Below are 72,089 nucleotides of genomic sequence, written 5' to 3' on the forward strand. Positions count from 1 at the left end.
AATGTATAAAATTCTCAAGGATAAAATTAAATGGTTAAGTCTAAACAAATGCCACTTTTATAAAAAGGGCGAAAATAAAATCCCTCAAAAGTGTTAAAACTAAAAACCATAAAAGAAAGCATAAAACAGAGTAGGATCTCAAACTACTCGCTAGCTCACACAGAAATTCCCAAGCAAAGCTAATACCGTCATGTTATAAACATAACGACCACAATCGATGGGGAGTAACTCGAGCGTTCTCCCAGCCATATCACATGATATAAATGTTACAGATGCAAATAATATATCAAAGTAAATTGAAATGTTTATAAAACATAAGTATCAAAATATGATTACCAAATCACGTTAACCAACGTCTTTGCATGCTTAAAAGCAAAATATTCAAATGATAGAATGGAAATAATATAGTTCAGGCTAGATATTCACTTTAGCTATACTCCTTGACACCGCAGCATCTTACACTAGTTTCGGGAACTCAGTGTCACGCAAAGGTGACCAACTCCAAGTTCGCTCACTAGACAACAAGCTATAATAGGACACGTCTTACCACGCAGTGCGAAGTCCTAGTCTAAGTACATGTACATGACTCTACGACAATGCACCGCCCGCAGGATACCCAATCTTATAGCCGTATAAGAACCCGTATGCCTTAGTTTATTATTCTTTGCCTTTACTTTCATTATTCCAAACTTAAAAGTATTCCAAGTGATATAGTATATTATTCAAATGGTTCGTAAGTGAACTACACTTTTATTTTCTTCGAATTAGAAAACTTAAACTTAAAACCAAAAGTATAAAATTTATTCAAGGACTTTAAAATAGATAAGTTACTGTAAATAAAGTTTAAAGATCATCCCTTGACATAAGGTACTTTAGTAAAGACTTATTACTTAGGCTTTAATGAGACGGAGTTCTTCACTAGTTTGTAAAAGCGAGCAATGATATTGTAAAATTCATAATTAATTATAGAAAAATCGAAATGACGCAAGGCTAATTTTCATGGTTTTCTATACCAACTGTAATCCCCTATAAAATCTAGTGTAAAACAGTGGCGGAAACACTGTCGAATGGGATTAAATACACAAAGATAAAAGTTCTAACTGTTATAAATTGAGAAGGTATAAAATTCTCAAGGATAAAATTAAATGGTTAAGTCTAAACAAATGCCACTTTTATAAAAAGGGCGAAAATAAAATCCCTCAAAAGTGTTAAAACTAAAAACCATAAAAGAAAGCAGAAAAAGAGTAGGATCGCAAACTACTCGCTAGCTCACACAGAAATTCCCAAGCAAAGCTAATACTGTCATGTTATAAACATAATGACCACAATCGTGGGAGTAACTCGGACGTTCTCCCGGCCATATCACATGATATAAATGTTACAGATGCAAATAATATATCAAAGTAAATTGAAATGTTTATAAAACATAAGTATCAAAATATGATTACCAAATCACGTTAACCAACGTCTTTGCATGCTTAAAAGCAAAATATTCAAATGATAGAATGGAAATAATATAGTTCAGGCTAGATATTCACTTTAGCTATACTCCTTGACACCGCAGCATCTTACACTAGTTTCGGGAACTCAGTGTCACGCAAAGGTGACCAACTCCAAGTTCGCTCACTAGACAACAAGCTATAATAGGACACGTCTTACCACGCAGTGCGAAGTCCTAGTCTAAGTACATGTACATGACTCTACGACAATCTGCCGCCCATAGGATACCCAATCTTATAGCTGTATAAGAACACGTATGCCTTAGTTTATTATTCTTTGCCTTTACTTTCATTATTCCAAACTTAAAAGTATTCCAAGTGATATAGTATATTATTCAAATGGTTCGTAAGTGAACTACACTTTTATTTTCTTCGAATTAGAAAACTTAAACTTAAAACCAAAAGTATAAAATTTATTCAAGGACTTTAAAATAGATAAGTTACTGTAAATAAAGTTTAAAGATCATCCCTTGACATAAGGTACTTTAGTAAAGACTTATTACTTAGGCTTTAATGAGACGGAGTTCTTCACTAGTTTGTAAAACTGAACAACAGTATTGTAAAATTCATAATTAATTATAGAAAAATCGAAATGACGCAAGGCTAATTTTCATGGTTTTCTGTAGCGTTTATCTACAACTTTCATGTTTTGACAAACTTTAAATTACGAAAGTATCAGGGGTCTAAAAATTCATTTCTAAAAACTGTCAGAAAACGTCACCCATAATGTTTCAGTTCATAAATCTACTTTTAGAAAATATTTTAAGGCAAGGCATAATTTTAAACATAACTAAACATGATAAATATTCATTGAGAAAAAGATTAGCTACTGTATCAAAAGCAAAATATCTTTTAAAAATGAATCTTTGAGAGAAGTCAGAAACGCGTTTTACAGACGAGCTGTTCACAAATAATTTATTCTGACCAAACTGTAAGTTTAAATCTTATGAAAATTTTTATACAGACTCTACACTTTAAAATAACAGGAGTCTATTCTTTACACTTTTGCAAATTCGAAATAAAAACAGGTGATATGAATTTTACAAACAGACGAACATATTTGACAGATTTAACAACGGTTTTCATCAAACTTGTAAAATACACCATAAATCGAAAATAATGATTGAAGACCTACAAATTTATACACAACCTAATACTCCATGTCTCTGCCATATACTAAAATATTGTAAATTTACAATTTTATTTAGTATTTTTAACATAATTAAAACCGAACAGAATCGCTATAATTGAAATCTGCGTCAATACTTTAAATTACGGAATAAATACTAAAACTCCAAAATAATTACCACGAAAATTCATGGTATCTTAAAATCAACTATTAATTCCATAAAAATAATTTACATCAGTTTAAAATTATAAAAACGAATTATTAAAACCATAATATCAAAACAATCGATTTGATCATAAAACTTGTAAATCAACCAAAATAAATACCCCATTGACAAAATAAAATTATACATAGTCAAAATAAATTATGGATATCAAAAGATCAGAAACTAAAGGTTTCGAAAATCATATGTATCAATAAATCATCATAAAACATTAAAAATCCAATAATACATACAACTACAACAATTAAATCGATGTAATACCGAGTAACGTCGAAGTTACCTCAATTCGCTATCCGAGTCGACAAGAGATTCGTCATAAGTATCCTTTTGAATCTAGATAGTCTTGACAACGAACACAAAAATCAACTGAATCCATGCCTCTAATCAATATTGCGCACCAATTAATCGTCCACTCCGATCAAAAACAAATTTGAATTAAATTAGGGAAAAGAAAATTAACCGAAGTTGTAGATGGGTCGAAATAAAGAAGGAAGAAGACAAGCACGTACGTAGAATCGTAAAAACGTATGAAAATGGAGAAGCAAGAAGGTAAGCACGTACGTAAAAATTCGTTACGCCGAAAATAAAGAACCTAGTAAGCAAGCACGTACGTAAATATTTTTCGCAAAAGAAACATTGCGGCATGAGGATGAGGATGAGCTTTTGGTTTCTCCCTTTTTTTGTTTGCTAGAATAAAACCTAATGAATCTAGACAAAAGGTAGAGTTTAAAAGAGATAAAAATGAGAAATAAAGTCTCCTTAAAAGTTATAGGTTGATCAGTTAAAATAGTTGTTTAAACAACCAAAAATATCTTCTCATTCTAAATAAAAAAAAAAAAAAAATAAAAGGTAAGATATATAAAAAAAAAGTTATCTTATAAGTTTTAATAAATACAAGGTGTATAAAATGCTTTGTATTAAAATTACTATTAACACTATCCAAAAAGGTGATGAACCAGAATCGTTTTCCCATTTTATAAAAATGTGACATATAATTAAAAGTCGGTCCATTTATAAAATAGGACTAAAATTAATAAAAATGGTGTTAAATAAAACATTAAACCAAAATTAGTATAAAAAGAAATAAAAATAAACCTCTTTAACGAAAATCAAATAAATGAGATTTATTAAAATGGTGGGTGTTACATTTCTCACCATTCCCGAGCATAGAATATGTTTCGAGTCAAGTCTAATCATGTTAAGGATTCAAGTGAATCGTGTCAAGTACACGACCCTAGTGGGTCACCCAAGTCACCTCTTAGGTCTAAGTCAAGCGTGTCGACCATTCGGTCAAAGTCAAACCACCAAAACGTCCATCCTAAGACCACTTAGGACGTTTTTCATGAGCCCATGAATCATGTTTGGTTCAATCACGGGTTAGTCACGCCAAGTCGATGTCAAGTCCAAGTCAAGAAGTTAGTTGTGTCGAGTCATAGCCCTTGTTAGGTCCGGATCCCTCTCCCATGTGACCCCTTACAAGTGAGCCACTTAGCTCATTTCCTTGGTCTAGTTCCGTCTTTGAGTCAAGTTTGAGTCAAAGGTCAAGTCTATGAGTCGAGTCCTTATTTGTGAAGGGGATTTTGAGTTGGGTGAAAGAAAAGCAATGGAAGCCGCCGTCACTAAGTTGGGTGAAACTTTGGAGTTGATGATGACTCGATTGGGAATCATTGAGGCTAAGATCAATGGGGAAAACAGTGTGCCTACCCCACCAGAAATAACCGAATTAGAAAAACGGTTCAAGCTTTTTGAGGATCAACTGAAGCTCTCTCAGGGGAAGAGCATCCATTACGAGATCTATAGGACCTATGCCCCAGTCCAAGATGAACTCCCTAAGAACTTTGTGCTCATTGACATCTCAAAGTTTAAAGGAACGGAGGACCCTCTCCAACACATTCGGTCCTACAAAGAACACCTTGCCCTGAAAGGTGTACCTACAAGTATGCTCTCTACCATCTTTGCTCAGTCTTTAAGGGAACACCTAAGGGCCTTGTTCTATAACCTTGAACTGAAGAACTACCCCACGTTTGAGGACATCACCGTGGAATTTTGGAAACATTATGCTGATAACACAGAAATCCAAACCACTATGAGGACTCTGGAAGTTATGACTCAAAATGAAAAGGAAGGGTTCACCGATTTCCTGGCCCGATGGTGTGCAGAAAGAGTAAAGATAGCCAGGATACCCGAAGAAACAAAAATGGTAGATAAGCTTGTGAAGAATCTCCGACCCGTCTACCGTGATGTATTGAAGTATCAAAACTTTAGCACTTTCAAAGAATTGACAAGGTGTGGAAGGAAAATCGAAGATGACCTGTAACACCCCCATTTATTCAGGAGCCTTTAGCTAGACATTCCCAAATAAATAGGACTGTTACCATCTCGGTTTCCCGAGGGAGTGAATAACAAAGTCCAACTCACCGAAGTACTTTATATTAAAAACTTAATGATTACATGTTTATTACAACTTAACCCACTAAAACTTAATATAAAAACTTTTACAATTCGCAACGGAAATAAATAAAGTGATATAATTATTCTATATGATCTAGACTTCAACTATGGTCCAAGTCAAGCTCTCATCCAATGCTCCAAAGTCAGCTAATCTTTAGTACCTGTCAAATCTGCTCCCCATAAAACGATTCACCGCAGGTGTTCACGAATACACTGTTAACCACAAGGTTGAGTAGGAATAACCAACAACAAGTCAAAGGGAAATGATATGATATATAATGCCAATGCAATTGAGTTCATCACCCGAAACACCCATTCATCCCGCCAATCCCTGGCCCGGCCATCATTCCAACCGAAGTTGAAGTATCCACCATCCCAACCGAAGTTGAGGTATCCAGCATCCCAGTATAAAACTGAGGTATCCAACAATTACGATATATAGCAATAACAATACAATAACAATAACCCGTCTCAACAAGAGGCTGAGGTATCCACTCAAAGATATGTAATACTAACAATAACCATAACTCGTCTCAGACCGAATCTGAGGTATCCAATAAACAATATGAATAAACCAATAACCAAAATATAATTCCATGACATATAATTCACATCCGACAATTCATCCAATGGCAATTATCCACACAGTTTCACAATTCCTCTTATCAAATAAATAGCAAGACAAGTTGAGTAGTAATCCTACCTGGCAAGCAAATACTCCAATTACGCACTCCAATTATGCAATCCAATCAACAAATAAAGTTCCTCAATAAAAACGTCACCTAATACAAATAATAATATTTATAACTTAATTATTAATTATTCAAATTATCATTATATTAATATAATCAATATAATTCATTTATATTAATTATCTCCGTATGATTTATTATTATTACGTAAAACCCGTCTTTAAACAAATCAACTAATCAACCCAAAACACCCATGTAACCCACGACAAATTCCCCCATTACCCGTGTAACACCCATCACCAACACCCACACATACACCCAAACAACCCGTTTTATTACACCCAAACCCGACACAACAATCTCTGACACCTGCGCCACCGTGAGCCTCCACATCCAGCCACCCAAACACGCCCCAACACCAGCTTCAGCCACCTCCAACCGCCCCCAAACTCATGCCCTAGCTCCCACAAGCATGAATACCAAATACCGAAAACCCGACACTCACAACAACACACCACACGACACACCCCACAACCACGACACCATTGACACCACCACACGCCACTATTGACACCACCACACGACACTATTGAAACCACCCAGCACCACCAATCAACCAACGACAACAACCAAGGACAACAACAACAATTCTATACAACACGGTTTCCATCACAACAAAGCACAACCACACCGCCACCAGGACACCACGGTTGTCACCACTGGTCTATGGTGGTTCCATGGGTGTTACCACCTTCCACTCGCCCATCTAAACCACCACTACAGCCTCCCAAAACCGACAGCAGCAGTAACAATACCCCCTCCCCTGTTTCACGTTTTTCCGGCCGCCACCACCACAAACCACCACCGACGGTCACCACGACGCCACCCATGAGATCGACGCTGACCCCTGGTCACAACCCAACCATACCCAGACCAAGTCGGGTCCAAATAAGGGTCGAATTCCGTATAAACATATAGTACACACCCTTCAAACCACCCTTGAAAACACCCGGAAAACAACCCCTTCCCGTCGGTCAAAGGTGGTCAACGTTGGGCCCGGTCAATTTCTGGTGTCCCATGGTCAATGTCATGGTCTCGGGTCGGTCAACGGTTGTCTATTTAACGAGTTATATTAGTCTTAAGGTGAGTATGTCATGAGACGATTAGAAAATTACCTTGTGACGATCTCCTAACTAGTTGTTCCTTCTCTTTTCTCTTATGTGAATTATTATGCCTTTATGTGAAAATAAGCTTTCTTATTAGGTCATGCCATCTATTTATAGTGATAAGCTAGGTCTTATAGAGCGACATTAGGAAACTACCATATTATATATTATTATTATTATTATTATTATTATTATTATTATTATTATTATTATTATTATTATTATTATTATTATTATTATTATTATTATTATTATTATTATTATTATTATTATTATTATTATTATTATTATTATTATTATTATTATTATTATTATTATTATTATTATTATTATTATTATTATTATTATTATTATTATTATTATTATTATTATTATTATTATTATTATTATTATTATTATTATTATTATTATTATTATTATTATTATTATTATTGTTGTTATTATTGTTATTATTGTTATGTTTGTTATGTTATTATTGTTATTATTGTTATTATTGTTGTTATTGTTGTTATTATTGTTATTATTGTTATTATTGTTATTATTATTGTTGTTATTGTTGTTATTATTGTTATTATTGTTATTATTGTTATTATTGTTATTATTATTATTATTATTATTATTATTATTATTTTTATTTTTATTTTTATTATTATTATTATTATTATTATTATTATTATTATTATTATTATTATTATTATTATTATTATTATTATTATAATTATAATTATAATTATAATTATAATAATTATTATTATTATTATTATTAGTAGTAGTAGTAGTAGTAGTAGTAGTAGTAGTAGTAGTAGTAGTAGTAGTAGTAGTATCACTATTATTATTATTATTATTATTATTATTATTATTATTATTATTATTATTATTATTATTATTATTATTATTATTATTATTATTATTATTATTATTATTATTATTATTATTATTATTATTATTATTATTATTATTATTATTATTATTATTATTATTATTATTATTATTATTATTATTATTATTATTATTATTATTATTATTATTATTATTATTATTATTATTATTATTATTATTATTATTATTATAACATATTTATCAAGTATTATTATTATTATTATTCTATGAATTATCATATATTGTTATTGTTATCACTCGATTGTCATCCCGACTCATTATTATATTATTATATTAATAATGAATATAACTTATAAAATATGATTTATAAAATATAATTAAAATACGGGGTATTACAGTCTTCCCCCCTTAAAATGAACTTCGTCCCGAAGTTCGCCCATAACTACTACAATAACATTTACAAACATCTGCACAACTGAGCCTCATTCCACTTATGATCATTGCAACATAATTAACTTACTTAACCATTATCAAACCATATCATATTTATCAAAATGTATCAAAAAACTAATTCAAAACATGAAAATGTATCACAAAATAAACTCAAAACACGAGGTGTCACATCCTCCCCCCCCCCCCTAAAAATAAACTTCGTCCCGAAGTTTCGGAACTACGACTACTTTATTAAACTACTAACAACTTAACACTTATATAAAGGATAAGACTCTACTCCTCCTAATAAACACTAGTTACTCTTCTCCCCACTCCCTTGTACGGTGCTAGCTGTTCCAAATGTCTTCCCACCATTACTCTGATCAACTCCTTTGCCTTGCCTATTGCTATAGCTTCTGTGATTAGTCCACTGTCCCGGATTCCTATTACTTCCAATACTTGACATTGGGGTTTGATAAAGCCCTTGGTTTCGCACTCCATAATCGCTATTTTTGTTTCCAGAACTGTTACTTTGATTACCCCTAAATACCCTGCAAGACACGGCCTTATGACCCACTTTTCCACACCTGAAACATCTACTTAAACATGGCGTACTAAAATTGGATTGTCCTCCACCGCTGTAATTCCCCCCTAACAATACTCCTTCTGAGGCATAGGACCGAAACTGGTTTATATTCTACTTCTTGCCATCTCCTGCACTCCTACTCGTAGTTTCTGACTTTCTTTTCTCACCCTTCTCTTTCCTCTCCTTCTTCTCTTCCTGTAACATGTCAGCAATCCTCTCTGCGTGCCAAGCTCGCTGGTAAACATCATCCATGGTACTTGGTCGACCAATGCAAGCCTCTTCTTAATAGTGGTTGTTAATCCTTTTTCAAATCTAAGTGCCAACATCTCATCACTAAAATTCAAATCAGCTACATATTCTGACAATTCCATAAACCTATTATAATAAGTCTCTACTGTCATCTCCTCAGTCATCTTGAAAGAATCAAATTCAGCTCTCATCTTACTCCTAATATGTTCTGGTACAAATACAGCTCTCATATTCTCCTTGAAACCCCTCTAAGAGATAAAAGGTTCTTCACTCTCCATCCAAGCTTCCCTTATGCCCTCCTTATTAAGATTCCACCACAAACCCGGTTTTCCCCTCAAATAGTAAGCAGCTTGGTCTACTTACAGCTCCGCAAGACAACCTAGTAACTAAAAAAGGTTATTAAACTCCCTATGCCAATCTCCTAGTAAGGATGGTTCACCTAATCCATCGTACTTCTTCGGGTTATGTCTTGCAATATTAGCACTCATCTTTGCTGGATCCTGAACTGACCCTTTAGCCTTCAGAGCCGCAGTCAAAGCCTCATTCATAGATATCAAACGGTCAATCTCCTCTTGGGACATGGTAGAGGGTGTAGGTGTAGATCTCTTTGGAGGCATAGTTCTATAAAAGTAAAACAATACAACATAAGTTTCTACCCGAGTAAAGATGACTTAACATTTTAAATATTCTATACTTACAAAGATAAGGTGTGGTCAATTCTACCCGTTAGGTCCCCCATATCCACTCATATCTCTCAACTAACATAGGTTAAGATTTGAGAAAACATTTACACTAATTTTTTTTTGTGCAACTCACGTTTTCGAAAATTAAGGTCAAGCTGTAACTTTCAAAATTCACCATTAAATAACCATTACATTCCACGTTTATTTTTCATATTTTCCAGAGAATATAAAGAGTTTTTAAAGCATGAGAAAAAAGAATCAAGTCCAAATCTCGAATAATCAATTTTATAAAGATTTTTACAATTCAGTGGGTCGAAACAAAACCGATCAGCAAAAAGTTAAAAATTTTAGGTCAACTTGTAAAAATCACTATTAATTGTCAACATTCACCTTATAACGTGGCTTACCAATTTGAAAATATATTTGAGTCCTTTAAATAGTGGAGTTGAAATTAGGTAAAAATATTAAGTACAAATTAAATGAGAAATTTTACAAAATCGTTTGTCGAAAACTTCACCGTACAAGAACTTTCTGACCACTGTCCACTAAATTATTTATTTCTCCCAACCCATAAAACTTTTAAACATGAGACCAATGGCATTGGTAATCTAACTCACTGGGTTATCACTCATAAAAATATCAACCCTGTATGATAAACGGAGGTGAAATGGAAACTAAATCAAATAGGGCTAAAATTTGACGAAATAAAGTTCAGCTCTAGGTTCCTTTTTACTAGGTCACAAGCCCTTATTAACACCCTCCTACTTCTATATCAACACAACTTGGTCAATAAACTTTCACACACGACTAGTATATACTCTAAAGCATTCATATCACAAGCTTAATCATTTTATAATATATTTTAAATAACATGGCTTTAGGATTCACACAACCGCATATCACTAGACATGATACTACTATCACACAACATCCAACCACATAATCAATATCAATTTGTAATGACTTTCATGCTTATGATCAAAACAATTCAACATCACATCATTATTTTATCCATCCCGTCCTCCTTAAAATCAAGGTTACGTCCCATAACATTGGTCATCAACAATACACATCCAATAAAAAAAAAACAATACACCTTCAAGTCAACAATGAATCCTAAGAGATACTCAATATTTATTTTAATTTTCCCCGCTCTTAGTTATCTCTCGAGGTAACCGGTTCAAAACTGGAAGGGCCGGGGTTCGAAGTGAGGGTACCTTCTCATCCTAAGGCAAAAAGGGCTCCTAACAGTTTCTACCCGGGTTCATTTTATTAGACACATCCTATATTCATTATTAGGTTCATTGGTTAGGCCTGATGATCGTTTTGCTCTGATACCACTTTGTAACACCTTCATTTATTCAGGAGCCTTTAGCTAGACATTCCCAAATAAATAGGACTGTTACCATCTCGGTTTCCCGAGGGAGTGAATAACAAAGTCCAACTCACCAAAGTACTTTATATTAAAAACTTAATGATTACATGTTTATTACAACTTAACCCACTAAAACTTAATATAAAAACATTTACAATTCGCAGCGGAAATAAATAAAGTGATATAATTATTCTATGTGATCTGGACTTCAACTATGGTCCAAGTCAAGCTCTCATCCAATCCTCCCAAGTCAGCTAATCTTTAGTACATGTCAAATCTGCTCCCCATAAAACGGTTCACCGCAGGTGTTCACGAATACACTGTCAACCACGAGGTTGAGTAGGAATAACCAACAACAAGTCAAAGGGAAATGATATGATATATAATGCCAATACAATTGATCTCATCAGCCGAAACACCCATTCATCCCGCCAATCCCTGGCCCGGGGTATCCATCATTCTAACCGAAGTTGAAGTATCCACCATCCCAACCGAAGTTGAGGTATCCAGTATCCCAGTATAAAACTGAGGTATCCAACAATTACGATATATAGCAATAACAATACAATAACAATAACCCGTCTCAACACGAGGCTGAGGTATCCACTCAAAGATATGTAATACTAACAATAACCATAACTCGTCTCAGACCGAATCTGAGGTATCCAAGAAACAATATGAATAAACCAATAACCAAAATATAATTCCATGACATATAATTCACATCCGACAATTCATCCAATGGCAATTATCCACACAGTTTCACAATTCCTCTTATCAAATAAATAGCAAGACAACTTGAGTTGTAATCCTACCTGGCAAGCAAATACTCCAATTACGCACTCCAACTATGAAATCCAATCAACAAATAAAGTTCCTCAATAAAACCGTCACCTAATACAAATAATAATATTTATAACTTAATTATTAATTATTCAATTAATCATTATATTAATTTAATCAATATAATTCATTTATATTAATTATCTCCGTATGAATTATTATTATTACGTAAAACCCGTCTTTAAACAAATCAACTAATCAACCCAAAACACCCATGTAACCCACGACAAATTCCCCCATTACCCCGTGTAACACCCATCACCAACACCCACACATACACCCAAACAACCCGTTTTATTACACCCAAACCCGACACAACCACCTCTGACACCTACCCCACCGTTAGCCTCCACATCCAGCCACCCAAACACGCCCCAACACCAGCTTCAGCCACCTCCAACCGCCCCCAAACTCACGCCCTAGCACCCACAAGCATGAATACCAAATACCGAAAACCCGACACTCTCAACAACACACCACACGACACACCCCACAACCACGACACCATTGACACCACCACACGCCACTATTGACACCACCACACGCCACTATTGACACCACCCAAGACCACCAATCAACCAACGACAACAACCAACGACAACAACCAACGACAACAACAACAATTCTATACAACACGGTTTCCATCACAACAAAGCACAACCACACCGCCACCAGGACACCACGGTTGTCACCACTGGTCCATGGTGGTTCCATGGGTGTTGCCACCTTCCACTCGCCCATCTAAACCACCACTACAGCCTCCCAAAACAGATCAGCTACAAGTCAAAACTTAGGTCAACTTGTAAAAATCACTATTAATTGTCAATAATTCACCTTACAACGTCACTTATCAATTTGAAAACATATTTGAGTCTTTTAAACAGTGGAGTTGGAATTAGGTAAAAATATTAAGTACAAATTAAATGGGAAATTTTACAAATTCGTTTGTCGAAAACTTTACTGTACAGAAACATTCTGACCACTGTCTATAAAAATATTTATTTCTCCTAAACCATAAATCTTTTTAACACGAGACCAACGACATTGGAAACTTAACTCACATGGTTACCACTCTTAAAATTTTCAACCTTAGACGATTTACAGAAGTCAAATGGCAGCTAAATCAAATAGGGTTAAAATCTGCTAAATAAGGTCATGCTTCCACATCCATTTTACGAACTGACAAATTCTTACTAACACCCCCCCTATACTTTTAGTAACACAACTTGGTCATAAAATATTCATACACCACTATGCATCTATTCTAAAGTATTGCTATCACAAATCCAATCATCCAATAATATTGTAAATAACATGGTTTCGGGATTCATATAACCGCATATCGCTAGACATGATACTACTATAATCAAATAATCAATATAAATTCAACAATTACTTTCATGCTCATGATTTCAACATCTCATCGTTATTTTATCCATCTCATCCTCCTTAAAATCAAGGTTACGTCTCGTAACCTTGGTCATCAACAATACACATCCAATCAATAAATACACCTCCAAGTCAACAATGGATCCTAAGAAATACTAAACATTTATTTTAATTTACCCCACTCTTAATTATCTCTCGAGGTAACCGGTTCAAAAATGGAAGGGCCAAGGTACGAATTAAGGGGTTCCTTCTTAACCGTACTAAGAGGAGCTCCTAACAGTTTCTACTCGGGGTTCATTTTATTAGACACATCCTACATTCATTATTGTTCCTTGGTTAGGCCTGAGGATCGTTTTGCTCTGATACCACTTTGTAACACCCCCATTTATTCAGGAGCCTTTAGCTAGACATTCCCAAATAAATAGGACTGTTACCATCTCGGTTTCCCGAGGTAGTAGATAACAAAGTCGAACTCACCAAAGTACTTTAAATAAAAACATTAATGATTACATATGTCTTACAATTTTTAATCAACTAGAACTTAATGTAAAAATAAATACAACTCGCAGCGGAAATTAAATAAGTGATATAACTACATTTGTGATATAGACTCCTGCAGGTCCGAAAGCTCACACGCCCAAGCTCCCCATATCGAGCTAACTCAAAACCTGCTATTTAAATCTGCTCCCCATTTAACCGGAAATATTAAATGGTTCACCACAGGATGCCATCAATTATAGCAGGCATCAATTTTATTTTGACACAGAAGCAAACACGTCAACCAATGGTTCAGTAGGAATAAATACTAACAACAAAAACATACGATAACAATCAAATTTCCTTTTTACATTGCATAACCCCCTGACAACGTACTCCATCCTTTTACTTATCACACCTCCCTTAACAACGTTCTCACTTTACATCATTCCAACCGAAGTTGAAGTATCCACCATCCCAACCAAAGTTGAGGTATCCACCATCCCAACCGAAGTTGAGGTATCCACCATCCCAACCGAAGTTGAGGTATCCACCACAAAGGCCATGATCAACAACAATACTAATCATCTCAGAACGAGTCTGAGGTATCCAATAATTACGCCATTAGATAACCAACAACCACAATATAAACCAATGACATATACTTCACAACTGATAATTCATCCAACAACATTATCGAGTAAAAGTTGAGTAGGATTTATCCCTACCTGGCAAGCAACTCCCATCATAAAAGCAATCCGAGTAAAGAGAAATTCAATTAACATAGCTTCTCACAACTCCGTCACCTAGACAAGTAATTATTATAATTTAATTATTAATTATTCGATACATTATTATAATTCAATCAAATGAAATTCATTTATATTAATTATTTCCCGTGTATTATTTACATAAAAACTCGTCTTAGAAATTAAACTAATTAAATAATCCGCATAATCCCGCCATTAATCAAATACTAAATCAAGTCATCATTACAATCCTCTGTCATCACTCTATATCATCATCATGAACACCCATAACACGGTTTATACCCCGTGTCTTACACCACGCCAAACCCCTTACCAAAACCCGCATATTACGACACTCCTAGCCACCGACACCACCGCTAAAACCTACCACCACCTAGCTCGCACCACGGCCAACCCCTACAACGACCTACCACCTGCTAAAACACCACCAGCACCCTAAAATCCCACGCCCTAAATACCCCACGACACTACTAATATCGAAAACTCGACACCACAACAACACACCACACGACACCCCACCAGCACAACCACCACACGCCACCATTGACCGCCGTTACTCATCCCAACACCACCTCAGAACTACCCAACACCGGCAACAACACAATCGACACCCCCTTCGCTGTTTCATGCTAAAACGACCATCACCGTCACAAAACACCACCAACAACCGCCACAAAACCTCCACACTGGTCGACACAAACACCAGGAGCCAACCCCACCTTACCAAGGTCAAGGCGAACCCGAATAAAGGTCCTATTAGGGTCGAAGTCCACTACTCCCCTGTTTTCAACCCGCCTCCACAGCCCTCGAAACCCGCCTGCCACCGCCACCCTAAGCCTTCCCTGACACCACCACCATACTCAATCCAACCCTTGAAATCCCACGTACCACTTCCCAAAGTTTGGTCCGATTCCGTCAAGGTTTGGGTCAGTTTCTAAGCGCCTTAAGATCGTCTCACATTCAGCTTAATAAGAAAATAAAAAGCGAGATTAGAAGTTGTTACCTTGAATTATTTATCGCTTGCTAATTCCGTCATCAATACTTTCTTAAACTTTCTTAATCTCCCTCTCTCTCTCTTTATGTAGATTTTCAGAATTGAAAAGTAAGATAGGATGGTAGATTGCTCCCCTTTTATAGAGTAGGCTTAGGCTTGTCCGTATTATTTTAGGAAACCGTCTTTAAGGTAATTATTATTATTATTATTATTATTATTATTATTATTATTATTATTATTATTATTATTATTATTATTATTATTATTATTATTATTATTATTATTATTATTATTATTATTATTATTATTATTATTATTATTATTATTATTATTATTATTATTATTATTATTATTATTATTATCGTCATCATATATTACTACTCTTACCATAATTAGAATTACCATACATCTCTTTTAATAATTAAATTATTAGAATAATTAATATAATTATTATTACTATTCCATTATTATTATTTCCATATTATCTATTATAAATTCCTGGTGCAAATCCCGATTATACTCATACCTTATTATAATAAATTCCGGTCCAATTAATCAATGGCACACGGCCCAACACTCGATTATTAGCTAAGCCCAATTCCTGACTTGGATTATTAATTTTATATTTTACTTAACGTCTTATTTGTAATTATTATTAGAAATACTTTTAACTAATTATTAGTTACATAAATTATTAATATCAAAATACGGGGTATTACAGGAGGAACTTACAAAAGGCTTCAATGCTCTAGCCCAAGAGCATTTACTGACATAGGGTGTATCTACACATACGCCTTAGAAAGACTCATGGCCCAAGGGAAATTGAACCCCATCGGCCCAACTCCCGAACCACCGTTGGAACAACGAAATTAATGGTACAAGCCTGATGAATACTGTGCATTCCATCAAGGGAAGGGGCATGACACGGAAAACTGTTTCCGTCTCAAACATGAAATATAAGATATGATCGAGAGTGGAACACTCCCAATCCCATCGGTCAAACCCAACAGCGTGACCAACCCGTTTGGTGATCACATGAATGACGTATTTGTCGAAGACAATATTGATATGGCCCATTTGATCCGGCCCGTTTGTCGCCTAAAGGGTTTCTTTGTAGGAAAGGAGTTCATTGATTGTTCAAATTACTTTCCAAGCCCGAAGAACGAAGTTCGATTTGGGGATTTTGGTATTGACTGCACACCATACATTCTCCGAAGTGGGAATGTAGTCCATGGAATTTGGACGACAATGAAGATGATATTTACCTTACGAAAGGAGCAATCGTCCCACGAACCCAAGATGAAATCTTGAAGCTAAGGAAAGATGTCCTTGAGTCTAATCATTTGACTCGATCTTGGCGCCCCTATCGAGTTGAGAAGGCAAGATATAATTCTATCACCAAGGATGTTCCAGATAAGGGATCCTTAAAAGAACCTACTTTAGTCGAGGCACTTAGTGAAGGCTCGACCTTAGAGACTTCCAACATTAAGCAGTTCCAAAAGACTAAGACAGATGACATTACTGGGAAGCCAATCTCGAGTTATCTTAAACACCAAACGATGTAAGACGCCAATAACAAACTCAGTACTGCTGTAAACTTCCTAGGAATTCGGAATTCGGCAATAAGAATCGATGAAGAAATGAACAAGGTAATGAGGGAAATATACTCCCAACCCTGGTTCTTGAAATTGTAGCAAGAGAGCGAAGAAAACAGGAAGAAGTTAACCTCGTACTATCTAGCATTCATCAAGTATCCTCCCAAATACGTAATCCTCAATGGCACGGACGAGAACTCGCCCGCATACAAGTTTGGGTCCTCGGAAGAACTAATGGTAGGATACGGATGCCACAAAGGTGAGCAAGGTAACCAAGGCTTGGCATCAGTGGTGGTTTAGATCAGCAAGAAGGATGTCGTACCTAGAGGAGAAAACAAGGGTGGGTATAGATTACTACTGCATCACAGACCAAAAGTTTTACTGCCCTTATAAGGAGAAATGTTCAAGATGGATGACGGTTTCGAGTCTGAGTTTGAGTTTGAGTCTGAGTTTGAGTATGATAAGAGTCATAAGTTTGAGTCTAAGGAGTCAGGTGTCGAAGCCACCCCCTCCCAAGTCTTTCCTTTCAATGCACCCCTTTCTAATTCTGGTATCCCAGGGCCTGTCTCGGGTACCTCTAATGTCTCGCCACTGACCTCCGATCAGTTGGCTCAAATGTTAGCGCATTTCGCGCATTTTCAAATCAATAATAGTAAGATGAACCAGTTTGCTTACGACTTGTTTTATTTATATTGCAATTCAATTTTTGAAAATAATTGTTTTAGTAGTGACTTTGAGAATGAGGCCAAAGGCGAACAGGTTGTAGAAGAAGAAGAGGAGGTAGAACCACCTCCACAATTTGTTATAGGGTTAGAAAAATATGACCAAAGAAACTCAGTGATCGAAGATACCGAAACTATAAATGTGGAAATCACCCTAGAACAACAGGAGCTTAAGATAGGAACCACTCTAGATCCCGTAGAGAGACAAGGGTTCATTGACCTTCTGATTGAATTCAAAGATGTTTTCGCATGGTCTTACAAAGACATGCCGGGAATCCATAGGGAAATTGCAGAGCACAGGATCCCGATCAAACCAGGGTTCAAACAAGTAAAGCAAAATCTACGCAGAATGCGTTCGGAGTGGTCTTTAAAGGTCAAGGAAGAAATTGATAAACAGCTCAAAGCCGGGTTCATCAAGGTGTCATAGTATTCGGATTGGGTTGCCAATGTAGTGCCAATACCGAAAAAGGATGGTAAGGTTCGCGTGTGCGTGGACTTTCGGGATCTGAACAAAGCTAGTCCAAAGGACGACTTTCCATTACCTCACATCGATACCTTGGTTAATAATACCGCAAATCATGCATTACTATATTTCATGGATGGATATGCCGATTACAACCAGATTAAGATGGCCGAGGAAGACATGAATAAGACAACATTTACATCAAAATGGGGAACCTATTGTTACACAGTAATGCCTTTCGGTTTGATAAATGCCGGGGCAACGTACCAGAGAACAGCAACGAAGTTGCTACACGATATGATGAACTACAAAGAAGTTGAAGTTTATGTCGATGACATAATAGTCAAGTCAAAGGAACGTGGTGGCCATCTTGGGGCGCTAGGAAAATTCTTTCAAAGATTGCGAAAGTACAACATGAGACTGAATCCGCAGAAGTGTGCTTTCGGGGTCACCTCTGGCAAACTGTTGGCTCATATCGTTAGCCACCGTGGCATCAAAGTAAACCCAACAAAGATAAAAGCCATTATGGAAATGCCCCGTCCCAAGACCGAGAAAGAAACTCGAGGTTTCCTGGGAAGAGTTCAATGCCGCTTCGTCGCGAAGTTGACGATGATTTGTGAGCCGATCTTTAAGAAACTGAAGGTCGGAGAACATGTTATGTGAGATGACCAGTGTCAGGCCGCGTTCGATAAAATAAAGGAAGTGTTGTCTTCTCCACCGGTTTTAAGCCCACCAGTAGCCAAGCTGCCGTTATCGCTATATCTAACCGTCACGGATACAGCAATGAGGGCTATGTTAGCCCAAACAGTTGACAAATAAGAAAGAGCCATTTACTACATCAGTAAAAAGTTCTTAGACTATGAAGTAAAATATACACCTCTTAAAAATATGTGTTTGGTCTTAGTCTGGGAACGAAGAAATTAAGACATTACATGCTTAGCTACAGTGTGAGTGTCTACTCCAAATTGGATCCGATCAAGTACTTGTTTGAAAAACCAATGCTAAATGGAATAATGTCAAGATGGACCCTCATGTTATCAGAGTTTGATCTCAAATATGTACCGCTGAAAGTGATCAAGGGAAGGGCGGTTGCCGATTTCCTCGCCGACAATCAAATCGAAGAAACAGAAGTCGTCGACACTTGGTCATTTCTCGACGAAGACGTGGTACACGTCGAGAATGACGTATGGGATTTGTATTTCGATGGAGCGTCGAACTATATGAGATATGGAGTGGGAATTATTCTTATCTCACCGACAGGTGAACACGTGCCCGTGTCCAACAAGCTGGATTTCAATGTCACAAACAACGCTGCTGAATATGAAGCATGTTTGCTTGGTTTACGCAGTGCTCTAGACTTGGGTGTGAAGAAGTTGTTAGTACATAGAGACTCGTCCCTTGTGATCAATAAAGTGGGTGGGTCATGGAGAATTAAGAGCCAAAGTTTGGCCCCGTATCAAACCAAGATCGAAGAATTGGAAAAGTACTTCGAGGATATTCGATATGTTCACCTACCAAGAGTGGAAAATCAGTTTGCAGATACGTTGTTCAAACTAGCTGCGATCAACATTCCCGACCATGTAGACAGTATGCCAATATGTGTCAAACGAAGATCGTCACCTGCCTATGTGAATGCAATCGATAATGCCGAGGAAGGTGAAACCGCACCCTGGTACACAACCATTTTGAAATTCAAGGAAACAGGTGACTATCCTCCCGACCTCGACACGCGTGGGAAGCGCGCTCTGCGAATGTTATCCGCCCAATTCATTAGGACCGATGATGGGCAATTGTATAAGAAGACGGCTCAAGGTATTTTGTTGCGATGCATCGATAAACCGACAGCTGAAAAGGTTATTGAGGAAGTCCATGACGGTGAATGTGGGCCACATATGAATGCCTATATGTTAGTCCGTAAGATCATAAGGCTTGATTACTATTGGACAACGATGGAAACAGATTGTTACAAGTATGTCAGTCAGTGTCACAATTGTCAGATATTTGCAAATGTACAACATGTGGCACCTTCTATGTTACACACCATGACGTCACCCTGGCCATTTTCAACCTGGGGAATTGACATCATTAGAAAAGTAAACCCATCAGGAATTAGAGGGAATTGTTTTATCCTTGTTGCAAGTGACTACTTCACAAAGTGGGTAGAGGCTAAGTCTTACAAAGTGCTAAAAGCAAAGCAAGTAGCACAGTTCATTAAGAATGACATCATTTTGTAGATACCTCATTTCTACACCTCCCGCCAACCACCCGGTGATGATTGGGCTGCATGTTTGGTACACGGAACGATTTATGACAGTCCGTAAGTTTATCGTCAAGTGATAGCTCAAATACTTGTGTCTACCCCTTGGTCGTCATCTACGCGCCTATACGGTCATTTTGACAGTAATTAGAGTTCATTTAGAGTTCGGGTCAAAAACCGCTTTATTTTCTAAGAAACCGTTTAAAAATGCCGAGTCGGATTGTCCTAGAATATTCCGGATATTTATTCCATAAGTTAATTTTATATAATTTCGTAAAATATATCCCGTAAATCTTATTTTAAGGAATAAGGAAGTAGAGATCCACCGCAATTCCATTAAAGAAACGCGGAAATCTTTCTTCCGCAGGAGGAAACCTCTGGGGAAACGACGTAGCAGATGCTGCGCTTCTTGGAAGGATCGGATCGCAACAGCTGTTGCGCCTCTTCCCCAGCTCGTTTATGTCTGTTTTCCAATTTGTCCATTATTTGTTTCCAAAGTTTGAGTCATTCCTAAACTCTTCACATTTTTTAGTATAAATAGGGACCTTCGTTCCACATATTTTTCACGCGAGTGTCCGCCCTTCTCTTCTCCCTTTGCATTCTAAGACCTTGCTCTAAGCTTATGATGCCTACGTGCTTGATCAATCGACCACGTAAGCTCAGATCATTCTGAGTTCCAGTCACGTTGCATGACCGACCAATTTGACCACTACACATCAATCAATTTAATCTAAATCCTCTAACGAGGGCACTTTATTCATACATTCGAGTCGAGCAATCACTAAAACGTTAACTTAGTTAATCTCGTTTCGCCAAAGATGTAAGTCTGTGGGTGTAAATCCGATCTTTTTTTTATTGTATTTTATTTTTGTACTCATTATTGTAAGATTTATGTCAAAAATATATTCAAAATCGATTTCTAATAACCCTTTTATCAAACTGTTTTTACGGATCAACAGCAACCAGATGTCGAGAAGAAACGCAGCAGCTGCTGCGCCTCTTCGAAGGGTCGCATCATCTGCTGCGCCTCTTCCAGAGGCTGCCGCTGCTTCTGCTCTTCTTCTTTTCCTCGGTTTATTTTCTGTTGTTTTGTTCCTTTGTTTTGTTTTCTTATTTTCATTCTTTTCTTTGTATATAAAATAAATTTTAATGTATATCTTTCAAATTGTTTCATTTTATTTACAACTTAGATCCCTTATAATAAATATTTGCGGGTTTTCGTCACTAAATCAAACCCGGAATTTAGAAACTCGATTTCTTCATATCCAGTTTCTGGAATTCGTCCTTTGTACATGTTTCCGTTGCTTCTTTCCAGTTTATCACATCCTTTTAAGTTCGTTTCCGTCTTCGTTAGTAAACCTAATTCGTTTTAATTCGTTTATAATTCATTCTCAATTCATTTTAATTTGTGTTCATTGCTTTCCGTTGCTTCTTTCCAGTAGGATTTATCCCTACCTGGCAAGCAACTCCCATCATAAAAGCAATCCGAGTAAAGATAAATTCAATTAACATAGCTTCTCACAACTTCGTCAACTACACAAGAAATTATTATAATTTAATTATTAATTATTCGATACATTATTATAATTCAATCAAATGAAATTCATTTATATTAATTATTTCCCGTGTATTATTTACATAAAAACCCGTCTTAGAAATTAAACTAATTAAATAATCCGCATAATCCCGCCATTAATCAAATACTAAATCAAGTCATCATTACAATTCCCTGTCATCACTCTATATCATCATCATGAACACCCATAACACAGTTTATACCCCGTGTCTTACACCACGCCAAACCCCTTACCAAAACCCGCATATTACGACACTCCTAGCCACCGACACCACCGCTAAAACCTACCACCACCTAGCTCGCACCACGGCCAACCCTTACAACGACCTACCACCTGCTAAAACACCACCAGCACCCTAAAATCCCACGCCCTAAATACCCCACGACACTACTAATATCGAAAACCCGACACCACAACAACACACCACACGACACCCCACTAGCACAACCACCACACGCCACCATTGACCGCCCTTACTCATCTCAACACCACCTCACAACTACCCAACACCGGCATCAACACAATCGACACCCCCTCCGCTGTTTCATGTTAAAACGACCATCACCGTCACAAACCACCACCAACAACCGCCACAACACCTCCACGCTGGTCGACACAAACACCAGGAGCCAACCCCACCTTACCCAGGTCAAGGCGAACCCGAATAAGGGTCCTATTAGGGTCAAAGTCCACTACTCCCCTGTTTTCAACCCGCCTCCACAGCCCTCGAAACCCGCCTGCCACCGCCACCCTAAGCCTTCCCTGACACCACCACCATACTCAATCCAACCCTTGAAATCCCACGTACCACTTCCCAAAGTTTGGTTCGATTCCGTCAAGGTTTGGGTCAGTTTCTAGGCGCCTTAAGATCGTCTCACATTCAGCTTAATTTGAAAATAAAAAGCGAGATTAGAAGTTGTTACCTTGAATTATTTATCGCTTGCTAATTCCGTCACCAATACTTTCTTAAACATTCTTAATCTCCCACTCTCTCTCTTTATGTAGATTTTTAGAATTGAAAAGTAAGATAGGATGGTAGATTGCTCCCCTTTTATAGAGTAGGCTTAGGCTTGTCCGTATTATTTTAGGAAACCGTCTTTAAGGTAATTATTATTATTATTATTATTATTATTATTATTATTATTATTATTATTATTATTATTATTATTATTATTATTATTATTATTATTATTATTATTATTATTATTATTATTATTATTATTATTATTATTATTATTATTATTGTTATTATTATTGTTATTATTATTATTATTATTATTATTATTATTATTATTATTATTATTATTATTATTATTATTATTATTATTATTATTATTATTATTATTATTATTATTATTATTATTATTATTATTATTATTATTATTATTATTATTATTATTATTATTATTATTATTATTATTATTATTATTATTATTATTATTATTATTATTATTATTATTATTATTATTATTATTATTATTATTATTATTATTATTATTATTATTATTATTATTATTATTATTATTATTATTATTATTATTATTATTATTATTATTATTATTATTATTATTATTATTATTATTATTATTATTATTATTATTATTATTATCATCATCATCATCATCATATATTACTACTCTTACCATAATTTGAATTACCATACATCTCTTTTAATAATTAAATTATTAGGATAATTAATATAATTATTATTACTGTTCCATTATTATTATTTCCATATTATCTATTATAAATTCCTGGTGCAAATCCCGATTATACTCACACCCTATTATAATAAATTCCGGTCCAATTAATCAATGGCACACGGCCCAACACTCGATTATTAGCTAAGCCCAATTCCTGACTTCGATTATTAATTTTATATTTTACTTAACGTCTTATTTGTAATTATTATTAGAAATGCTTTAACTAATTATTAGTTACATAAATTATTAATATCAAAATACGGGGTATTACAGGAGGAACTTACAAAAGGCTTCAATGCTCTAGCCCAAGAGCATTTAATGACATAGGGTGTACCTACACATACGCCTTAGAAAGACTCATTGCCCAAGGGAAATTGAACCCCAACGGCCCAACTCCCGAACCACCGTTGGAACAACGAAATAAATGGTACAAGCTTGATGCATACTGTGCATTCCATCAAGGGAAGGGGCATGACACGGAAAACTGTTTCCGTCTCAAACATGAAATATAAGATATGATCGAGAGTGGAACACTCCCAATCCCATCGGTCAAACCCAACAGCGTGACCAACCCGTTTGGTGATCACATGAATGACGTATTTATCGAAGACAATATTGATATGACCCATTTGATCCGGCCCGTTTGTCGCCTAAAGGGTTTCTTTGTAGGAAAGGAGTTCATTGATTGTTCAAAGTACTTTCCAAGCCCGAAGAACGAAGTTCGATTTGGGGATTTTGGTATTGACTGCACACCATACATTCTCCGAAGTGGGAATGAAGTCCATGGAATTTGGACGACAATGAAGATGATATTTACCTTAGGAAAGGAGCAATCGTCCCACGAACCCAAGATGAAATCTTGAAGCTAAGGAAAGATGTCCTTGAGTCTAATCATTTGACTCGATCTTGGCGCCCCTATCGAGTTGAGAAGGCAAGATATACTTCTATCGCCAAGGATGTTCCAGATAAGGGATCCTTAAAAGAACCTACTTTAGTCGAGGCACTTAGTGAAGTCTCGACCTTAGAGACTTCCCTCATTAAGCAGTTCCAAAAGACTAAGACAGATGACATTACTGGGAAGCCAATCTCGAGTTATCTTAAACACCAAACGATGAAAGACGCCAATAGCAAACTCAGTACTGCTGTGAACTTCCTAGGAATTCGGAATTCGGCAATAAGAATCGATGAAGAAATGAACAAGGTAATGAGGGAAATATACTCCCAACCCTGGTTCTTGAATTTGTAGCAAGAGAGAGAAGAAAACAGGAAGAAGTTAATCTCGTACTATCTAGCATTCATCAAGTATCCTCCCAAATACATAATCCTCAATGGCACGGATGAGAACTCGCCCGCATACAAGGTTGGGTCCTCGGAAGACCTAATGGTAGGATACGGATGCCACAAAGGTGAGCAAGGTAACCAAGGCTTGGCATCAGTGGTGGTGTAGATCAGCAAGAAGGATGTCGTACCTAGAGGAGAAAACAAGGGTGGGTATAGATTACTACTGCATCACAGACCAGAAGTTTTACTGCCCTTATAAGGAGAAATGTTCAAGATGGATGACGGTTCCGAGTCTGAGTTTGAGTTTGAGTCTGAGTTTGAGTCTGATAAGAGTCCTAAGTTTGAGTCTAAGGAGTTAGGTGTCGAAGCCACCCCCTCCCAAGTCTTTCCTTTCAATGCATGATGTGACCATAATTAGCGCATATTTAGCCCCGAATTAGCCTTGTTCCCATGCTTTTTAGTGCATATTTGGGTCATCTATTATCTTTAGTTTTTTGTTTTGCATATTCTTTGAGATTTTGATCCCTTGGTAGGAAAGGAGTGCAAATCTTGCATTTTCATGGGAAAACGAGACTAAATTGATTGAATTCAATGACCAAGCATCATGCAGAGACAAGATTAGAAGGCCTTTGTACATATGATAGTAGATGAGCAATGTTGAGAAAGGATCCTTGCATCCCCGAGGAAATCCCCAAGGATTTTATGAAGAAAAGGGAAGAAAAGAAGAAGAAACCATGCTGAGCTACAATCCGAGCGGATTGTCCTGAATCCGCCCGTCCTCCACAAGCACAATCCGTGCGTCTTCCTTCAAAGACGCCCGGACAGCAGCCACAGAATCTGGCCGGATTCCCCTGAAGACGCCCGTCTTCCCCTGCCTGAATCCTCCCGTCCCGACCCCAATACGCACGGATTCCAGTACAGCGAAATTTCGTCTTCTCCAAGCTACAAAGAAAGAAGCCCTTCCTTCGAAAAATACCGGCTTCTCCCTGCTCAATCTAAAAAGTGTAATTACTAGTTTAGCCCTTAGTTAACCCTAATGCATCCACCTAATTTCCACTATAAATACCCCATTAGTCTAATTAGAAGAGCATGTTCTTCTTATCAATTATTAGAGTAGTTAATATCAATCAAATCTCTCTTTAGTATTGTAATCAACAATTAATCAAGTTTTAATACAAGTTTTATTTCCTTAATCTCTCTTTTGTTCATCCTTTATTTTGGGTAATTGAAGATTATTTGGGTTATTATTGGGAGAGTGACAACCTCTCAATCAAGCATCAAGTACTTCTTTTATTCTTTGCTTTATTATTGGAATCATTAGTAGGTATAATTCTCTTAATCCCTTTTTAATTATTGTTAATTACTTTCATTTATTCATCATGTTTCCTTTTGTTGGTATGATTGACAACCTTGCTAGCATGATCAACATGATAATGAGTGAGTAGTGACCTAGCTAGGGTTAATGGGTAATTAGGGGAAACCAACATGGGGAATGATTCATGCTTAAATTAATATGCTTTCATGGTTTATTTGCTTGCTTGTTTTGATCTCAACTCATGCACATGTTATGTTTGATGAAATGTGAGCCTATGAATCCTTGCATTTTTTACCCATCACCTATCTTTTCAATGAGACTTGTAAGACATAAACCAACTCGAGTCTCATTAGACCATGCATGTTGTTGAGTAGGGAAGACTAAGTCGACTTGTAGGTGTTGTACAATCTAATCGATTCGGCTCCGGGACCCAAACTTTCCTAGGATTGTAAGATATAACCCAACTCAATCCATCACAACAATAATCGCTTGCTTATAATTTGAGAACATGTTTGCATGATCAATTCCCATGATTCCCCTATGACCCCATGACAGCCTAGTGCTTTTTATCAATTGTTTACAACCCTTTTAATTTATTCTGCTTATTTATTTTCATTGCTATTTAGTTAGTGACCTTCTACATCAACCCAAATTGTGACACCCCTAAGACACCACTAGTTTCAATAGAAATCTCATCTCAATTCCCGTCCCTTGGGATCCGACCTTTACTTGCCTCTTTACTAATTGTAGAGTTGTTTGTGAAGCTATAAATTGTGTTTTGATTCGGACGTGATCTAACGACATCTATTAAATTGTGAATACGAAATGGACCGATCAAAAATGGCGCCGTTGCCGGGGACGGTGTTAACTTGATTTAGATTTTCTTATATTGTTATTAGTTGTGTCTTTCTTTACCTTGGAGAAGTAAAACTCCTCAAGGTTTGTTCTAATTGTTTTCGAGTTGTTTGATATTTTGCATGTCTAGAAGGTCACAAGGTGATTTGTTACCTTTTGACCGTGAAATTAAAAGAACCTTGACAAACAATAGGAGATTTGCTAGGAGGAATTTGAGAGGTATTAGTGAGGTAGTGTATATTCAACCAACTATTGAGTTCATCAACCCTTTTGCAAGAGAAGGTGAGGAGAACCCAACACAAGATACCCCACAAAGTCAACCTACAATGCCTAAATTTTCATCACATTCAGTACCCACCGAGGAGAACCTACCCAATGGTACTCCCACACCACAACATTTAACCGGAAATTTTATTGCCAAATCCGCCTTTATCCAACTAGTCGAAAGGAGCCAATTTGGGGGGATGCCTAGTGAAGACCCTCATTCTCATATGGAAACCTTTTGTGACTATTGTGATGCGATTTCTTAAACCGGTGTGACTCAAGACCAAATTTGATGGGTCTTATTTCCTTTTTCTCTAATCGGCACCGCGAAACAATGGTTGAAGGGCCTTGATAAGGCCACTCTCGGAATTGATTCTTGGAAGAAGTTGGCTCTAGCTTTCTACAAAAAGTTCTACCCACCGGAAAAGACTAACATGCTAAGAGCTAAAATTACGGGTTTTAAGCAAAGGGATGAAGAATGTTTGTCTGAAGCTTGGGAGCGGTTCAAGGGAATTTGTCGCTCATGTCCCCACCTTGGACTTAGCGAGTGGTTCTTGGTACAACAATTTTGGAACGGTTTATATGAAGATTCAAGGAACATTCTCAACATGGGATCAAATGGAATGTTCACCGAAGTTGATGACAATCAAATATGGAACAAGATTGAGGAAATGGCGGCCCATAACTCACAATATAGTACACCTCGCAAGGCTACTAGAGGAGGAAGGCATGAAGTGGACTCCATTACTCAATTGGGTGCTCAACTTAGTGCTCACATTGACACAATCAATTTGAAGTTTGAACAAGCTATGGCTAGACTTGAAGAGGCCTCAAAATCACCAAAGCATCATGTTAATGCCATGACGGCATCCTCATCAATCCCAAGTGGGATATGTGAGAATTGTGGAAATTTGGGACATGACCAAAGTGAATGTAGGGGAACAAATGAACAAGTGAATGCTTTCCAAGCATACAAGAGTGGTACCCCTTATTCCAACTATTACAATGAAAACACCAAGTTTCATCCAAATCTCTCATATAAAAGCCAAAATGTTCAAAACCCTCAAACAACATACACCCCACCTCCCATGAGAAACCAAAATCAAAGACCCTTTTTCAACCAAAACCAAGGTTACCAAAACCAAAATCCATACAATCACCAAAATGACCAAGGTTTTGATGTTCAAAAAGCGGTCCTCCAAATGCAAAAGAATCAACAAGAGTTTTTCACTCAAATGCAAAAAGATAGCCAAGCAAAAGAAACCACCATCAACAACATTCTAGCTCACACCAAGATGTTAGAAACACAATTGACTCAACTAGCATCTTCAAGCTCACAAAGACAAAAGGGGCAATTACCACCTCAAAGTAATCCCCCAATACATGAAACGGTTAGTGCCATTCACTTGAGAAGTGGTACAAGGTATGAAGCACCGAAGAAGCAAGTTGAGGATGAAGTTGTGGAAGCAAGTGATAAGGAAGAACTTGTGCAAAACTCCAAAGATGGAGAATCATCAAAAGAAGAGATTTCAAAGAAAAATGAAGACAAGGCCAAGGAGAAGGAGCCCATTGTGATTAGACTTCCTTTTCCAAGTCGTCAAGCCAAGCCCAAATTTGATGACCAACTTGGAAAGTTTATGGAAATTGTGAAGAATTTGGAAGTCTCAATTCCTTTCACAGAATTAATCAATCACGTGCCGGCCTATGCGAAATACATGAAAGACATCCTCACAAAGAAGAAGTCGATCCGGAAACTTGAGACTATCGCCTTCACTAAGGTGAGTAGTGCAATACTTCAAGGGAGTTCACCTCCAAAACTAAAGGATCCGGGAAGCTTCTCAATACCGTGTACCATTGGCGACACCACGATCAACAAAGCCTTATGTGATCTAGGGGCTAGTGTGAGTGTTATGCCGTACTCGGTGAGTAAAAGGTTGGGGATGGGAGAGCTTAAATGCACCAATATCACACTCCAAATGGTCGATAGATCGACGAAGACACCATTTGAGATATGGGAAGATGTCCCCGTACGAATTGGGAAGTTTTTCATCCCGGTGGACTTTGTCATTGTTGATATGGTAGAAGATTCCAACATTTCAATCATTCTAGGAAGACCCTTCTTACACACCGCGGGTGCGGTGATTGATGTAAAACATGGTGAGCTCACTCTAGAAGTGGGAGATAAGAGTATAACTTTTAATCTTGACAAGACTATGAGAGCTCCCCGTTTACATGAACCGTGTTTTATGATCGATCATTATAGTCGGAAGGATGAAAGGAAGAAGTCGGAACTCCAATGGAAGAAGAAAATTGAAGATGCTCCATTCAAAGAGCAAGTGAATTGTGACAAAGAGAGCTTGAAAGGCTCATCAAAGACAAGCAATGAAGAAGATGGCCTCATTGGCCAAGAAAAGGAAATGGGAAAGTTGTCCATCAAATCAAGAGATTTTCAATGATCAACTTAATGAAGTATGTGGTCTTTGGGACGACGAATTTGAAGGGATTTTTAATCCCTACATTGGTAATGCCATCGACCAAGACCGACAACAAGGGCCAAGGTCTATTGAAGACCTCTATCATGATAATGAACAAGCTTTTGATTACTTTTTCAAGGTGTTGAGCAACATCAACAACACCTTGAACATGCCCCCTTGACATTTCATCAAGAATGAGAGTTTGGTGGAGTCCTCCCTAAACCACCATTTGTAAATATTTCTAACTCCCTAACTTGCATTTCAATTCTTGTATTACATTTTTGTTATTTTTGGATTTTTATACTTTGATCAAGATAATTATCATGTTTGAGAGAAGTGAGGGAGGGACTAATAATTTCAATTAATGTGTAGTGCTTTAGCTTAGTGTGGGGATGGCAATTGCCTAGGCTATCCATGCCTTAGTAGTGCCCCCACGATGAAGAACACGAGATATGAAGAAGAATGGAAGAATGACAAGGGATATGCATTGTACACGGATGGAACTGAATCCGGGTACAAAGGGGTCGAATCCGAGCGGATTCAGGAGAATCCGCCCGTCTTCAAGAAATTCGGACGTGTTGGGTAAAAGACGCCCGTCCTATTATGAGCTGAATTTTTGAAATTTTTGACTTTCAACAAATCCGGGCGTCCTGCATCCGAATCCGCCTGTCTTTAAAAATCCGCCCGTCCTGAAGGGAAGACGCCCGTCTTCTTGGCTGAAGAAAACAAGAAAAATCCCTGTGAAGGAATCCGCCCGTCTTCTGCAGAAGACGCCCGTCCCGTGTTTGCAAATCCGAGCGTCTTCACTGAAAGACGCCCGTCTTTAGGCGAGTTTTTCCAAACCCAGAAAAGGCAGAATCCGCCCGTCTTGCCCCTGCAGTTCAAAATTCTCGGGTTTTATAAACCCCCTCTCACATTCATTTCTTCATTCCTTCATTCATAACATTACTTATAAACCTCAAAACCCTCATCCTCTCCATTACAAAAACAAGATTCCTCAACAACATTCACCAAAATCAAATCAAAACATCCTTTTAACAACAAATCAATCACTCCTCTTCCATTGTCACACCACCCTACCCTTTCGAGTATCAAGAGTTCAAACCGGAAGGTGTTGAAGCAAGAAATGATTATTTGACTCTTCTCATGCAAACGATGCACAAGAAAGCCTTTGAAGATCGGAAAAATGCTTACTTAGCCCAATATCCACCCCTCATACATTTAGCTAGGCAAGGACTACTCGACCCATCATGTCCTTTGCCTAGTTAGGCGGATAAGGAAGTCCTATTTCCGAGTGCATCTAGGGTTGTTCCGGGTGATAATGAGGTTGTTGGTAATGAAGAGGTTGATGATAACATTGATGAAGAAGCTAGTGAAGAAGGAGAAGAGGATGATGAGCAAGGTGAAGAAGAAAGTGAAGGAGAAAGTGGTGATAAGACCACTTCTAGTGAGGAAGGTGATGATAATGATGATATGATGGAAGATTAGCAAGCTTTAGAGGCTCCTACCCTCTCAAGGTTTGTCTATTTCTCTCTTTGTTCTATTTATTTATTTTTCTTGATCATTGTTGGAATAGTCCTAGCACCATTGAGGACTAACACCTCGGCCCCATTGAGGTGTTCTCATTTTATTGTTCCCACCTTTCAAAATCCAACATGACAAAATTAGTTTCATGCATTGCATAGTGTGTGCATGAACTACACCCATCCTTGGACATTAGCAATAATGTCTAGTTCGGTTTGGGGAAGTTAATGCATACACAACGGGAGGTAATCTAAATTATCCTCTCCGTCATAAACAAAAAACCATGCAACATGTAGTATAGATTAGTGTAGCTTGCATTTAGTGTAGAAATCATGCATCATGTTTGCATAATTTCCCTTCATTTTGGCCATTGAGGACAATGCCCATATTAGTGTGGGGATGGGGAATTCTAACTTAACTTTTATTCAAAAATCCAAAAAATTGAAAAATTTCGAAAATCCATAAAAATTTGAAAATTGAAAAACCCAAAAACATGTTTATTCCTTTTGTAGTGTAGTTATATATATATTGTATATATTGTTGTATATATTGTGTTTGTTCTATCCTTGTTCACATTGATTGACTACGCCACATCCGAGACATGAGGATTATGAAGACCGCATGGTATGATCTTTCCAATCTCCTTTTCCCTCTTTATGTTAATGACTATGTGGCTTTATTTTGATTGATGCGGTATAACAATGTAAACTTAGGACTTGCATTTAGTTTATATGTCATATTAATTGATAGAATCACTTGCATTAGGATGTATATACTAGTTGCATCATGGCATGTAGTTGCATTTAGATAAAACATTTTGAAAAGTGCCTAATTGAGAACTTTACAAAGAGCAACTAAGCCATTACAAATACTTTTTCAACTTAAGACTTTGCCTACTAGAATGGTTGTAAAACATCCTAGATAGTGTCATACTAGTGTCTTTTGACCCATGACCCAAAGCCTAGTCAAGGGTTTGCATGTGAGTCACCTATCCAACCCCGTGATGCGATGTGGACTTGGTTAACTTGTCTAGGTGACCTTGATTGACCTTGTGGTCAGGCAACCCAAAAATACTTTCTATCAATAAGTTTGAAGTGCTCATTTCGAAAATTTTGTCATGTGGAAGTAATTTATTGCTAAGGAAACCTCAAATGTTATGAAATGTTGAAACGTTGAGAAATTTAGTTGTTTTGATGGAGGCGTACCACTTCGATGTGCTTTGGAGAGGGATCCATTGAATTGGGCCCCCACACGGTTGTGAATTCGACCGCCCAGAGACAGAGTGACTATCACCCCGAAAAGCTATTGTCTAGAGGTTAACCGGTTGCCTAATAAGCGATTGGCGAAAGCAAAGGACACTAGCCCGGAAGGGACAAACCCCATCTTAAAATTTTTGAAATGTGAAAGTTAAATGAGGACAATTTTGAATACTAGTCATATCCACCCTTATTTATAAAGATTTGAGCATTTCATTCCCAAAAAGCCTTTTTGTCAAACCACTTTGTCGATCTTGGGACGATCCATGACCTTTACTTTTGTAGAGAATTCGAGACTTGTCATGTCATATGCTACTAGCATCATAGGGATCATCATTCCACCACCATCCAATCGCTCTTGACGAAAGCATTTGGAAATTGAGGACGAAAGTAGTCTAGTTTAACACCATTTGGAGGTGATTTAGTGCCATCCTCTTAGCCTTAGTAATTTGTTGAACTATTATTTGTGAAGGATTATATGCTCTTAAATTTGTTCTCTCTTGGTTGCCTCCGCCACTTGATGAGGAAGTGGCTATTCCTTTTGTAGATGCATCCATTATTTGATTTTGTGTGCCTAATGTTTGGATGTGTCGCCATTTTGGCAAGACCCACCTTGCCTTGCAAGAAGGCATCCTACCTCATGGTTGTCTTGTTGTGAGTTGAAGGGGCGGAGTGATACCCGCTAATTGTCTCATATCGGCTATGTTATTAGGTTAGCTTAAATAATGGTCCTAGTCTTTGTCATCTCTTTACTCGGGATGAGCAAAGGTTCGGTTTGGGGATATTTGATGTGACCATAATTAGCGCATATTTAGCCCCCGAATTAGCCTTGTTCCCATGCTTTTTAGTGCATATTTAGGTCATCTATTGTCTTTAGTTCTTTGTTTTGCATATTCTTTGAGATTTTGATCCCTTGGTAGGAAAGAACTGCAAATCTTGCATTTTCATGGGAAAACGAGACTAAATTGATTGAATTCAATGACCAAGCATTAAGGAGAGACAAGATTAGAAGGCCTTTGTACATATGATAGTAGATGAGCAATGTTGAGAAAGGATCCTTGCATCCCCGAGGAAATCCCCAAGGATTTTATGAAGAAAAGGGAAGAAAAGAAGAAGAAACCATGCTGAGCTACAATCCGAGCGGATTGTCCTGAATCCGCCCGTCCTCCACAAGCACAATCCGTGCGTCTTCCTTCAAAGACGCCCGATAAAGCAGCCCACAGACCGCCGGATTCCCCGAAGACGCCGTCTTCCCCGCTCGAATCCGCCCGTCCCGACCCCAATACGCACAGATTCCGAAAGACAACGAAATTTCGTCTTCTCCAAGCTACAAAGAAAGAAGCCCTTCCTTCGAAAAATACCGGCTTTCTCCTCGCTCAATCTAAAAGTGTAATTACTAGTTTAGCCCTTAGTTAACCCTAATGCATCCACCTAATTTCCACTATAAATACCCCATTAGTCTAATTAGAAGAGCATGTTCTTCTTATCAATTATTAGAGTAGTTAATATCAATCAAATCTCTCTTTAGTATTGTAATCAACAATTAATAAAGTTTTAATACAAGTTTTATTTCTTTAATCTCTCTTTTGTTCATCCTTTATTTTGGGTAATTGAAGATTATTTGGGTTATTATTGGGAGATTCACAACCTCTCAATCAAGCATCAAGTACTTCTTTTATTCTTTGCTTTATTATTGGAATCATTAGTAGGTATAATTCTCTTAATCCCTTTTTAATTATTGTTAATTACTTTCATTTATTCATCATGTTTCCTTTTGTTGGTATGATTGACAACCTTGCTAGCATGATCAACATGATAATGAGTGAGTAGTGACCTAGCTAGGGTTAATGGGTAATTAGGGGAAACCAACATGGGGAATGATTCATGCTTAAATTAATATGCTTTCATGGTTTATTTGCTTGCTTGTTTTGATCTCAACTCATGCACATGTTATGTTTGATGAAATGTGAGCCTATGAATCCTTGCATTTTTTACCCATCACCTATCTTTTCAATGAGACTTGTAAGACATAAACCAACTCGAGTCTCATTAGACCATGCATGTTGTTGAGTAGGGAAGACTAAGTCGACTTGTAGGTGTTGTACAATCTAATCGATTCGGCTCCGGAACCCAAACTTTTCTAGGATTGTAAGATATAACCCAACTCAATCCATCACAACAATAATCGGTTGCTTATAATTTGAGAACATGTTTGTATGATCAATTCCCATGATTCCCCTATGACCCCATGACACCCTAGTGCTTTTTATCAATTGTTTACAACCCTTTTAATTCATTCTGCTTATTTATTTTCATTGCTATTTAGTTAGTGACCTTCTACATCAAGCCAAATTGTGATACCCCTAAGACACCACTAGTTTCAATAGAAATCTCATCTCAATTCCCGTCCCTTGGGATCCGACCTTTACTTGCCTCTTTACTAATTGTAGAGTTGTTTGTGAAGCTATAAATTGTGTTTTGATTCGGACGTGACCCAACGACAACATCTATTAAATTGTGAATACGAAACGGACCGATCAATGCACACTTTCTAATTCTGGTATCCCAGGGCCTGTCTCGGGTACCTCTAATGTCTCGCCACTGACCTCCGATCAGTTGGCTCAATTGTTAGCGCATTTCGCGCATTTTCAAATCAATAATAGTAAGATGAACCAGTTTGCTTACGACTTGTTTTATTTATATTGCAATTCAATTTTTTAAAATAATTGTTTTAGTAGTGACTTTGAGAATGAGGCCAAAGGCGAACAGGTTGTAGAAGAAGAAGAGGAGGTAGAACCACCTCCACAATTGGTTAGAGGGTTAGAAAAATATGACCAAAGAAACTCAGTGATCGAAGATACCGAAACTATAAATGTGGAAATCACCCTAGAACAACAGGAGCTTAAGATAGGAACTACTCTAGATCCCGTAGAGAGACAAGGGTTCATTGACCTTCTGATTGAATTCAAAGATGTTTTCGCATGGTCTTACAAAGACATGCCGGGAATCCATAGGAAAATTGCTGAGCACAGGATCCCGATCAAACCAGGGTTCAAACCAGTAAAGCAAAAGCTACGCAGAATGCGTTTGGAGTGGTCTTTAAAGGTCAAGGAAGAAATTGATAAGCAGCTTAAAGCCGGGTTCATCAAGGTGTCATAGTATTCGGATTGGGTTGCCAATGTAGTGCCAGTACCGAAAAAGGATGGTAAGGTTCGCGTGTGCGTGGACTTTCGGGATCTGAACAAAGCTAGTCCAAAGGACGACTTTCCATTACCTCACATCGATACCTTGGTTAATAATACCGCAAATCATGCATTACTATATTTCATGGATGGATATGCCGGTTACAACCAGATTAAGATGACCGAGGAAGACATGAATAAGACAACATTTACATCACCATGGGGAACCTATTGTTACACAGAAATGCCTTTCGGTTTGATAAATGCCGGGGCAACGTATAAGAGAACAGCAACGAAGTTGCTACACGATATGATGAACTACAAAGAAGTTGAAGTTTATGTCGATGACATGATAGTCAAGTCAAAGGAACGTGGTGGCCATCTTGGGGCACTACGAAAATTCTTTCAAAGATTGCGAAAGTACAACATGAGACTGAATCCGCAGAAGTGTGCTTTCGGTTTCACCTCTGGCAAACTGTTGGGTCATATCGTTAGCCACCGTGGCATCAAAGTAGACCCAACAAAGATAAAAGCCATTATGGAAATGCCCCGTCCCAAGACCGAGAAAGAAATTCGAGGTTTCCTGGGAAGAGTTCAATGCCGTTTCGTCGCGAAGTTGACGATGATTTGTGAGCCGATCTTTAAGAAACTGAAGGTCGGAGAACATGTTATGTGGGATGACCAGTGTCAGGCCGCGTTCGATAAAATAAAGGAAGTGTTGTCTTCCCCACCAGTTTTCAGCCCACCAGTAGCCAAGCTGCCGTTATCGCTATATCTAACCCTCACGGATACAGCAATGAGGGCTATGTTAGCCCAAACAGTTGACAAAAAAGAAAGAGCCATTTACTACATCAGTAAAAAGTTCTTAGACTATGAAGTAAATTATACACCTCTTGAAAAGATGTGTTTGGTCTTAGTCTGGGCAACGAAGAAATTAAGACATTACATGCTTAGCTATAGTGTGAGTGTCTACTCCAAATTGGATCCGATCAAGTACTTGTTTGAAAAACCATTGCTAAATGGAAGAATGTCAAGATGGACCCTCATGTTATCAGAGTTTGATCTCAAATATGTACCGCTGAAAGTGATCAAGGGAAGGGCGGTTGCCGATTTCCTCGCCGACAATCCAATCGAAGAAGCAGAAGTCGTCGACACTTGGTCATTTCTCGACGAAGACGTGGTACACGTCGAGAATGACGTATGGGATTTGTATTTCGATGGAGCGTCGAACTATATGAGATATGGAGTGGGAATTATTCTTATCTCACCGACAGGTGAACACGTGCCCGTGTCCAACAAGCTGGATTTCAATGTCACAAACAACGCTGCTGAATATGAAGCATGTTTGCTTGGTTTACGCAGTGCTCTAGACTTGGGTGCGAAGAATTTTTTAGTACATAGAGACTCGTCCCTTGTGATCAATAAAGTGGGTGGGTCATGGAGAATTAAGAGCCAAAGTTTGGCCCCGTATCAAACCAAGATCGAAGAATTGGAAAGGTACTTTGAGGATATTCGATATGTTCACCTACCAAGAGTGGAAAAACAGTTTGCAGATACGTTGTTCAAACTAGCTGCGATCAACATTCCCGACCATGTAGACAGTATGCCAATATGTGTCAAACGAAGATCGTCACCTGCCTATGTGAATGCAATCGATGATGTCGAGGAAGGTGAAACCGCACCCTCGTACACAGCCATTTTGAAATTCAAGGAAACATGTGACTATCCTCCCGACCTCGACACGCGTGGAAAGCGCACTCTGCGAATGTTATCCGCCCAATTCATCAGGACCGATGATGGGCAATTGTATAAGAAGACGGCTCAAGGTGTTTTGTTGTGATGCATCGATAAACCGACCGCTGAAAAGGTTATTGAGGAAGTCCATGACGGTGAATGTGGGCCACATATGAATGCCTATATGTTAGCCCGTAAGATCATAAGGCTTGATTACTATTGGACAACGATGGAAACAGATTGTTACAAGTATGTCAGTCAGTGTCACAATTGTCAGATATTTGCAAATGTACAACATGTGGCACCTTCTATGTTACACACCATGACGTCACCCTGGCCATTTTCAACCTGGGGAATTGACATCATTAGAAAAGTAAACCCATCAGGAATTAGAGGGCATTGTTTTATCCTTGTTGCAAGTGACTACTTCACAAAGTGGGTAGAGGCTAAGTCTTACAAAGTGCTAAAAGCAAAGCAAGTAGCACAGTTCATTAAGAATGACATCATTTTGTAGATACCTCATTTCTACACCTCCCTCCAACCACCCGGTGATGATTGGGCTGCATGTTTGGTACACGGAACGATTTATGAAAGTCCATAAGTTTATCGTCAAGTGATAGCTCAAATACTTTTGTCTACCCCTTGGTCGTCATCTACGCGCCTATACGGTCATTTTGACAGTAATTAGAGTTCATTTAGAGTCCGGGTCAAAAACCGCTTTATTTTCTAAAAAACCGTTTAAAAATGCCGAGTCAGAATGTCCTAGAATATTCCGGATATTTATTCCATAAGTTAATTTTATATCATTTGGTAAAATATATCCCGTAAATCTTATTTTAAGGAATAAGGAAGTAGAGATCCACCGCAATTCCATTAAAGAAACGCGGAAATCTTTCTTCCGTAGGAGGAAACCTCTGGGGAAACGACGCAGCAGATGCTGCGCTTCTTGGAAGGATCGGATCGCAACAGCTGTTGCGCCTCTTCCCCAGCTCGTTTATGCCTGTTTTCAAAATTTTCCGTTATTTGTTTCCAAAGTTTGAGTCATTCCTAAACTCTTCACATTTTTTAGTATAAATAGGGACCTTCGTTCCACATATTTTTCACGCGAGTGTCCGCCCTTCTCTTCGCCCTTTGCATTCTAAGACCTTGCTCTAAGCTTATGACGCCTACGTGCTTGATCAATCGACCACGTAAGCTTTGATCATTCTGAGTTTCAGTCACGTTGCATGACCGACCAATTTGACCACTACACATCAATCAATTTAATCTAAATCCTCTAGCGAGGGCACTTTATTCATACATTCGAGTCGAGCAATCACTAAAACGTTAACTTAGTTAATCTCGTTTCGCCAAACATGTAAGTCTGAGGGTGTAAATCCGATCTTTTTTTATTGTATTTTATTTTTGTACTCATTATTGTAAGATTTATGTCAAAAATATATTCAAAACCGATTTCTAAAAACCCTTTTATCAAACTGTTTTTACGGATCAGCAGTAACCAGATGTCAAGAAGAAACGCAGCAGCTGTTGCGCCTCTTCGAAGGGTCGCATCATCTGCTGCGCCTCTTCCAGAGGCTGCCGCTGCTTCTGCTCTTCTTCTTTTCCTCGGTTTTTTTCTGTTGTTTTGTTCCTTTTGTTTTGTTTTCTTATTTTCATTCTTTTCATTGTATATAAAATAAATTTTAATGTATATCTTTCAAATTGTTTCATTTTATTTACAACTTAGATCCCTTATAATCAATATTTGCGGGTTTTCGTCACTAAATCAAACCCGGAATTTAGAAACTCGATTTCTTCATATCCAGTTTCTAGAATTCGTCCTTTGTACATGTTTCCGTTGCTTCTTTCCAGTTTATCACATCCTTTCAAGTTCGTTTCCGTCTTCGTTAGTAAACCTAATTCGTTTTAATTCGTTTATAATTCATTCTTAATTCATTTTAATTCGTGTTCATTGCTTTTATGACGACTTTATATGTAATTAAAATATTAAATCACTTTCACTTGAGTCAAAAATCGATAATCAACCATTAAACACACTAACGAACATTAACGAACCCGCGGTTCTGACTTCATAGCTAGAACTCAACCTAGGAACAAACGCAGTGATAGCTGCGCCTCTTCCAAGGGACGCAGCAATGCTGCGCCTGTTCTGGGATGAGTTTTGTACCTGAACTTTCGTTCTCGCTTTGACCTAATCCTTAATTACGTAATTAATTGACTTCTAACCATAATAACACTCTTAATCTGTCTTATTTTTGTTACTTTAATTTTTAACCCTTTTTTCTTTTCTTTTCTTCAAATTTCCGTCTTGAATGTATTTTTGACGTAAATCTATTGTTTGTTGCATTGCATGCATATAATCGACGACATATGAACTATAAACGATTTCTCTAATAATTAATAGAGGCCACTATCGAGGCAGGCGTGATTAGGTGTTCAGTAAAAGGACTTCCTAATACATACCCTCACCCCTTACTCCAGATCCATGTGAACATCCGTATTCGTTGGCATCCACGAGAGTCATTCTAGACATAGAATTCTAAGGGTAACGAGTTCTTAGTGTTTTTCTATCACTACTTTGTGTCTTGACATGACACGAGGTATTCGAACGGTTTGAATTTCCCATAAAAAATGGTGGCGACTCCACAAATGCAACGCTTGTCCCAAGCGCCCCCGTGGCCCATGTCCACAGTTTGGCGACTCCACTGGGAAGCATACACTTACGTGTTACCCAGGGTGAAACTTGAACAAGGTTGGGGAATAGTTTATACAAGACAGTTATCGGTTTTCGTTACTCGATTTTCTTAGGTCGTTTCATTCGGCCTTCCTAGGCCCAACCCAACCCATTCGACCAATCGTCCCATCTGGACGATCCAGATTCTTATCCGGGCCAAAGGATAGATAGCGATTGACGTCAACCACACCGTGGTACATACTCATGTTTGTATCACGGGCTTTCACTACTCGAGGAAATGGACTAGGAACCGACCTTACTCTTGTTTGGCACGGACCTCTCCACAGACCAGGGTTTGATTGCTTGGCATGGCAACCCACCTTTTAAGCCAAAACCCTTTTAAATGCACTCAACATACCGTTATAATGCCTGTATGAATGCTTGTATCATATGGATCACCATTTTATAAATAAAACCATGACAAAATTTCTGTAAAATCAAAAACCCTTTTAAATATAAATATTTTCAAAAGTGGCCTAAAATAGCGCAAAATGAGTCGAAACTCTGTCCAAATGTCCAGTCAAAATTCGGGCCTCAAAACCCATTTCAAAACTTCACTTCAAGTCAGCACTCCTACAACTACACTACAGTTGCCCAGGACAAACATTTCAAAATTTGTCATTTTCAAACCTCACTTAACACAGTGGAACAGCCCTCACTTCACAAGTTGAGTCTTTTTTGAGTAAGCGTGCTAAAATGGTCGATCGTGTTTTGATTCGTCATCGATCTCTTATCCCCTGTTTCCAAGATGCCTGGAACTAGTCACGCAAGTGTTAATGGACCACCCGGAAATGGTAATGATCTAATCCTAGCTGCGCTCGTCCATCTCCAAACAAGCCAAGACCAAGCTTATGCTCGCCTGAACGCTATTGAAGGCCGAATTGTTGCTGTAGAAACTTGGCTTCCTCCTGCAGAGAATGATGTTCCTGAAATGAGCGTGCATGATAATCTTCCCCCCTTTGTGGGACAACAAGAAGTCAACCCACCACTAGGTCCTACTGAAGCTGAAAAATGACTCCAATATTTGGAGGAGCAGCTAATGTACCTTAAGGGAGATGACATCTACAGGGAGAATAATCGCAAGTATGAGGCGCTAAATGCTCAACTGCCTACCAACTTCAACATGACTGACATTCCAAAATTCAAGGGGCATGAAAACCCTTTGAACCACATTCGTGCTTTCAAAGATTACATGTCTATTAAAGGCATCAAACCTGAGATGTTCCTAAGGATCTTTCCTTCATCTCTCGAGGCCATTCCTAAGAAATGGTTTTACTCTTTGGAGCACAAGAAGATTGCCACTTGGGATGATGCCGCAATTGAGTTCACTAAACAATACGCGAATAATGCTGAGATCTAAGTCAACATGCGCACTTTAGAGTTTCTTAAACAAAACGAGAAAGAAGGCTTCACCGACTTCCTAAGTAGGTGGAGGAAGACTAGCACACAACTTGTTGAACGTCCAGACGAAGCCACTCTTGTGGAAAAGTTCGTGGATAATCTGAGAGCTATTTATGCAAACCATTTGAGATACCAAAACATAAAGTCTTTCAAAGATCTGACTGTGCTACGGACGAGAATTGAAGATGACATCCGTAAAGGACTCTTGTTTAAAATGGTAGGTCATGGTTACCAGGGTTCAACAAGTCGTTCTTATAGCTCTACTAGCAAGATTGATGAGGTTAACCTTGTCGAATCATCGAAGAAGAATAACCAGCAAAGGAAGTTCACGAACATTGGTGATTCGTATTCCAACGCTCCGAAAAGGTTGATGAAACAAGGTAAGCTCCAACCCATAGGACCTACACCTGACCCAGAAAAGAAGTCTAAGTTCTGGGATGAGAATGCATACTGCAAGTATCATAGAGGCAAGGGACACGATACATAGAAATGTTTTAAACTGAAACATGTCCTTCAAGATATGATCGAAGATGGTCATTTACCCATACCTCCTGGAGGTAAACCTAACAATACTCAGAATCCTCTTGGAGTTCTGATGATCACAGATGAAGAATCCACCTTGGATTGTTCACACCTAATTTCTCCAATCGAGGATGAGATTCATGCACTAGAAGATGAGGGGAGTTATTCCACCATTTCTCCTACCATTACCGATTTTATCGCATGGGCAAAGAGTGTGATTAGGTAAGTTTCAGAGCTAGAAGATGTAGTGGCATCCCTACGCAATCCAAGTACCACACCCAGGGAAAACGTACCACTAAGTCTATCTCAAGAGTCTACAATGCAAGAAGTAATCGCCATAGTTGACAGTCTAGTCGATCAAATAATCAGTCTAGAAGCCGAGATCATCAGGTTGAGAGAGCTTAGCATCGTCAACGGAATATGGGCCGATGACGATGAAGATGAATACCTCACAGAACACTATCTAGTCAAGGTTAGTGAGGATATAGTCAAGGCTTGCGAAGATCAAGATATAGACCACCTTACTCGTTCAGGGCGTCCATATCAAAATGTTTCTCAGAACGGTCCCACGGCTAAGGGTCCAGTTACTAACAACAATGTCATAACCCAAAATGATGGCGAAGATACGTCTACTGACCACTTGCTAAGACAACTGCAGAAGACAAAGGCTGATCTTTCACTCTGGCAAATAGTTGCCAGTTCATTTCCTCATCGTCAAGCTTTGCTGGAAGCATTGGCTAAATTGAACGTAGCGCACAACTCTACACCTGATGACGTAGTCAACTTGGTCTTCCAAGATTCAGTTAAACTAAGTAACCCAGTTACTTTTTCAGATGAAGATTTGCCTCCCTTCGGCGCCAGTCATAACCTCGCTCTATACATTACAGTCACATGCTTAAAGAAGAACGTGCCAATGACTTTGGTGGATGATGGCTCTGCAGTCAACGTCATACCATTGAAGATAGCATACAAGTTGGGCATAAAAGAAACATATTGGACTCCTACCAACCAAGGTGTTCGAGCATACGATAGAACTCGACGTAAAGTAGTAGGGCTGATCAACCTCACTATAGCCACAGGGCCAATTGAGCGAAAGGTCAATTTTCAAATAGTGGATATCGAAGCATCATTCAATATACTTCTGGGAAGGCCTTGGATTCATGCTTCCAAAGCAGTAACATCCACCTTGCACCATAAAATTAAGAATCCTCTAGATGGCAAAGTAGTGACGATCACTTCGTCACCTAACAAGGCTGTAATAGAGAAAATGTCAAGCAACCAAGTAATCACAGACCCAGTATATGAGCTTGGCGGCTTTCAGAGCATAAACCTTGTAGAAAGCGAACTGGTGCCTCTATACTTCAACCCATACTCCAATTTAGTGGTCAACCACATACTCAAGTCCCAAGGATACTTCCCAGGAATGCCATTAAACCCCGCCAAGAAAAATACCTTCGCACCATATAAGGAAGGAAATTCTCAAAGGATACCACGAGGATTGGGATATAAGCCCATAAAAGAAGAAGCGTTAGAAATGCTCACCCAATTCCAAAACCGTAAAGATAGAGGAATCCAGATGCGACCCTATCTCCCTACCCTAAACGGATATTTCGTTAGAGAAGGGAGTCAGGAATACTTTCACGGGTTTCCCGAACCTTGGAACTATAAAGGAATGCAACTAGCTGGAATCGAGGTCTTCCACGATTGCTATTTCATCCCTCCAGAAACGGTTCCTACCGTGAAACTTCGTCAAACACCTTGTTTAGACGAACAGGCTGTTAGCCTTCTGTTTGGAGAAGACCGATTTGTCAGAGTAGCACAGGATGAGATCATTACCATGATACTTCAAGATGACCATTTCAACCCCACAACACTGATCACTGACACCAATTCAAACCAGCAGAAAGGATGGAGAAAATCGATCAAATGGACTAATAACCAAGGAAAGCTCTTCAAAGTCACCACTGGAGAAGGAGAGATTGTAGATACCCAGTATCTGCTGAGACTCCAACAAACACCGGATGATTATCGGACTACAACATGTTTTGGAATCGCGACGTTTGATCGACAGTTTGTGTAAAACTTTACGTCGGAAAACTTAAAAACGATTTCGAAAATAAAACATCTCAAAACATTTCAAAAATACCTGAGTGTTTAATGCACAACGACGGGGTCGCAATGACACTAACTAGAGTCAAAACCGGCACCGGACCAAAAACCGACTCAAAAATTCAAATCCCGACTCCAACAACGAGTCAAACCGAGTCAACCACCAAAAACAAACATTTCAAACCTTCTACCTTAAGTTTTATGAGATTCATGAATGGTCATGTACCAAACATGTGACTACACAACCTAGGATAGAACAAATCATGATCGCGTATGTTGTGAAAGTGACAACACAGCTCGAAGACCCACGATGTGACTCGCGCCTCTTTGAGCAGCCCAGGTGGCCACGTCGCTCAAAATTCACATAACCACTCATTCTCCTATAAATACCCCTCAAATGCCACCCATTTGAGATTTACGCGAGTGTCCGCCCCCTCTTTTCTCCCTTAAAATTCTCGACTCGAATTCTTAAGTCACAATCCGACGCGTATTTACGACCTACCGATCGTAATCACGAGCCTTACACATTGTTTGGTACCGTCATCGTGCATTAAACCACTTGACCGACCATTTCGACCACTACACCATCACTAAACTTTTAAAACACTCTTTTACTTACCAAAACGGTTTTAAACCGAGTTTTTTCCGATCAAACGAGTTGTTACACTTACGTCGGTCACTCGCCATAAGCAAACATGTAAGTATGAGGGTGTAAAATTCCTCTTTTATTATGTTTTCATTTGCTTCATGACTCTAACATGCTAAAACATGCATAACATGAACCAAAACATGGAATAAACGAGCCAAAACTGATTTTTGGTCTGAGGCAGAAGCCCCTTAGGTCGCCAATTAGCTCGCGCCTAAATGGGGCATTCAGACCAGAGATCAACCGTGTTTGTTCTCCTTCATTTCCCTTTAATCCATATTCATATTTGTAATCGGTTTTCACCATTTCAAGTATTTTCGAACCATTGCTATTTTATTTCACTTGTTTTAACCATAAAACATTTTTCACCCTTGGTTCCTCATACCATGACGGTTAAATCCGTGTTTCGATGATAATATTTGGTTAATGACATTTAAAAGGTATTTTAAAGCCTTTTGTTTCATTTCTTTACATTTTCAAACAAACATTTTAGTCACCAACACAAAGTCATCCTTGGTTCTACATACGATGCCGGATTTTAACCCGGGTACGATGATGAGTACCGACTAATAACATTCAAATGGACTTAAAGCAATTAGTCCATAATCATTTTCAAAACTATTCATGTCAAGTTTGTCAAACCGAACCCGACACCGAGTATTATCAAATAATGATGATTATTCGAGTCTAGTTCTTCAAATCAACAAATGCGGTCTAAACGACCCCTTCAAATCAAACCGGGTTCAAATACCCATTTTCAACACGTTTTATAACGTTTTCTAAAAGGTCAGAACACAGCACACAAACCGTGGGCTAACCCGCGCCTAAACAGGCTCTCTATTTCTCATTTTCAAAACCAGAGGGAGGCCCCCTTACACCGCCGGCTGGCTCGCACCTCATATAGCCGTCTGGTACAGGGCCTGTTCCCTTCCAGCATTAGTCTAGGACGATCCCGACTCCGGTTAACCCGGATATAGGACGGATCAGATGACTATTTGCAAAAATGCCTTACTAAGACAAATGGATCATGTTATGCACCCTAAACCTAATACGGTAAATGGATGTTTAATTTCCGTTTTGCATGCAAATCATCCTTTAATCCAACTCGACATCTTATACTTGATACTTGGATTAAATCAACCGACTTAGAAAGCTCTCACATGTTAGGTTTAAATCATTGGATGCGCATTCATGCATTTAAACTGTTTTATCAACTTTTGCATTCAACCAACCAAGATCGATCAGTAGAGGCCGCTAAACGCGGGCGGGATTGGGTGTCTGATTAAAGGGCTTCCCAATACGTATCTTCACCTCTTACTCAGAAACTTTGGATAGTGTACGACCTTATCCAGGGCGTACGAGAGTCATTCTAGAGATAGGATGCTAAAGAGGGACGATTTCCTTATCTTTAGTACCTATGTCAAACACTGCTTTGTGCTTCGATTTGACCGAGGTATAAAGTGGAATTCGAACGGGTTCCATGCATCCCACAAATGCTTGGTGGCGACTCCGAACATATCTAATCGTTTCGAGACCCTTATCGAGACGAAACCGACCGATCTAAAATGATCCGGTCGAAAGCATTTTTACGCCGCCGAGCGTGGCTTTCAAAAAGACCGCTGTACGTCCGCAGATTGGCCCGGCGTGTAGGTGGCTACGTCCACAGATTGGCGACTCCGCTGGGGAAAACTAGGACACTTACGTCTTTGCGATCCCTAGATGGTGAGACTCGAACGAGGTCTTGGTTGGAATGCATTAATTGATATTACGGTCACGGTCGGGTTTCCTTGTCCGGGCCCACAACCTAACCCTTTTCGACCAATTGGCTCGTTTCGTCGGCGTGAGTTTTCTCATCCCCGCGTTTCGAATCCCGATTGAGTCAAGTATACCGTTGACGTTACACATTTCTGTTTCGTCAAAGAGCTTTCATCACTTTCGAGCACGAGGCTAGGGCACCCTCCTTACACATTTTTGTTTGGATTGGTATCCCTCTCGCAAATCGGGGTTTGATTGCTTGGTGTGTAACCCACCCTTCTAAGCCAAAACCCGTGTCAGCATAATGCATAATATAATAAACTACGAATGCTTATGTGCTACTTGATCATAAGTCCTTCCGTGTCATTTTCAAACTTTCAAAAACACCTTTTTGCGCCGTTATAATGGCCATTTCAAACCTCGGTCTTTCGCCGACCGATGCACGCCTTTCTAGGCCGTCGTAATGAAGATTTTGAAACTCCGTTTTGTATAACCATTTCAACACGCCTTTCTAAGCTGTCGTAATGACGATTTTCAAACTCGGTTTTTTATAACCATTTCAACACGCCTTTTTAAGCCGTCGTATTGACGATTTTGAAACTCGGTTTTTTATAACCATTTCAACACGCCTTTCTAGGCCGTCGTAATGACGATTTTCAAACTCGGTTTTGTATAACGATTTCAACACGCCTTTCTAGGCCGTCGTAATGATGATTTTCAAATTCGGTTTTGTATAACCATTGCAACACGCCTTTCTAGGCCGTCGTAATGACGATTTTCAAACCTGGTTTTGTATAACCATTTCAAAATCACCTTTTTACGCCGTTATAATCGCCGCATCTAGACACGGATTTTAACCCGTTTCGCGCCGACAATGGCTTTCTTTCAAAACCTGAGAAAAGCACACACCCTTTTCTCGAGACACTTTTGGGATCCCGAGGACCATGCACCGTCCCCGAGACCTCTTCAAACATTTCAAACTCGATTTTCAAAACATAAAATTTTGAATTTCAAAACCGTCTTGGGAAACGATGCACTGTTTTCCGAGCCGACTCAAACTCAAACCGTCTTTTGCAAATAAACTTAAGACAACTTTTTCAACTGATCGACTTGCGGAGATTTCTATCTTCGGAAGCCGCCCATTAAAAGCGACAAATGAATCTTTTTGAAAATTTCTATTTTCGAAAACTTCGGTCCACCATTCCAATTCCGCCTCGTGTCTATCGAGTCAAAACAAACGTACTTATGGGTCTTTACTTATGAGTCCTCTCACCATGAGACCCGTCTAATGGCGTCGCGCCGTCATGATTGGACTCGTGTCAAAGGTTCGGTCAAACACCGTCACGTCATAAATCGAGTCAGCACCGAGGGACCACACACGGTCGCCCCGTCTTGTTGAGTCTGTCTTTGTCTTGTCCTCTGCCTTGTCTACGTTTTGTCTTGGAACCTTGTCGGATTGAGTTGTAATCTGAGCCGTTTTTCTGCCTCAGAGCCATGGCCCCGTCTTCAGCTTCGTCCAACAACAACAATGATAACAACAGAGATGTCACAACTGATCAGCTAGCCAGCCTTCTTACCGCTCTTAAGGTCACCCTGGATCGCGTCGAGACCCGTATCGATGCGCTGGAGAACAAGGAAACTGGGGAACATAATAACCCACCTCTGGCTGAAACTGAGAAGAGACTGAAACTCTTGGAAGAACAGCTCCTAGCCCGGGGTAACAATATCCATCTTGAGAACAACCGAAGGTTCGAACTGTCGGGGGACCGTTATTCGACAACTTCACCCTGACTGATGTGCCTAAGTTCAGGGGAGTGGAGGACCCACTCAACCATATCCGTGCTTTCAAGGACTACATGGCCATTAAGGGGGTCAAACATGAGCTCTTTACCCGGATCTTTCCATCCTCTTTGGAGCCGATTCCTCGCCAATGGTACTACTCCTTGGACCCGAGAAACCTTACTACTTGGGTTAAGATCGCAGTTGAGTTTGCCAAGCAGTATGCCGACAACGTCGAAATCCAGGCCAATACCTGCACTCTCGGGGTGTTAACCCAAAACGACAAGGAAGGGTTCACTAAGTTCCTAACCCGCTGGAGGAGGGTGAGTACTCAATTGGTCAGCAAGCCTAGTGAATCAACTCTGGTGGAAAAGTTTGTCAACAATCTCCGCCCGGTTTTGCCAACCTACTGAGGTATCAAAATATCAAAACTTTTCAAGATCTGCAGATTCTGGGGACACGTATTGAGGACGACCTCCGAAAGGGTGTCCTAGCAAAGACCACTAGAAGGGGTTACCAGGGATCCACCTCAACCGGATCTCACCCTTACGGTCAGACGAACAAGATTGATGAGGTCAACCTCGTCGAACCATCTGCCAAGAAAACTGAGCGCCCCCAGAGAGTGTTCACCAACATAGGGTCGACTTATGCAATTACCCTGAAAAGGCTCATGGACCAAGGGAAGCTACAACCGATCGGACTCACCCAGGATCCGACCGACGCCAAGAAGTCCCGATTTTGGAACCCCAATGCCTACTGTCAATATCATCGAGGGAAGGGGCATGATACCGAATATTGCTTCAAACTCAAGCACCTCATTCAAGACATGATTGAGAAGAGAGATTTGCCTATACCCCCACCAACTAAGCCGAACAACAAGACGAATCCTTTGGGAATTCACGCCATTTCCGATGATGAGCCGACCCTAGACTCCTCTCACCTCATCCTGCCGATTGATGACGAGGTGAATGCTTTGGAAAATGATCCTTCATACGGAATGTGTTTAGTGCTGCCACTATGCTCACTATGTTTCAGCAAGATGAAGAGGCCATAGCCAGCCTCTCTGAAAGAATCACCCGACTCGACGACGCCTACCGTCGACTCATCTTCAACCCCCCAACACCGCGCCCAAGGGAGAATTCCCCAGGCATTCAAAACTACCCACCCCCGGATGAATTGCTCCCGCGACCATTCTGGCATAGACCTCACGAAAATCACCTTCAAAATAGTCACCCTCAAAATAACTACCCTCAAAATAACTACCCCCATAAAAATCGTCCTCACAAAAATATTCCCCACAAGAACTACCCACCGAGGAATACCCCTCCATGGTATCCTCGAGACTCTGAAATTAACGGCATATGGAGGGTTGATGTTGAGGATGTCTATATCCTCCCGGGGAAGGAGAAGCGGACGAAAGAAATCAGATATCTCACCCGGTCCGGACGTCCCTATCAAAATCCGAACAATCAAACGGTCGTTCAAACAACGAATGACCAAATCGTCCCAGAGGTGGACACTCAACCAAAGGCCCCCGAGAACTCAATCCTCGAAATTGACTCCGTAAAGCAAAAGCCGAAATCTTAATTTGGCAACTGATCGCAACGTCTTTTGAGCATCGACAGGCCTTGCAGCAGGCCTTGGGAAAATTAACCGTGCCCTCCACCTCTTCCCCAGAAGAAATAGTGGCGCACATGACGAGAGACGCCCCTGATCTGAGTAACCCGGTCGTATTCTCCGACGAGGATATCCCTCCGTTCGGAGCCAATCATAACCTGGCCCTGTACATCACCGTACAATGCCTCTAGAAAAATATACCAATGGTCCTCGTGGATGACGGTTCCGCCGTGAATGTCATTCCTCTCAAAATAGCCCACAGGCTGGGTGTCAAGGAATCTGATTTGATCCCAACGAATCAAAGAGTACGCGCCTACGACGACACTCGTCGCAAGGTCGCTGGGCTAGTCACTTTGACCGTCGCAACCGGACCCTTAGAAAGACAAACCAGTTTTCAAGTGGTCGACATCGACGCATCCCTCAACATGCTCCTGGGACGTCCTAGGATTCGCGCCGTCAAGGCGGTCATATCAACGCTCCACCAGAAGATCAGGGTCCCCTTCAACGGGAAAACAATCACGATTCCCGCTTCCGCAATAAAAGGAGTTATGAGAAGGGGGATAGCCTCCCAAGCATTGAGGAGGACGACAATGAAATATGGGGTTTCCAAGCCGTAAACGGCATAACTACTGAATCGGCGACCTCTGAGTGTGACCCGTTCACCAGCCTCACGGTCAACCGTATTATGATGCGTCAGGGTTATTTCCCGGGTTTGCCGCTCAATCCACTAAAGGACCCATTGCCTCCCTTGAAGCAGGCTAAGGTCCCCAACATTCCCTTCGGGCTGGGATAGAAACCTACTGACGAAGATATCCGGGAGATGAACCTCCTAGTCCGAAAACGCAAGAAGCACGGGGTTATCCTCCGTCCCTACCACCTGACTCTCAACGGATACTTTGTCCCTGAGGGAGAGTCCGAGCTCTACCACGGCTTTCCGGAACCAATTTTTGACTCTGTGGCGAAGGCTAGGTACCCGGGAGTGGAAGTCTTCCAGGACTGCTACTTTATCCCCAACAACATCGAAGCTGCATCAACTGAGTCCAAGCCGTCACCATGCCTTGACGGACAAGCTGTCACACTCCTCTTCGGGGAAGATAACATCAAGCACCTCGACTATGAGGACATCATCAACAACGCCCTGAAGGACAATCAATTTGATCCAACCGCCTTGATCTCCGATACTGACCCGGAGAAAGCTACCCAAGGCTGGAGGAAGACCGTCAAGTGGACCGATCGCCAAGGCTGCGTTCTCAAGATAACAACTGGAAAAGGCCCTATGTTCAAGGAGGGAAGTGAAGAAGGATCTGAGTCCGAGTCTGAGTCGGAGTCAGAGTCTGTCATAGCTCCTAACGCTCCTAATGTCCCGGTCAAGGTCCTCTTCCCACTGTTTTATCACAAAGTCGTGGCTGATTCAGAGGCTGAGTCTACTAGGGTCACCCCCACTCCCATGAAAGGTGACAACCTGGAGCCTGTTCCAGGGGCCACTTCCTCTGCTGTGTCGCCTCTGACTGACCACGAGATGTCTGTCCTTTCCGAGCTTTTCGCTCGTGTCAACTTAATGAACGCTAAGTTTGCTTATGACTCGTCTCAATTTAACTTTAATGCGATTCTGAATGACTATGAGGAATTTGACTTGAGTGACTACCCACCTCACTTAGCCAAAGAACTTGACAAATGGGAAACCAGAACCCCCATCATTGAGGAAACCGAACCTATTAACGTAGGAACCGACAATACACCTCAAGAACTTAGGATAGGGACAACCCTGGACCGCTCGGAAAGACAACAGTTCATGGACCTCCTCCACGAATACAAGGACGTGTTCGCCTGGTCATACAAAGATATGCCTGGGATTGACAGAGAAATTGCAGAGCACCGGATACCCATTAAACCCGGAGCTAAACCTGTGAAACAGAAGCTACGCCGGATGCGTCCGGAGTGGGCCCTAAAAATCAAGGAAGAAGTGGACAAACAGTTCAAGGCTGGGTTCATCAAAGTGTCTGAATACTCTGACTGGGTGGCCAACATTGTGCCAGTACCGGAAGAAGGACGGAAGAATTCGGGTTTACGTTGACTTCAGGGATCTGAACAAGGCAAGTCCAAAAGACGACTTCCCTTTGCCACATGTTGACATTCTGGTGGACAATACTGCCGAACATGCTCTCCTATCATTCATGGACGGGTATGCCGGGTACAACCAGATTAAAATGGCTGAGGAAGACATGCACAAAACTGCGTTTACTACACAGTAGGGTACATATTGCTACACGGTCATGCCTTTCGGTCTCATCAACGCCGGGGCAACCTATCAAAGAACCGCTACTACTCGCCTACATGACATGATGCACAAGGAGGTAGAGGTATACGTCGATGACATGATCGTCAAATCGAAAGAACGGGACGGCCACATCAATGCCCTCCGAAATTATTCGCTCGTCTGCGGAAATATAACATGAGACTAAATCCTCAGAAGTGTGCATTCGGGGTCTCCTCCGGAAAACTCTTGGGACATGTCATCAGCGAAAGAGGCATTGAGATTGATCCAACAAAAATCAAAGCCCTTCAGCAAATGCCTCGGTTTAGGAACGAGAAGGAGATTCGGGGATTTCTCGGTCAGGTCCAATACATCAGCCGGTTCATTGCCAAGCTTACTATGATTTGCGAACCAATATTCAAAAAGCTTCGCGCCTCCGATCACACCGATTGGGACGACGACTGTCAGAAGGCGTTCGACAGGATAAAGGAAATCCTATCCAAACCTCCTGTCCTCATGCCACCTCAACCAGGGATTCCTCTATCCCTATACCTGACTGTTACCAACACGGCCATGGGAGCAATGCTACCACAAACAGTTGGCAACGAAGAACGAGCCATCTACTACATCAACAAAAAGTTCATTGAATACGAGACGAGGTATACCCAACTGGAAAAGACATGCCTTGCCCTAGTATGGTCAACAAAGAAGATGCGGCATTACATGCTCAACTACACGGTCCACATCTACTCCAAGATGGACCCGGTTAAATACATCTTCGAAAAACCCGTACTAAACGGAAGGCTGTCTAGGTGGACACTCATGCTGTCCGAATTTGACCTCAAGTTTGTACCCCTCAAGGTCATCAAGGGAAGAGCAGTTGCCGATTTCCTAGTAGAAAATTCCGTCAACGAGGATCCAACAACCGACACATGGTCACTTCCTGACGAAGACGTCCTTTGTGCCGACTCCGACGCATGGGCCCTATACTTTGATGGTGCATCTAATCTGAGAGGCTTCGGGGTAGGAATCCTTCTATTATCACCAGAGGGAGAACATGTTCCAATCTCGGTCAAGCTGGACTTTGCCGTCACCAACAATGCCACTGAATATGAAGCATGTCTCATCGGCCTACAAGCAGCCATCACACTTGGCATCAATAGACTGAGGGTCCACGACGATTCCTCACTCATCATCAATCAGGTATTCGGATCATGGAAAATCCGATCTGACAGCTTAGCTCCCTACCGAGCAAAGATCAATCAAGAGGCCGAATTCTTTCACCAAGTCGACTACTTCCACTTACCACGCGAAGAAAATCAATTTGCTGATGCCCTGGCAAAACTTGCCGCGCTCGTCAACATACCTGACGACATGACATCGATGCCCCTATCTGTTGAAAGACGGAGCGAGCCAGCTCACATTTGTGCTATTATCGACGACGAGGAAAGCCATGATGAACCTTGGTACCAAGCCATCCTCAATTACAAAACCACAAACGAATTTCCTCCCAACTCTGATCAAAGAGGACAAAGAGCCATCCGTTTACTTGCATCACAATTCCTGATAAACCAAAATAAACTCTACAAAAGAACACCCCAAGGAATTCTCCTCCTTTGCATTGACCATCACAAAGCCAAGAAAGTCATGAGAGAGGTTCACGACGGAGAATGTGGCCTTCACATGAGTACAATGATGCTTACATGGAAAATCACGCGGCTAGGTTACTACTGTACCACCATGGAATCTGATTACCGTAACTACGTCAAACATTGCCACAATTGCCAAATCTTCGCCAACATACAACACATACCACCATCCCTTTTGTACACCATGACATCACCCTGGCCTTTCTCAATCTGGGGCATCGACATCATCGGGAAAGTCAACCCGATAGGCACCAAGGGGCATTGCTTCGTCCTCGTCGCCATCGACTACTTTACCAAATGGGTAGAAGCACAGTCATATGCAGTCTTGACCGCCAAACAAGTGGCCAAGTTCATTCAAAACAACATCATCTGCCGATATGGGGTACCCTATGAAATCATCAGCGATCAAGGCTCTCACTTCCGGGCGGAAACTCAAGCTTTGCTGGACAAGTACAAGATCAAGCGACATCGATCATCCCCCTACCGCACCAAACCAAAGGAGCGGTGGAGGCAGCGAACAAAACTCTTGTCACCATTATCAAGAAAATGCAAGACAACTACTGCGATTGGACGAGCAAACTCCCATTCACACTCTGGGGATACCGAACCTCCATTCGAACACCGACATGCGCCACACCCTTCTACCTAGCATACGCAATGGAGGCGGTTCAACCGGTAGAGTTAGAGGTCCCATCTCTATGCATCGTACTGGAGAGTCAAGTCCCTGAGGCGGAATGGACCCGTCGAAGGTACGAACAACTCACTCTCCTAGACGAACGGCGACTCAACGCCTTGCACAACGTCCAGCTATACCAATGACGTATACAACGGGCATTCAACAAAAAGGTTAAACCAAGAAACACCCAGGAGGGCGACTTGGTCCTCAAGTCAGTTCGAGCACCATTACCCGTCGATCCGAGGGAAAAATTCAAACCTAACTGGGCCGAGCCATACCTGGTCAAGAAAATACTTTCGAGGGGGCGCAGTGAGAATGAGTGACCTAGATGGGGAGGATTTTACAAACCCAACCAACCTAGACCAACTCAAAAATACTAACCTTGAACCCTAGCAACCAACGACCTAAGCCTAGTTTTACAACTAGCAACGACCTCAACCCTTTTCAAGTCAAGTTCCTCAACGTGTTCTGATTTGAAATTGCATGTTTTATCGAGTCTAAGCTGCGGCACCTTGCCCGTTTCAAATGTCCTTTGATCCGTCAAAGGCAACGTCCATTTGCACTAAAACAAAACAACCCCTGAACTACGAACATGGTTTGATTTCACCTCTTCAGGAGAATACGTAGGCAGTCCTTCTTATCCCTGAGGGATACAACCACAAAACCCAATCAAATTCACAAAACATTTCGAACTACGGTCATGGTTTGATTTTACCTCTGTAATACCCGGTATTTTAATATGATATTATATTAGGCCGAGTTACCAGCTGGGTCGTGTAGTGTATTTGTGACTCGGGTAATTATGTGAGCCGTGTGTTTTAATTAATCTAACTAGGCTAGGCCCGTATCGTCTTAATACCACCTATCCTATATGTATAACCCATCTATCCAAACCCTAATCTCTCTATCACCATATTCATTTTAACGATGAGAAAACAGAGATGAGGGAGCCGTGTGTGAAGGGAGCCGCGTGAGGAATTGCGAGGCGATTTCTCAGCCTATTCTCATCCTATTTCGTAAGTAGACTATTCTATTACCTCTTTATTCAATTATTAGCATAATTATAGTAGTATTGGGATAATTTTCGTAACCCTAGAATTGGTTTGGGGGTTTTTGATTATAAATTGTATGAGATAAATGAATGGAATAGTTACAGCAATTTACAGATTCGTTGGTCTGTGTTATTTGAGTGTTTTACCTGTCTTAAAGCCGTGGGATGCAAAAAGTTAAAGAAGATACTCATGTTTATTCCAAGCCTAGTTTATTCCTGTGAAAATTGGTAGCATTTCACCGTGTAGTTTTTCCTGAAGAAATTATTTGTGAACGTCTATCTAAAAAGTCCATAAATCAGTAGAGGCTGAAAGATTACTTCTAAAACATAATTTAGATATTGAATTGGTGCTGGGTCTTTTTCATATATTTAATTTAAGAGTTTAGATGAGTTAGGCGTTGGTTTTACTTAAGAATCATTTGTCAAACTCGTTTTATGAATCAATACTTTTTATGCGATGGTTTCTGTCAGTTTTTGGAAATCAGTCTGAAAACCCTTGATAAGTTTGGAATTTGAGAAAAACACGTTAGATATAAACTGTAGCTAAGACTCATGGGGTTCCAATTCAATTGGCCTTGCATCAATTCGAATTTTCTGGAATTAGTTATTCATTTTATACCGAGTCTGCCATGAGCAGGAAAATCAGGAAAAGTCGTGTTTGTTTTTTAAATTGATAATCCTATTAAGTTATGATGAGTCTAGGTTATGTGCATGATTAATTGACTGAGTAGATGGTAATTATACATAATTATATTATGTAGGTGATGGATAAGTGAAGGATCATAAGTGATTACTTGTGTGTGCTTGGATTGCGAAAAGGTAGGGAAATACACTTGACTTATTATCGTTGATGTTGAATTGTGTTGACTTGTTTGTGTTTCGTATGACCAAACTGTGAACGTTGACTTGCTTCGTGGCTGTTGATTTACGTTATGATTCATATCTTTGGAAGGTGATTGATTGAATTGATCGTATTGAGTATGTTATCACAACATTTGGTAACCTAGGCATGATTTTATGATTGATCGGTTCAAAGATATATATATTGTGTTGCATTAATTTCTTTTGAGCATTCATATGCATTGGAGATGGAGGATGTTGTGGTGATGTGGTGTGGTGAAGATGATGTTGTGATAAGGCCCAAAGGGCGGGTTCTACAGGACTTGCCCTGGTGTCCTCGGTGGAGTGGCGGATCGGCTACGGTCGATATATAGTCTACCGGGGATCGGTATGGCTGGGTGTTCCGGGTTATGAGATATGAGTTGAGATGGAGATGGAGGTGACGGAGGAGCATGCATATCATATTTTGTTGTTTCATTGTATTCCCTACTCAACCTCGTTGTTGACCCTGTGTATTCGTGAACACCTGTGACGATCCAAATATTGGAGAGCAGGCTTGACGGAGTTTATGAGATAGGTGGGAGCTTGATGGGCGTGAGACACTGGATCGAAGACTTAGTAGCTAGATCATCATTTAGAAGACTTTCACTTTCATTTATGTTAGTTCCTTGTAATTTGATGTAAAATAAGTTTTGTAATAATTAAGTTAAAGTAATTATATATTTTGCCTTGGTGTTTAATTTGTTATTCACTACCTCGGGAAACCGAGATGGTAACAGTCCGGTTTATTAGGGAATGTCTTGCTAAAGGCTCCTTCATAAATCGGGGTGTTACAAAGTGGTATCAGAGAGAACGATCCTCAGGCCTAAACCAATGAACCCAATGAACGTAGGATGTGTCTAAGTAAAATGAACCCCTGGGAATAAAATGTTAGGAGCTTACAGTGCGGTTAAGAAGGCGCCCTTAATACGTGCTCTTTTGCCCTCTCAGTTTTGAACCAGGTAACCCGAGAGAAAATTGAGTGAATGGGGTAGTTAGAAGAAAAACCTTGGATATAATCGAGTTGATGTATACCTTGAGACCCATATATTCTAACCATTCTGCAGGACAACGTTACGGTAAGTATTTTGTATGAATGATGACGTGATCATATGATGTTGTGGAGATGAGAAATAAATTTTCGTGTTCAGATTGATAATCAATGAAGTGTTGGATTGTGGTAATCGTGAGCGTGAAAATAATTGCGAATTGATGATATTTATCTGGATGGATGTGAATGATGTGTTGATAGTGCTATTATGTCTAGTGATATGCGGTTATGTGATCCCGAAGCCATGCTAGTATAGTATTGTGATAGTAATCAGAAACACTATTGAATTGCTTGTTTCTAGTCATAGCAATCGTGATTTAGATGTAAGGAGTAGATCGAGATGCGAAGGGATTCTATGGGATAGATGTTAACGTAAGTACAAAGTGTGAGATTTAAGTTGGGATGGGTTAGTATACATAGTATGTTCATAAGAGCTTGTAACATAGTAAAGAATGACCTAGTGCTGAAACTCGTTTTCTTTGATTTTACTCTTTAATTGACCTTACTGCCATTTCTTTTCTGTTTATTGCCTATGGATAAAAATTTTATGAGGGATAGCCTCGTGCGTTAGTGTTCATTTGGCGTTGGTTTCATGCTTATAGGATATACGGATTAGGAGTAATAAATATTTTAGTGGGCTGTGGTCAGGAAGTTCCTGTGCAGTGATGTTTCGACCAACGATTTTGTAAAAATCCTCATTTAAATTGTATTAATAATTTTTGCATAATTCCAACTCCATCGATCAGAAGATTCGCATATGTTTTCAAATTGATAAGCCACGAAAATTCTTGATGTGTCTATATTAAATGGTAAGTTTTGCAAACTGACCCATGTTTCGGACCGATTGCTGTCACATACTTGTTTGGACCAACTGAGTTGTAAAATCCTTTAAAAATTGAATTCTTGAGCTTTGGACCTCATTCTTTTTCTCACGAATTATTAACTCTCTGTATGTTATAAAAAGTAATATAACTCAAGTTTTCGTTGAACGGTTATTTATTCGTGATTTTTTTTGGAAGTTACAACGTGAGTCATAACTTTTAAAATGTGAATGCTATGTTGAGTTTTCATGCAGTTGTTCGATTATTTCATGAGCCTTATTAATGTGAAATTATAATGTCCTTATATGATGATAGTAGCACACATATTCATTGGTTATGTATCTTAACTAGTGATAAAAAAAATTTAAAAGTTTAGTTTATAACATTGTTGGCATGATAGTATGAGTGAAATTGAATAGCTTAATTTGATTCTTAATCGAGGGTGAAATATTTTATACGAGTCCAGTTGTTTGCATATTTTATGCTTGGCATGTTATAATATCTCTGGTGTGTTCATCATATTTGTATAGTGGTCGGATATATATAAATATAAAACTATATTGTCATATCTTGGTAAAGTTGGTGGCGTTAAATGTTAACTTGATTGTTCTAATATACTCGCATAAATATTTATAATAATTATGTTTAAATGTTTACACATGGATGGTAGTAATGAGTATGTCTAAATGTTCACACATGTAGGATGTCATCTGAGTTCTAATGTCTTTTATGTGAGTCTGTGTGCCTATAGTTATACTTATTACTTTCATTGCATTAATTTATTTCAGTTGAACCTAAACTTATGATATGATAATAAAATAGTGTTGCTGCTCCTTATTGGATATGTTCATAGTTGTATTGTCATGAAATGCTAAGGTGATTGTTGCAATTGTCACGATATTTGAAATATAGTTTGATATAGTTACGATATAGTTACGATATTTGAAATATATTCTCGAACCGTCGCTATGAATTATAATGAGATAACCCTTTGATGATTCACATGTTATGCGTATGTTTAAATGATAGTCGTTATAGTTACGTTTAATTGAGCCTCGAGTTGCCTATTTGTTCAAACCGTGCAAACCAGAGAACTTGTTCACCTTGCTAATCTTTTGTCATAGATAATGTTTTACAAGTTATATGATGGTATATGTACATGTTTAAGTTGTTTATGCGATATCTTTTATTTTTTTGCTGAAAATGAATTATATTGAGTTGATGGATACAATTGAATGGTATGGTTGCTAAAATGTTAAACATATGTGTGATATGTAAGTAATTTTGTTGTTATTGTGAATCATATAACCATTAATACTCAATTGTAATTTCAGTTGTTTGACTTCTACATTATTAAGTTAATTACTCATGACTTACAATCGATGGTTCCGTAAGGAGTTTAATAGGGAATTTTATAATGTGCCTCCGATCTAAACTAATAATCTTCTTATACTGACTATATGGTTAGACTCTTGTCTAGTTCTTATGACGTGATAAATCGTTTTAAAATTTAACATGTGATTGAGTTGGTACTTATACTTTTGTGTGACCATGCAACCCGTGATAAATAGATCTGTAATAAAGAGGTAAAATTTTGATTGAACACAGTTAATTTATAGTTACTTGCTTTACATCATGGTACGAATCGTATGCTTTGATGAGACGTCACCAGGGAATGTGTACTATCTAAAAGGTCTCCGATTAAATGATGTAGTCGTGTTAGCCGTGAATATAACTGAGTAAAGAAGTGCAACTAAAATCCTGATGTTGAGGTAATAGTCGTTCATTAGTAAAGATAGGACTGAAATGAATAAGATGAACCTGTAAATTACGAAATATGAGTCGACACCTAAGCTTGTATTGTTTGAAGGAATTGAGGTAAGTTTATCTGATTTTGAGTTAAATGGATTCTATGGACGGCTCTGTTATAAGATTTATGTTAAGAAAGTTATTCACCGTCCAGTATGAAAGTAAAAGTTTTGAAAATGAAGTTAAATTTTGTCGTGTGAGTATAAATTGAATGAGATTTCAGCCGATTAATCCGGTTGTATGGTTTCATGATATTTGTTAGTCGGGGGAATGAAGCTAGAACGGAGTCACAAATAGTGGGTTAATTTAGTCATGTTGTTCGTTCATGTAGTGAATTAGTGGGTTGTGGTTAGTTACGAATGTCAAAACGGGAAATGTAATGTGGTGATTTAAGTGAGTTGTGTGTTAACATGGTATGTTGATATTAGCATGATATGTAATGAATATTTGTAAAATTGGTGTAGTTAAATACATTTAATCTTTTATGTCATGGTGTTAGGTGCAGTTTAAATATATTTAACACCAAGAATGAAATTTTATGTATGATAGTATTGTATGTTAACTTTCCAATATCGTTGTTTACTCGCTTGACTGACTCGACCAATAAGCTTGTAAAATTTGTCAATCAATGTGCATTCATCATTCGTCATTCGACCAATATTTCTTGGAAAATATGCTATTTGACATGAACCATATGTGAGCACCTAAGCATCTTCATCTTTGTAACGTGAGTAGTAATGTATAAATTAGATTGACAAGCAGATCCTGTGAATGTTATTGCATGTATTGATTGATATGAAGAGTGTTTAGATTAATACTGAAATGTATTAAGTTATTCAACGTGGCTTTTGCTCCGATCCGTGGCGATGTCTTTGTCAGCGATGATAGAATCGTAGCTTCCTTGAGAGAGCTTGTATATTGATTGTCTTTAGTAGGGATTAGTTAACTTGAACGTGAGTTGTGAATCTTTTATCCTCTTTCGATTTGTTAGCGGTAGTTTGAGAACTTTTGTTATAATAATGAAGGTTACAGGGACGTAACCATGTTTAAGGAGGGTAGGATTGTAAAATCTTTATACTTTCATGTGTGATTTCTCAGTTTGGCTATATTGGTTATGCGTTGTGTGGGTTATGTTGGAGTGTTACATGATGCGTTTCTGTTATGGTTAAACTTCGGGACGAAGTTTCTTTTAAGGAGGGTAGACTGTAATACCCGGTATTTTAATATGATATTATATTAGGCCGAGTTACCAGCTGGGTCGTGTAGTGTATTTGTGACTCGGGTAATTATGTGAGCCGTGTGTTTTAATTAATCTAACTAGGCTAGGCCCGTAACGTCTTAATAGCACCTATCCTATATGTATAACCCATCTAACCAAACCCTAATCTCTCTATCACCATATTCATTTTAACCATGAGAAAAGAGAGAAAAGAGAGATGAGGGAGCCGTGTGTGAAGGGAGCCGCGTGAGGAATTGCGAGGCGATTTCTCAGCTTATTCTCATCCTATTTCGTAAGTAGACTATTCTATTACCTCTTTATTCAATTATTAGCATAATTATAGTAGTATTGGGATAATTTTCGTAACCCTAGATTTGGTTTGGGGGTTTTTGATTATAAATTGTATGAGATAAATGAATGGAATAGTTACAGCAATTTACAGATTCGTTGGTCTGTGTTATTTGAGTGTTTTACATGTCTTAAAGCCGTGGGATGCAAAACGTTAAAGAAGAGACTCATGTTTATTCCAAGCCTAGTTTATGCCTGTGGAAATTGGTAGCATTTCACCGTGTAGTTTTTCCTGAAGAAATTATTTGTGAACGTCTATCTAAAAAGTCCATAAATCAGTAGAGGCTGAAAGATTACTTCTATAACATAATTTAGATATTGAATTGGTGCTGGGTCTTTTTCATATATTTAATTTAAAGAGTTTAGATGAGTTAGGCGTTGGTTTTACTTAAGAATCATTTGTCAAACTCGTTTTATGAATCAATACTTTTTATGCGATGGTTTCTGTCAGTTTTTGGAAATCAGTCTGAAAACCCTTGATAAGTTTGGAATTTGAGAAAAACACGTTAGATATAAATTGTAGCTAAGACTCATGGGGTTCCAATTCAATTGGTCTTGCATCAATTTGAATTTTCTGGAATTAGTTATTCATTTTATACCGAGTCTGCCATGAGCAGGAAAATCAGGAAAAGTCGTGTTTGTTCTTTAAATTGATATTCCTATTAAGTTATGATGAGTCTAGGTTATGTGCATGATTAATTGACTGAGTAGATGATAATTATACATAATTATGTTATGTAGGTGATGGCTAAGTGAAGGATCATAAGTGATTGCTTGTGTGTGCTTGGATTGCGAAAAGGTAGGGAAATACACTTGACTTATTATCGTTGATGTTGAATTGTGTTGACTTGTTTGTGTTTCGTATGACCAAAGCGTGAACGCGTTGACTTGCTTCGTGGCTGTTGATTTACGTTATGATTCATATCTTTGGAAGGTGATTGACTGAATTGATCGTATTGAGTATGTTATCACAACATTTGGTAACCGGCATGATTTTATGATTGATCAGTTCAAAGATATATATATTGTGTTGCATTAATTTCTTTTGAGCATTCATATGCATTGGAGATGGAGGATGTTGTGGTGATGTGGTGTGGTGAAGATGATGTTGTGATCAGGCCCAGGCGGGTTCTGCAGGACTTGCCCTGGTGTCCTCACCGGAAATGCGGATCGGCTACGGTCGATATATAGTCTAAGGGGATCGGTATGGTGGGTGTTCGGGTTATGAGATATGAGTTGAGATGGAGATGGAGGTGACGGAGGCGCATGCATATCATATTTTGTTGTTTCATTGTATTCCCTACTCAACCTCGTGGTTGACCCTGCGTATTCGTGAACACCTGTGACGATCCAAATATTGGAGAGCAGGCTTGACAGGTTTATGAGATAGGCTGGGAGCTTGATGGGCGTGAGACACTGGATCAGAAGACTTAGTAGCTAGATCATCGTTTAGAAGACTTTCACTTTCATTTATGTTAGTTCCTTGTAATTTGATGTAAAATAGGTTTTGTAATAATTAAGTTAAAGTAATTATATATTTTGCCTTGGTGTTTAATTTATTATTCACTACCTCGGGAAACCGAGATGGTAACAGTCCGGTTTATTAGGGAATGTCTTGCTAAAGGCTCTTTCATAAATCGGGGTGTTACAACCTCTCCCGGTGAATACGTAGGCAGTCCTTTCTTACACAAGAAGGATACAACCATTCCCACAATCAAAAACAATCATCCCCATACAAAAATCCCCACATACACAACATCCCCATCAAAAAGGAGGAAAGGAAAACCATTCCCTTTCCCCACAAAAATACAAAAATGAGCCTTTCTCCCTTTCCACAAAATACCACTTTCCCAAGTGCAAATGTTTGAGACGATTCAAATCGAATTGCCCTTACAAAATGGATGGTAGAAACAAGCGTTCACAATTTTCGACACGAGCAATCCTCTTATTTAATTAATAATGGGAGGGATTACAATTTCAACAAACAAAGCTCGACGAGTCCACAACTTGTCAAAGCTAAGGTGTCAACTAACACACCTCACATAATAAAACTAGCACAAAACACAAAACAACTAGCTAGTACAACATAATAAAAACCTAGAACAATAATACAACATAATAATAAAGTGGGTAATGAAGGTCTTCACTCTTCTATTCTACCCTTGCCTTTTCCTTCGGGGTACATCTTCCCCTTACTCTTCTTGTTTGCACGCCCAGCATGGATTTCCTCTTCGGAGCGGATCCTCAACGGATCTAAGACGGCGAAGGCTTCCGGTCTAGCACAAGACCCCATATTCGACCCAAAAAGAGCCAATGCATGGCCCACCATATTCTTGGGGCCTGAACTCCTCCTCTTTGGTGGTCTCATCACATCAGAGGTAGCTCCATCAACATACTCCTCAAAGAATGCACGGTTGGCCTTGCCAACCTCTCGGTACTTCAAGTCGACAACCTCGTCCTTACGGAATTTGGACCTCTCTTCCAAGGACGGAGCTCCTGACCACTTGACATAAGTGGGAGTCACCCATGTCGTGGCCGCGGGGTTTGGTACCTCCCAAAGTGGCCGAGTGGCCCACCACCTTTCGAAGAACTCCACAAGCTCGGAGTTCCGGAAAACATTCTCTTGGACAAGAGTATCTTGAGCGGGCACCTTTTGTTGACGCCCCATTTGCCTCATGAGCCTTTCGGGATAAATTAAGGAAACAACCTTCAAACCCACCACCATCAAAGAACGAGGACTAGCACCCGAAGCGGGCAACCCCGTGAAGGACCTCAAGTGCCACCACGACACCACCCAACGGATATGAGGACCACCCTCCTCCGCCAATCTTGCGGCCCAATAGGCCTCGGTGGAAGCAAAACTATCCGGGTACAACTTCTTCCTCATGGTAAGGTGACGGAAGGAGTAAGAAGAAGGATTAACCGGAGGCTCTACATACCTTAGCCTCTCCAATAGCCACACTCGAAGGATCCTTGGGGACCCGAAAGAGAGAGCTTCTCCACAAGAGCCTTCCTTGTCCAAAGCTTGGATAATCTCCCCAAGCACCAACCATGATGGATCTCTACCATGCTCCGTTTGCTCAATCACATGGATAAGGGTCATGCTACCATGGCATCTCGGCCCCTCCTTCTTCAAGACATCAACAAAGAGGTACACATGGACAAGGCAAAATGCAAGAGCCCTTTTCCTAGCCACCTCCGAGACATTAGCATCTAATCGGTTTGAAAAGATGTTGATAAGAGCCAACATATCCACACCATGTGGAGCAAGAAGAAAGTTGATTTGGCTTGTTGATAAGCCCAACATGGAACGGAATTTCTCCTTGTAGCACAATCGAGTTGGAGGAAGCACCGGAGCACAACCCGGCCACCCACCAATGGCTCCAACTTCTTCGGCAAGAGGACAAATTTCACCTTTCGGGAAAACGAAAACATGATGTTTCGAATCCCAAAACCGAGAACATGCTTCAAGAAACGAAGGTTGCACCTTGACTTGACGAAGCACCAACAATTGACCAACTCCCATGCAAGCGAGTTGATACTTCTCGGGAGGCGACAAATCCCGACACCATTATCGCAATGAGTTCTCAAAAGCATCCATGAAATATTTTTGTGGATGAAGAAGAGGTTTTGTAGAGATGTTTTTGTGTTTCGGATGATGAAACAATGAAGCGCAAACGTCCCTATTTATACAAAATGATCAGCGCATTTTTTTCAGAAAAAGGGGAGAGCTGGCTTCCATCGCCAGGCTGCTCGCGCCTCTTTGAGGCTTCTCCAGGATTCCCGCTGTTGACTTGTCTCTTTCAACATGTGCTTTCTCCTGACACCTCAAACCTCCCGCCAGGAAGCTCGCGCCTCTTCGGGATAATCCAGAACATTTTGTGTTTCCTCACACTCACATTTCCTTGTTTTCGCGTTTTACGAAATCTGACACGGTTTCCATGACGCAGCTTTGAACATACAGATTTTTCTTACTTTTTTTAAGGGGGGGAAGGGCTAGTCGCCCCGATCCGCGATGGATCGTTTCCATGTCAGTCGAAATTCCGAAATTTTTTCGCTTTTTCGCAGTTTTTTTCCATCAAAACCGAAGATTGATAACACGACATCAATTTTCCTCAAAAATTCAAGCACTCACAAATTCGAGTCTTGACCTCAAGAATCAAATATACTCGCAAAAATCCTTTTCTAAAATTCTTTCCCTGACGGTTTGAGTTTGAATTTTTCGAGTCAATTTCAATAATTTCGACGCAATTTAATTCACGACACGAGTTAATTGCTCAAATTTTCAAATCAAATCCTTTTGAATTCCAAATGTGACGATTTGTCACGGAATTTTCAAAAGTCATTTCAAAATTTCAAATTTTAACTTCAAGTCATCTTGGTTAATTTTTGCTTTCAATCAAATGCTTTTACGTGTTTGCGTTCATGTATATGTGCTATCTGTTGCCTATTTTCTACACTCACGATGCAGGAACTAGTGCAAAGCAAAATGAGAATCAAACAGCTGACATCGCTTCTCCGAAACACAACATAAAAAAGCCAAAAAAAGCCAAAAATCACAAAATAAACCACAGTCCAAAAACACATATATACAAACCGCCTTACGCAAAATACATCGACAAATGTCTATCATATAGACACTGGCCTAAAACAAACGTCTATCATACAGACACTGGCCTAAAACAACCGTCTATCATACAGACACTGGCCTAAGACAACGAAGTGGGGGCTATCTGCCACCTACCGAACTAAGCACTCCCTACCCTTCTGATCAGAAAAGAAAGGGAGCAACATAGGGAACAAAGGAGAAACAACGGAAGCAGAGGTGATTACCATTATGGTAATACCCCGTTCCTGCTCCACGACAAAAATGAAGACAGTGTCTTGCAGACTTCGGATGATGAGGAGGCCAAGAACCGTGATGCAATGCACCACTCTGGTGCTGAACCCCACTCATCAGCCACCCTGTCTATGAGCCACAACGAAAAGGACAAGCCGGCCATATCAGCCGCCTCTCCTCCTCTACGGAAGCATCCTCCACCACCGCCTCGAATACGGCAGCCTCCTCGGCCGTTACAGCCCCTCCAGGATCGACTTCCTCCTCCAAAGCCTCTATGGCGGACCCCATAGGTCCCAGACGATACCCTACGATCAAAAAGCAACAACAAACAAAAAACGCCAGCCGGAATTTCGGCATTACATCGGTGTGAAATGGATAAATCCAAAAAAACAACACAACCTGCAATGCAAAAACAAGGGCAATCCCGCCCGAAATCCAACCAAACCATTTACAAAAAAAAAAAAAAACACAAAAACGACTCGCCCATCTTTTCAAGCAAAAGACGAGTCAAAACCACAAAAACGGCATTTCAAGACCCCTACAAGGTCCGCCAACAACCCAAAATACGTTCCCGACACAATGGGGATTTTTCTACAGTTCAAAAAGGCAATTCATACGCTAATTTGGGCCCAAACCGGTCAAAATTTCAAAACGACCGCGAAAAGGCAAACGTGATTTTATCACGCCTCAAGGTGACCTAAATTACCAGTAAGGTCCAATTCAAGGCAAACTGACTCAATTCAAGCCCAAACAGGCGCATATTTGGTCAGACGTAAGACCGTCGCAAAAGGCAAAAACCCAAATTTGCCCACAAACATCCAACGAAGGTCCTTAAATGGAAAATACGGGTTTTCTCAACTACAATGCAACCTAGTGGGACCCACGGCCCAAGCAAATAAACTTGGCATTGCAAAGTGAGACGGTTTCTCGCCTTACTCACGTTTTTCGAGCATAGGGAGCGGGAACGGGGACCAAAATGCAAACTAAAAGCACCCCTATACTCCTAAACAGGTTACTAACCTAATGCAAGCATCAATTTCACTCGAAATGGGCTCAATCAAAAACGCCAAATTCGATTTTTAGGGCAAAATTCGCCCTAATTCATTCAAGCTAAGGATCAACAAACTTAAATGGATTCTAAAGGAAATACTTACCTTGAGAAGACATTGTTGATGAAGGCAAGAATTCGAACAAGCTAGAAGGTCCAACAATGGCGAATTTGGCTTTGTTTTGTCGAAGAGAAGGAAGACGAGGTTATGAATGATATGCGGCCTAACCTCGCGTCTTTTACAGAAAAATAGGGAAGCCCCTTTGGTTCGCCAGGTGGCTCGCGCCTAAAGCAAGCCCCCCCTTGCTCTTTCAGCGGATTTTGGACTTTAGCCCAATTTCCCGTGACAAACTTCAAACTTTCATTTGACGATATTAAAGGTCGTCATTTTTCTCAAAAACAAATAGTGAAAATTCAAATTCACTATTTTCGAAAGCTTTAAACGACGGCACATGAACCGTCCCTCCAATCGAATAGTGAAAATTTAAATTCACTATTTTCGAGAATTTTCAAGCAATTGGCGATCAAAACCGCCAATTTTAAAAATAATGGTGAAATCAAAAATCACCATTGCCCTTCAAATTTTCAAAAAATAATAGCGAAAATTCGAAAACCGCTATTTCTCCAAATTTTAAACGGCGGCACATAAACAGTCACTTTAATTAATAGTGAAGATTCCAAATTCACTATTTCTTTCAAATGTCAACGGCGGCACATAAACCGTCACTTCAATTAATAGGGAAGATTCCAAATTCACTATTTCCGTCAAATGTCAACGGCGGCACATAAACCGTCACGTCAATCAATAGTGAAGGTTCCAAATTCACTATTTCTTTCAAATGTCAACGGCGGCATATAAACCGTCACTTCAAACGCAATAACAGATTTAAAATTTGCAATTTTCCTTCAAAATTCAAACAAACGGCGATCAAAACCGCCACTTCAAGTTCAAAGAAGAACGACGAATGGTGAAGATGCCAAATTCACTATTCTTTCATATACCAGCAGGGGCTTCCTCGCGGAACCCGCTCATTCCAAAAACAGTGATAGTGAAAATCCATACTCACTATTCCCGTAGCGGCATCACGAGTTCGTTACTTTCAAAACAAGCCCATTCGACGCGGCTATTCCCATGGTCCATTAATCGACCGCCTCTCACGGCTGGCGAGCCTTTGTCCGCAAGCGTTCAAGGACACATCCCGAAGATGCCTCGGGTACATTTCCTTATCACGGCTGGCGAGCCTTTGTCCGCAACCTTTCAAGGACACATCCCGAAGATGCCTAGGGTACATTTCCTTATCATGGCTGGCGAACCTTTGTCCGCAAACGTGCAAGGACATATCCGAAGATGCCTTAGGTATGACTCCTTCTTATGGCTGGCGAGCCTTTGTACGTAGTCTAACGGACTTTAAACGACCCGCGCGGATAGTCGACAGACTCTAAACTGTTCCCGACGACAGGTCCTTGGCTCATACCCTCGAATCGCCTTGGCGTCGCCCTTCCCGACGGCAGGTCCTTGGCCCGAACCCTTTCGAGCCGCCTCGACGTCGCTTGGGTCTCCAGGTTGTAATCTTCGATTGACCTGGGGGCTCTACTTTGACTTTCGCCCTGTCCAAGCCTCAGTCAAAGTGGGGGCTCTGTAGATACCCAGTATCTGCTGAGACTCCAACAAACACCCGATGATTATCGGACTACAACATGTTTTGGAATCGCGGCGTTTGTTCGACAGTTTGTGTACAACTTTACGTCGGAAAACTTAAAACGATTTCGAAAATAAAACATCTCAAAACATTTTAAAAATACCTGGAGTGTTTAATGCACGACGACGGGGTCGCAATGACACTAACTAGAGTCAAAACCGGCACCGGACCAAAAACCGACTCAAAAATTCAAATCCCGACTCCAACAACGAGTCAAACCGAGTCAACCACCAAAAACAAACATTTTAAACCTTCTACCTTAAGTTTTCCCGGATTCATGAATGGTCAAGTACCAAACTGAAGGAATTGTAGATTCATATACAAACTAACATACTCATATATGTCTAAATTAATTTGTCATAAAATTAAAACGGATTTTATGCATGCAAACAATAATAAAATAGAGGAGAAATCATGTCCTTACAATGATGATTTCGGTTATATTGGGCACAAGAGAGATCACCTTTCTCTCTTGTTCTTGAGCTTTCCCTTATGGATGAACAAGATCTAAGTATAAGATCTCTCCCTAAGCTTTTTACCCAAGGCTTTCTCTTAATTAAGATTAATATTATAAGAACTAGTATAATATAAATCTAGAAGAAAATTGAACCAAAATATTATTAAACACTTGAAATATTTCGGTTTAGGGGAGGAAGAGATGGGAGTTTTTTTTTATCTCTCTAAAAACTCTTATTTTAGATTAATGGATGGAATGAATAATCACACACCAAAAACAAAGTAGTGTATGTAGAAAAATAAGACAAAACCCTTGCCTTTTCTCTCTTGGAAAACCGGGTGGGTGGAGGTGCTTTAGGGGAGCCAATGCATGCCCATATTGGTCTTCACAAGGTGAATAGGGTTGCATGGCTACCTAGCTTTTTCATCATTATGTTTTCTATTTAAAATATAAACACAATTTTAGCTAATGCACCTCTATTATTTCGGCACTTTTAGTTAATATGGATTCCATATTATTTTTGTCAATTGACAATATGTTACATGTCACATGTCACATAAATTTGTTATGTATTTTTAACATATTAAAAATCAACGTATTAATAAAAATACGTCACATACAAAAATTGATTTAGTAATTTCATAATTACTTGTGCCAAAATATTTTACCAATTTATAAATCGTATTTACAAAAATTCATTCAATTCCGATTGTTTCCTTAAACAATAATTTCATCCGAGTAATGAAACAATTCGATTACTCAGACCGTATCTCATTTAATCACATTTCAATATGATACGTAAATTTTACTTCCAAAATCGTCCGTCAATTTTCAAGTAATTTAATTAACTCGTAACGTTATACGATTAATTAAATAATCAATTAAGAGTGTTGCCCTATAGGTATGACCTGGGGGTCAATCGATCACCACCGTCGACGACAAGTAATGTCAAACTCTAGTCAGCCAATCATTACCGATATATGTTGACCGGTTGATGAGTATAAATACTTCCCAATTGTATTCTTTAAAATGAGATTTAATAATGATATTTAAATCATGTGATCGCACTATTGTTGAGGACACATTTCCCAACAATCTCCCACTTGTCCTCGACAAGTGTGCGTCACCAATTCTCTTGTCCTATTACTATCTCCCACTCAATGCAAGGTGTCTTTCAGGTCGTACTTGCAAGTGATCATATCGAGAGTGGTTTCCTCGATCCGGAGAATAAGCGATTGACCGGACTTATCTATCATAGATACTTTCCGAGCGTGGCCACGCATTTCCGGTTCATTACTCCTCTCGAGTGGCCCCGAGATATTGTTATAACCCGACAAGGGGTGGACAATTCCTATCGCACTTATTCCCTTCGACTAGCCACAGCCATCATAACCCAAAATATGCCCATTTGACCCCATTTACGAAGGTCGTAGTAACACAAATCAAAGTTAATCTGGAACTGTGCCATCTTAGGCGAATAGTCTTTAGTCAAAAGAATCGACTCATTTGAATACTATAGTAGCTCTCGCCACGACCAGGCTATATAAATTTGCCAGAACTCTATAAGCGGTCATTAGGCCCGACAAAATGTTCTTAACAGTCTGCCTATGTGATCGACTTGTCATCACACATGACTCTATGGCACTTGAACTTGCCATCAATTGCCTCACACTCTAGTCACTTCGAGACGTCACCTCATATAAGTGACTATGGGCAAATACTAT

The 72,089-nt window shown here is 39.5% G+C and overlaps 2 protein-coding genes and 1 non-coding gene across 3 annotated transcripts; 2 read left to right on the forward strand and 1 right to left on the reverse strand.

Moving 5' to 3' along the window:
- The first annotated feature begins 18,743 nt into the window (after positions 1 to 18,743).
- Positions 18,744 to 36,243, forward strand: LOC141617671 (uncharacterized). Its single transcript, XM_074434837.1, has 3 exons — positions 18,744 to 19,143; positions 19,650 to 20,547; positions 35,820 to 36,243. The coding sequence occupies exons 1-3, from the start codon at positions 18,744 to 18,746 to the stop codon at positions 36,241 to 36,243; spliced, it is 1,722 nt and encodes a 573-aa protein (XP_074290938.1).
- Positions 28,265 to 28,371, reverse strand: LOC141624431 (small nucleolar RNA R71). Its single transcript, XR_012534237.1, has one exon. It is a non-coding gene; the product is annotated as a small nucleolar RNA R71 (small nucleolar RNA).
- A 168-nt stretch (positions 36,244 to 36,411) lies between the features above and the next one.
- LOC141617672 (uncharacterized) lies at positions 36,412 to 38,106 on the forward strand. The gene is made up of 2 exons (XM_074434838.1): positions 36,412 to 37,143; positions 37,360 to 38,106. The coding sequence occupies exons 1-2, from the start codon at positions 36,412 to 36,414 to the stop codon at positions 38,104 to 38,106; spliced, it is 1,479 nt and encodes a 492-aa protein (XP_074290939.1).
- The last annotated feature ends 33,983 nt before the right edge of the window (positions 38,107 to 72,089 follow it).

This window comes from Silene latifolia, chromosome X, assembly GCF_048544455.1.
Source record: "Silene latifolia isolate original U9 population chromosome X, ASM4854445v1, whole genome shotgun sequence".
Classification (NCBI taxonomy): Eukaryota; Viridiplantae; Streptophyta; class Magnoliopsida; order Caryophyllales; family Caryophyllaceae; genus Silene; species Silene latifolia.

Excerpts from the sequence above, each read along its gene's own strand:
- LOC141617671 (XM_074434837.1), top strand. The coding sequence starts at position 18,744 with ATGGCCGAGGAAGACATGAATAAGACAACATTTACATCAAAATGGGGA. Across the intron at positions 19,144-19,649 it reads GACCGAGAAAGAAACTCGAG|TGATCAAGGGAAGGGCGGTT; the intron begins GTTTCCTGGGAA and ends TACCGCTGAAAG. Across the intron at positions 20,548-35,819 it reads ATGGAAACAGATTGTTACAA|TAGTGACTTTGAGAATGAGG; the intron begins GTATGTCAGTCA and ends TAATTGTTTTAG.
- LOC141617672 (XM_074434838.1), top strand. The coding sequence starts at position 36,412 with ATGGATGGATATGCCGGTTACAACCAGATTAAGATGACCGAGGAAGAC. Across the intron at positions 37,144-37,359 it reads AAAAGTTCTTAGACTATGAA|GGAAGGGCGGTTGCCGATTT; the intron begins GTAAATTATACA and ends AAAGTGATCAAG.